The sequence below is a fragment of the Cinclus cinclus genome, chromosome 35 (assembly GCF_963662255.1).
Source record: "Cinclus cinclus chromosome 35, bCinCin1.1, whole genome shotgun sequence".
NCBI lineage: Eukaryota > Metazoa > Chordata > Aves > Passeriformes > Cinclidae > Cinclus > Cinclus cinclus.
The window spans coordinates 402,193-472,751 of NC_085080.1; the positions used below are offsets into that span (position 1 = coordinate 402,193).

A 70,559-nucleotide genomic window follows, 5' to 3' on the forward strand; every position below is an offset into this window, starting at 1 on the left:
CCCCTCCCTCCCTCCCTCCCTGCCTCCCTCCCTCCCTCCCTCCCTGCCTCCCTCCCTCCCTGCCTCCCTCCCTTGCGCTGCTGTTTCCCCTGCAGCCGCTTCGCATTCACCTGCAGCAGCTCCTGGGCAGAGAAGCGCCGCTCCTCGTCCGGCTCCAGGCTGCACTCGAGGAAGTCCCGCAGCAGAGCCGACAGGCGCCTGGGCTCCTGCAGCTGCGGGGTCCCGTTCTGCCGGATCAGAGCGCGAGCCTGCAGGAAAAGCAAACCCAGGGCTCTGCCGGCTTCCTTCACACCCACGAGTGCTCACATCGACCCTGGCTCCTCAGCCCCAGCTCCGGGGACAGTTTCCTCCCTGGCAGAGGCACTGCTCACGGCTCATTTTTCTATGCCAGCCAAAACCCCCAAACCCTGGTGCAGCCGCAGCCGTTGCAACATCCAAATGATCTTGCCCTGAGAGCCAGTTTCGTTGGCTGACGTTATTAGTAGGAACCTGCATCAGAAATAGCACATTTTTGCTTCTCCAAATACCAGCTTTACGGGCCATTTCCAAGAGCCAGCGTGGCCCGCATGTGTTATATCAAAGGATTCTTACATCAAACACATGTCTGCAGTGCCACTGACCCTGAAGTAAATGCATTCCTGATGCCCCATCCCGGAAACTGCCAGGCAAGGAACAGGAGGTTTGGGTTGCTGAAAGCTCCGGCTTGATGACAGAGAAAGCAGCTCGGACCAGGAAGGAAATATCTTGGACTAGGGGTGTGGTAAGCAATGCTCTTCATGTTTTAGACAAGTTTCCCAGTGAGAAAAATCAGGGGGGAGTTGATCTGGCTCTTTTAGAAAGTCCTTCAGAAAACTTGTAGGGTTTGGGGGTGGATTTTGGGGTTGGTTTGGGGTTTTTCTGCAAGATAACATTAGAGCTGATACACTGGCTTTGCGTTTTCAGGTCATCCTCACAGACGGAAGAGCTGCAACAACTTAAAACCCAAAGCAAATTGTTGCTGGAGACTGCCGAATGTTCATCTGTGCTCAGGCTCGAGTCCTCTGGGAGTTCCCTTCCCAATGTGCAGAAACCTCCAGCTGCTCCTCCCAGTGCAGGGCCACCCTGTGCTCACAGGCCTCTGCAAACACTGGAGAATTTGCCTCTTACCATAGCCCCTGTTTGCTTGAAGTAAGGAGGTTCTCCTTCCACCATCTCGATGGTCACAATACCAAAAGACCAGATGTCCACCTTGGGGCCATAAGGAGAACTGGTCACAACTTCTGGGGCCATCCAGTGAGCAGTGCCCACCATGGAGCTGCACTGGTCCTGCTCAGGGCCGAGCTGAGCGCAGAGGCCAAAATCAGCTGAGGACAGAAACAAACACTGTCAAAGACAGCTGGAATGAGGAAACCAAGCACAAAGATTCCCCACTCTCAGTCTGAGAATGCAGTACTGAAGTCAGCTGGAAATGTCCTCAGGGCTGTGGCCAAGGAATGATGGAACTGGACCCTTAAAGAAACCCTCAGCTTTCATGCAGTGGCTTTTACTGATTCCCTTGAAGTTTAGATTCCAACTCCTGTCCCTCTGGAAGGGCCACACCTAGAGCAAAGCCACTCCTGACACTCTGCTCCTCTCCTGAGCTCTCTGTGCGGGGCAGTTGCTCTCAGCTGGCAGCAGCAGCCGGGCAGTGCCACCAGCAGCACTTGTGGGGCTCTGGTTGTCACTGGGAAACAGCCACAGACTCACACCCTGGGAGCACCGTGCCTGGCCAGGAGCACCCACCCAGTTTGACAGAGCCGTCCATTCCCAGAAGGATGTTGGAGCTCTTCAGATCTCTGTGGATCACCCAGTTGGAATGGAGGAAATCCAGGCCCTGCAGACACTGAGAGAGAACAAGAAACACAAGGGTAAAAATCAATGGCCAGAATACATCACACAAGAAAGGGCAGTTTGGAATTGTCCCGGCAGCAACTTTGCTGCGACAGGCCAGGAGACAGTGCAGACAAGCTCCAGGCAAATGGTTCAAGGCAAAGCTGAGAACAGCAAATCAACTAAAAAAAAAGACAGACAGAGTATCACAACAGCAGGAAAGGGGCACAAGAACAGAGTAGAAGTGTAGTGAGACTGCAGGTCGTTCACTTCAGAGGCTCTTTCTTCTCCAGTTCATAAAAGCAACACGGAAACAAAGCCCTGAGCATGGAGCCACTCCTGTTCTCACACCCTGTTTGGAAGGACCATGGTGTCCAAGCCACGGGAAGCACAAGCAGGATCCCTCACCTCCCGACTGACAGCTGCCATCTCTCCTTCAGCCATGCGTGTCTGTGTGACAATGTCCTGCAAAGTTCCTCCATCCATGTATTCCATCACCAGCCAGAGATCTTCATCAACAAGGAAGCTGGGAGAGGAAAACAGCGGCATGGAGGTGAATGTGCACTGCTCAACTCCCCCATGGAAAAGCCTCAAGTGGAGTTGTGTTTCCAGGTCACTTGTCAATGAGAGTAGAATCAGACAGAGAGACATTCCTGCCAGCCTGCACAGGCCTTGGAATCTACACAGTCTGAAGGAGAAGGAGACACCTGTGAGAAAGGAGATGCCTTAGATGGCAAGCAAGTGAAAAATGCAGTTTAGCAACAGCCCAGATCAATGTGGAACCACAAGACTTGCCCCCAGCTGGTTCAGCGTCTGAACTCATCAGTTCCACCATTCCCTCCAGAACAAGGCAACACAACTTCCAGAGTTATCCAGGCAAGGAGGCTGTCCAGCACTTGGGACAAAAGTTATCAACTGTTTGGAAAACCTTGCACAAAGTGCCTTCACAAACTGGCAAGGCCATTGAAAAATGGGCAAATGAGGCACTTCTGGAAACCTGGGCTTCCTGGCATCTGCAGCAATGGAAACGAGTTGGAAAGAAGAAGCCAAGGGAAATAATTTCTGCCATGGTTTATCAGCACTTGTCATAAGACACAGCAAAGGGGGTCACCTTGAAGAAAAAAACAAACAAAAGCATGGAGGGAGTGAACTGCCAGGCTATTGTTTTGGGAAGATATGGCTGGGTCAGGCTTTTTCAGAACAGGCTACAGACCACAGATGAAAGATGAACGCAGGGTCCTTGCATGGCTTAAGAGCTGAAGCACTCACCTGTCCAAAGAGTTGACAATGTTGGGGTTCTTCTTGCCTTGCAGGACCAGGATCTCATTCACAGCTCGTTCCCTGTTCTGCTCTCCGAGACTCATTTTCTTTATGGCCACCTGAAGCGACATTGCAGACCTTTAACTGGAGGGGTCTGCGGCAGGAGACCACAGCAAACATGGAGCAAATATTTCTGGAGCAGCGGAGCCAGGCTGTGCCAAACTGCCTTGGGATGGAACACCAGAGCTCAGCAAGTGCCGTTCCCACAGCCCATTTCTCTGCTCACTGTGGGCTGCTTACAGGACACGTGGCCAGAGACATTTGGCCTTGTAAGCTCTGCAGAAATGGTCCCTCAGCTGTCAGCCTCAAAGCTCTAACAACATTTTCTGCACCTACAGTCTTCTCAAATGGCCTTAGTTTACCACCACTCTGAAGATGATGATGACGATCATCAACATCATTATTATTATTAAACACATTTTGCAAGCAGGAGGTCATTCTGGTCCTGTGAAACAGAGCAAAACAGCCCAGAACCCTTTAGCAATTCTATGGGATTTGGTCATGATTTCAAATGCCACTGCTGTGTTTGGGGTTGCACAAGAAAGCAAACACACACATCCATTGCTCACATGAATCCTGTCACAGGCTGTCACTGACACCAGACCCAAACACAACTGCAGGGTTTAGGAGAGAGCTTTGCTCTGGGCATTCATCTTCTCATTTCCTCTCCCTCTCCCTCTCTCTCTGTGAGCAGCTGCAGTAGGACTAGAACCCCAAACTGAGCCCAAGCAGGATCTCTCCCTAATTAGGCCATGAGGTATCCTTTGAAGATGAAAAGCAGGATGGAAAAACTGCTAAATAGCGTTCCTGTCCAAGGCTGGGATGCAGAGAAATTGGGCCTCAGTCTCCACCAGTTGACGCATTCATGATTTTAGACTTGAAGACCAAGCCAGCGTGTCCTGCTCTGACAGACACCACTGCCCTCCTTGCATTCCTTTGGGCACTTCAGAAGGACCAAGTCTGTCCCAGCTGTGTTCTGAAGGCTGACACTGCTCTGCCTTCAGAGGAGCAGCCTGAGCAGGAAAGCTCTGCTGGGCCCCCAAAGCTCCAGCCATAGCTCCGAGCAGAGGGGAGAGCCCTTGAGAGCTGCCAGACGTGCTGGACATGTTGGCACTGACCTCTCCTCCAGTGGCCCTGTCGAGTCCTTTATAAACAGTTCCGAAAGCCCTGGAGACAAAACAGCAGAGAAGAAAGAAGCAGTGCTTTAGGCCCTGGGAGTGAAAGCCAGCCCACACAGGAGATCTCTGCTGCCTGCAGCATTCACAAAACACCTGGGTGCATCGACCCTTCAAACACCAGAGCAGCAGCTGCCATGCAAGCTGTGCAAGAGAAAACTGAGGCCAACATGAAGGAAAAGGGATGGAGCAAATCCCAAATGTCTACACTGAATTCTTTTAGTTCAAAACCTGAGGTGGGGGGTGGGTGTCTAAAAACCTGGAAAATAATGCATTACATTCTTTTGCATTTCCTGCCTAAGACTTGCAGGATCCACAGGGGCCCTGCCATCAGGCAGGTGATGCATTTTCCTCTCGAGTGCAGCAGCTCTGTGTCTGTTACTGAATGTATGGGGTTTACTACCTGTGCTGGGAAAAGCACTTCCTAGTTTTTCTTGAGAACTGCTTTCTAAGAGTCTGACTGGTGACCAGGTCACCACGTGAGTTGCTCTTTAAGGCAATCAAATTCCAGGCACTGAAGATCTTCCAGGTCCTGCTCCTTGCTGCAGGCGGGACACTGCCAGCCTCAGAGGCCTTTGACAGTGCCTTCTGACCACAGTTACCAATTTGGATTAGGACTGAGAGACAGCAGGATCATACCCCAGTGTCTGAAGGTCTCTCCTGACTTCTCACTTGATCCTGCACCAGCCAAATACCTGGCCCTGCTTGTGCATAAGTAACTGCCATGCACTTACCCTTGGCCAATCTGCCCCAGTTCCAGGTATTTCTCAGCAGGCTCCCCCACGCTCACCATGCTCCCTGAAAGAAACCACATGGAAGATGCTCCCTCCCAGATGGAGACCCTGCCCTGCAGCAGAGCCAGAATGCAGCCCCACTCCCTGGGGCCATGAGCCCCTTGGTCTCAGCTGGGGAAGGACAGTAAATGACTCCGTGACATTCAGCTGCAGAGCAGCACGAGGTGCAGCTCATGCAGAGACACACGCACAGCACCCTGCTCTGGCACACAGGAACAGAACAGACGTACTCAGCTGCATCAGGCACCACTCCCCTCTCCCCTCTGGCTGCGAGGCTGTGCTGATGTCAGAATGTTCATCCCAGGATCCCACAGCAGAGGGAGGTTCAGTGTCCTCTCCCCAAGCAGAGGCAGGTTCTCCGTCCTCTTCCCAAAGAGCTGCAGGTTCTCCATCCTCTTCCCAAAATGCTGCAGGTTGGCCATCATCCCACGCTGTGGGAGCTTTTCTATCCTCATCCCATTCCAGGGGACATCCACCATCCTCGTCGCACGCTGGGAGATGTCCGCTGTCCTTGTCCCACACTGCGGGAGCCTCACCGTTGTATTCCCAAACCACGGGGTGTTCGCCCTCATCCCCCAGAACAGCAGGAAGCTCACTGCTGTCTTCTTCCTCTCTGGAAGCAGAGGGAGCCAGAGGAGGTGCTGATGCAGCTTTTCCGCCCTGTGGACAGGCAGTAGTGTGAGGGACAGGAAGTTCTATCTCAGTTATCACCTTATTTATCCTCAGCTACTCATCCAGCTGCGCTATGCAGAAACAAAGTTCAGAGTTGTCCAAACTAACAATGGGCTAAAGTTGACATTGCCACTTATTGTTGGGAATTTGATATTTCACCGTGGCTAAGGCCAGTCTTCTACTTGCAAAACCAGGCCTGCAGGTCTTCTAAAACTCTTCAGCAGAAAAGGAGAAAACTGCCAGGGATCCCTTTGCTGTTGCTGCTGCAAAGACCCTGACAGGAGCTTTCCTTCAGCCTCCCAGCATGGCACTCAGCTGCCACACACAGAGCTCACAACTTGCTGCACAATTCTGAACACCAAAGGTTTCTTCCCACTCACCGAAGGAGGAGCTGCTTGGGATCCACGCATGAGGTGCCCTGCAGTGGGAGAGGGAACATGAACCAGATGCTGGTAAGGAAAAAAACTGCCTGTGGTGGGAAGTGCCACAGAGCAAGGCAACCCCAAGAGAGCATTTTGCTTTCACAGCATCCCTCCAGGAGCCACAGTCCCTTCACAGAGCAAGCAAAAGAGCAGCACAAAATACTGGGCTGTGTCGGTTCTTGGCTGGACCAGCAAATGGAGGGAGTTCTAGGCTCCACTGCCACAGATGCCCTGCTTGAGGGAACAGAACCCGTGCGGGCCTCATTGCAAACGCCTCGCTGGCTGTAGACACCCCCTTCTTCAGCTGCAGCTGCTGCCAGGAGCTCTGCCAATCTAATGGTGTCTTCATGGCAATTTGGTTACAAAGGCAACTGGGGTCCAGAGGAAGAACAGAAAGCACACAGCAAGCCCAACGCCACAGATGCTGCAGCCAGGGAAAAGGTCAACTTACTTGCCAAGTGGGTTAAAAAATACCCTGAATAAGCCACAGAGTACAGAGTGCAAACTGCAGCAACCACTGGCTGGATCATTCTGGCTGTGCTGCACACGTCTGCAGACTGTAGCCCTGCAAGCACAGAAGGACACACGTCAGGGGCTGGGCTGAGAATGCCTCGGGCAGGAGGATCCTCCGGCAATCAGCAGGCACCCAGCGCTGCTCCGGGCACTGAGGCCTCTGTCCCACAGCAATGGGAACACCACTGGGATGTGGCAACGTTCCTGTGACATCACAGCAGCAGCTCACGCAAAAACCACTTGGAAGGTTCTCCTATGTCACAAAGGAGCACAAAGAATCCTCCCGGGGCACAGCCTACTGCCCAAAGGATCCAAGAGGAACTCTGCAAATGCAGCAAACAAGGACACCCATAATCCAGTGTGAACGCTGAGGAGGAGCAAGGACGGGACAAAACCAAAGGAAACATGACCTTTAGTCACTGATGCTTCTGACTAAAACCAGCAAGGCTTGTTCCATCTGGGATCTTTGTTCTAGTTCTAAAAACAAGCAAGGTTCTCCACTCTAAATATACAGAATGCAGAAACTGGGGAGGAGGTGGGATTAGGAAGGAGGAGGAGCAGGAGAAGGGAGATAGGAAAAGGAGGAGCAGTAAGGGGAGGAGCAGGAGGAGACAGAGAAGGAAAAACAGGAGGTTCCAGTGCTCCCTGTGGCCGCAGCCCCCGGGACCATCAGCCCCACCGCATCCTGCAGGTCAGCAGGGAGGGAAAGCTCATCCCAATCCTATCGGGGGGTCCCTGGGACGGTTTTTTTTTTTAATTGGGGTGTGTTTGGAGCTTGCATATTGTGGAATTGAACCCCAAATATCATCTGGTATCCCTGGGAGGTTTTTTCCTGTGTGTGTGTGTTTGGATCTTGCAGGACGCCAAAGATGAGCCTCTTGGGGGGATATTTGGGGGTCCACGTGGCCATTGTCCAGTATTGGCAGGGGGTCCAGTATTGGTCCTGGGAACCCCTGCGACCTCTAGAGTAGGGAGAACAGAGAGGGGTGATCCCGGAGCTGGGGGGTCCCTGGCAGCCTGGAATGGGGGGGAGGGACCGCTGGGATCCCAGGGATCTCAAAGTGAGGCATCAGTGAAGAAGGGACCCCATGGACCCCCCAAAAGCCCTTGGATCATCCCTAAGCAGGACCCTGGAGAAGGGGGAACCCCTGGAGCCATTGGACTCCCATCATCCAAAGGAAGGGAAACCTCTGGGACCCCAAAGTGGAGAAATCAGAGATAGGGAACACCTTGGAGGGTTTTTTTGGGTTGAATCTTGATATTTTGGAGAATTTCATGGATGCAAGACACCTCCTACATTCTAGAGATGGATTTGGGCAGGAGGGGCCCCCAGCTCGAGGAGCCCCCAACTTGTTTTTCCCCTCAAACCAGGATTTGTCATTCCCAAGCCACGGCTGGATGGAGGAAGAAGAAAAGCCCCAAAAGTGCTTGGAATGTGAGAAGAGCTTCTGCTACAGCTCCCACCTGAGGGAACACCAGAACATCCACACTGGGGAATGGCTCTGTGGGTATGGGAAATGTGGGAAGAGTTTCAGTTGAAGCTCCAACCTCACCAAGGACCACAAGATCCACACTGGGGAATGGCCTGGAATGTGGGAAGACCTTGAGGTCTTCCTCACTGGGCTCTGGCCGCCGTCTCACCGAGCTCCGGCGCCGCCGCTCCCGGGCCCGCACACACGCTCCGGCAATGGCGCCTTAGCTCCGCCAGGGGCGCTCTGGGGGCGGCACCGGGGCCGGCCTTCTCCCCGCTCTGCCCAATCAGCGCGGCAGAACGAGGAGTGACGGCAGAATCGGCCAATCGCAGCGAGGTGCGGGCTCTGCGCACGGCCCAGCCCCGGCCCGAGCTCTCAGGGCCCCCCGGGCTGTGTGAGGGGAAAAGCCGGAGATGAGGAACAGCCCTGGAACGGGCCCGGGCCTGGGCCCGAGTCGGGATTTGTCTGAAAACACCAACAAAGTTCTCCGGAGCTCCCGGCACGCCTTTCCCAGCCCTGCGTGTTGGGAGGCTCCAGCTCAGCGGGAAGCCCTGGAGCCTCACATCTGCTACCGCAATTCAGAAGCGTCGGTGCATGGCTTTGATTTTTCCCCCAGAAATGAGAAAACTGCCCCAAGTCCCTTCAGCTGAGTGGACGAGGGGACAGATTTCAAGCAGAAAACTCACCAAATCGTTTTTCCGCATTGGTTGGAAAGAACCACCCAAGGCGACGCGAACCGGGCTCTCCTCCAGCTGCTGTCCCAGCTGAAGCCCTCGCTGGCTGCTCCGGGCTGGATGCGCACACTGGGAGCACCGGGAAGGCTGATGGAGCGGCTCCAGGGCTCCCCCAGCCGGGACGGAACGTGGCAGGGGGAACCACCGGGCAGCCGGTGCCGAGGGAACACGAGCGACACCGGGGGCGCCTTCGCAAGCACTTAACGCGAAAGGTAAAATACCGTGGAACACAAAAGCAACAGGGCAACACGAGGATGTGTCCCGTTGTTGTGGGGTGACGCTGGTGCGATGCCAGCGTTATAAAGGAGAAACAAAAAGTCCCAAGATATTCAGCAAAATTTAAGTTGCTTTATTTGATGCAGACGGAGCAAGCAGTGCTGGGGAACGTGAGGGGTCACCGCCCACTCCACGCTCCACCGAACCTTGGTTTGCAGCCTCTTCTTACAGTATGGCCTCTCGTTGTAATCAGTAATTTTTGGGTTTTTCCTGTCATAACTTTGCCAGGTAAGCAGTGGTGGTTGAATAAATCTCTGTAAATTCTTTGGTCTCACAGATAACCATCTGGTCTTGGTAAATAAAAACAGGCAAAAATCAGAAAGTCTGGTCTTTTGTAGATGGGCAGCATTGATAAAACAATTGGAAATTGAGAAAGAGGGGCAGGGTCTGGGAGGGACTATGGGGACAGTGGGATGCACGGAGGAGACACTGGGATGCACGGAGGAGACACTGGGAGGGACTGGGATGGACTGGGAGAGCCACAGGAGACACTGGGGGAGCGGCAGGAAGCCCTGGGGATGGACACAAGGAGTGCTGAGGGCTCTGGGGTGATTCCCAGGGAGGTTTTGAGGGGCTCCAGGGTCATTCCCAGGGAAGGGCCTGTCAGGACATGCTCTGCTGCACGCTCACCTCTCTGCTCCATGGGGAACAGGCCGGACAATTCGTAGTGCTGGCACCGAGTGCTCCCCAGAGCCCACATGTACTCCAGCCATTCCAGGTTGCTGATCAAGCACTTCACATTCATCTCCCCATAGGGGGTGTCCACCCTTCTCCCTCTTTTCTTCCTTCTTTCTCATCGTCCCCCTCCATTATCGTCAGCTGCTCCCCAGTTCGCTCTTGGTGTCCCATTCCCTCTTTATGCCTATTTTGAGGAATGATAATATAGTCTTTAAATAATAATAATAATCAAATGTAAACCTAATTATGCTACTGAAATTATGTATGGAGTTTCTTTCACCTGATATGAATTCCTTTGGGAATCCCTCAGGGGCTGGTCCATGGATTTGTAGGATTTGTTCTGGTGTCTGCTAATCTGTTCCCCATTTTTGGCAATGCCTTGCAGCCAGGGATGCATCAATTGATCACTTTTCTCTAATTAAATCATCACATACTTGGATTCCCAACTGATTTTTCTAGGCTCGCAAAAACAGCCCAGTGCTCTGGTACACCCTCTATAACCTGGGCAGTGACAGCACGTGTTGGAGTGGGGAGAGGGATGGTTCCCTCTGACATTTGATAGTAAAGTTTTCACAACCTTCTCCGTTTGCTGTTTCCCTTTGCAGCTTAACCAGTTTCTGTTGCAGTCAGATGTCCGCACTATGGACTCTGCCTTGAGCTGTGCAAATTCCACCTGTGCAAGCAGGCAGAGCTTGGGGTGGGGGACAGAGGGAGTCAGCCCAATTCCTCCCCCAGGCAAGAACACCTGGGTACATTTTCCACACTTTGCCCCAGCAGTGTTAATTTGCATTTCTAAAGCTCCTCTCCTGGCTGCCTGGAGCCATTGCTTCTCTTCCAGAGCAGCCATTGGATAACTCACAGGTGGACCTACAGAATTTGCTTTATTTTTTTATCCTTTTTTTTTTCTTTTAAACAGTATTCTATCAACTGTTTATGCTTTAAAGCTTCATCCTTAAAGCTCTTCTCGTTTTGCAAAATGCAGCCTAAAGGCGAGCACCATAAAACCCAGATGGAAATTTTGCCATCACTAATAGCCATTGACGAAGATACCCAACAATTTCCATTGCAATCAAGTTTTTTCTACTTCTCCTAGCTGTAGAAATTGATTGTCACTTCCCTGGCCCAAGTGACAGTAGAAAAGTTGGATTATTAACGAAAAATTATTCTAATGGTGTAATTTTTGTCACTGAAACTGCGGGAAAAACAAAAACTCTCCAAGACTATCTTTAGTGTTAGAGAGTCAAGGCGTTACTTGATTCTGGTCAGGATGGGCGACAGAAATAATTTCATCCACGCATAGCCCAGGTGTGCAGAGAAAATCATGCCATGACACATGCATTTTACTAGATTATTCCTAAACTGTATACAGTCTGAACCCATTGCAATGCGTTGCTTTAATGTTCATTGCTTCCAAGTTGTGTAGTTCTCACTATTTGGTTTCCTACTGGACCCGGATTTCTCCCCCTCTGATGTTAATTAGGTCCAGACTCCTGGATTTCCTTGTCGGCCTTTTCCAGACCAGGTGTCTCCAGCTGTGCAGGGGGCAGGGTCTGGGGTGGGTGTTCCTTGGTGGTTGCTGTTGGTCCTTGGTGTTCTGTTAATGGTCGTTATGTTTGTGGAAATCTTTTGGGTTATTCCAGTCTGTTGAGATGTTAATCTCATCCCTGTTCAGTGGGGTAGCATTCCATAAAAAAGCCTTTAATATTCCTTTCCCGAAGGGGCAGGCAAACCAAGTCTGAGTAGGGAAATAGGATGTTTAAAAATGTCAAGTGTGTATATTTTCCAAGCATCGACTCGCAGGCAGCCCAGTGTGTGAGTGGAATTGAGAGGCAGAGTGGAATTCTGCCGCTGTCTTCCCCAGCAGCTGTGGGAGTGCAGGCACAGAAAGCAGCGAAGCTCCAGCAGTGGCAGCAAGGATTGTCCCCAGTGGCTGGAGATGCCGAAGGAGGGTGCCCAGGCAGAGGATTTCAGCAGAGGATCTGTGGGCAGGCCCAGGGGCTTGCCCCGCTGTGGAGCCCTGGCTGCTGCTGCTGCTGCTGCGTTGCCTTCAGGGCAGGGTCAGTGGCAGCCTCCCATGCTGGTGCTGCAGCCGGGAAGTCCAAATGTCCGGGGCTTCAGAGACCCTGAGCCGAGGGTGAGGGGTCCCCCGGGGTTGAGCTGTGCTGGCGGCTGTTTCTGTGCTCAGGGACACCTGGAATGGGCCGGGCCACTTGGCCACCAGTGGTGCTTCTTTGCAGTCCTTAGGCAGGAGCCGATGTCCCGCTTGGATGCCGTGAGCAGCAAAGTGCCAAGGCAGGCTCTGTGCCAGCCCAGCTTCCTGTGGGAGAGATTTGCAAGAGACAGGATTGTGGTCACAGACTGTTTGAAATATGTATCCCTTATCTGCACGGCTAGTGGGTGGGGAATTAGCAGGGTAAGGAATTCCCAACATCAGTTACAAGGGAGAGAATTGAGTGTCTGCTCTGGCTCTTATTCTTGCCCAAGCCAATGGTAAAAGCCTATACCCATGGCATCTTGGTTTCTATCAGCAGCTTGTAAAGGAGTTTCTTTATTTCTCCCTTCATTCTTTCTACCTGATCAGAGCTCTGGGGGTGCCAGGGCTTGTGGAGGTCCCTGTGGTATTCCTAAAGCAGCCATAGCCACTGAAGGGTCTTTGCTGTAAAATGAGTTCCCCATGTGAGTCTGTTGCTTCCCCAATCCCTTATCTTGGAAGTATTTGTTGTGGAAATGCCTTAAGGAGAGATGCAGTGATTGCTGAAGAATTCCGAATTGCTTTTGCCGGCCCGTTGGCTGACATGCTGTCACCAGGAGATATTTGAGCCTTCCTGCAGGGGGCATTTCAGTCCCAGGCTCTTGCAGGCACACACAGCTCTGCCGGTTGAGCTGACCATGTGGGCGGTAACCTGGGCTTGGTCTAATTCCCTTTCCTTAATCAGAGCGTGTTTTGGAGCTCTTGTCCCTTCTCCAGCCCTTGAAGAGCCATCCATAAACACATTTTGTCCCTCAGGCCAGGGAGTTTGTCCTGAATCTCTCCTAGCCTGGCTCTGGAGCTCTGTCCCTGGAATGCAGTCATGGGTGGGGAGCGCCAAGGCCGGGCCCTCCCGCGCTGTCCTGGCAGGAGCGGCTGCAGTGGGGACCGAGTGCGGGCGGGAGCGGCCGAGAGCCCAGCGCTGCCCCAGCCCGACCTGGCCCAGCTCCATCCCTGCCCCTCCAGTGGGATGCTGTGGGTTTGTGGGGAAGAAGGAGCCGGCCGTGGGTGCCTGGGGCAAGAGGAGAAGGGAAGAAACACGGTGTCACTGTCCACCAGGGCATCCACACTAGGGAGAAGCCCTATGAGTGTCCTGAGTGTGGGAAAATGTTTCAGTCCACCTCTTGTCTCCTCAGACATGAGAGGATTCACACAGATGAGAGGCCCTTCTGCTGCCCTGACTGTGGGAAGGGCTTCAAGCGAAACAGCCACCTCACTGTCCACCAGCGCATCCACACTGGGGAAAAGCCCTACGAGTGTCCTGAGTGTGGGATGTGCTTCTCCAGGAGCTCTCACTTGACCCAATACAAATGGAGGCAGCACCAAGGGAAGCCCTGGGAGTGGCCTGAGTGCGGGAAGAGCTTCGTGCTCTGCTGCAGCTCCATCCCCCATGGGAGGATCGGTGTTGGATGATCCCCAGTGAGCCCCGTTGTGCAGAGCCCTGGTAATTCCTGTTGGGTCAGGGGAAGGTGTTGGAGACTTTGCTTTCCCTTCTCCTTGTGCTGCTGTGATTTGGTTGGTAATAAATTCCCTCCCTGTGCCCAAGCTGGGTCTGTCGTTCTGTGCAGGTGCTCGGGGCGCGATATCTCCTGTTCATTCTCTCAACTCCCGGGACTCTTCTCAGCCAATCAGAGAATGCGATGGAGAAGATGCAGCAATCAGGGAGAGCAGGTCTGATGACTCAGCGGCTGCCGGGCAGACCCGCAGCACCCAGTGTTCCCCACCTGGACCCCGCCCTCCCCGCCCAATCACGATCCCCCCGCGGGGTCCCCCCAGGTCCCTCCTCAATGCCCCCCACTAAACAGAGCTGGGTCCAACTGGGAAACTCTGTTTGGAACACTGGGAGCAGCTGGGCTGGGGCAGAGTTACAGCAAGACTGGGTAGGGACACACCACACTCCCAAAATCAGAGTGGGGACAGAGCGGGGGGGTCCTGGCTGGGCCCAAGGCCATGGGGAGGAGCTGCAGCCGCTGCTGGGTCAGGAGCTCTGAGGGCAGAGAAAAGGGGGTGACACCTGGCTGGGAGCCTCAGGGGAGCACACACGCTCTGGGGGAAGCTGCGTATGATCCCTGGGACCTCCCCTCACCTTCTTGTGCAGGTAGAAGTGAGCTCCAGTTCCAGGAAGACTAATCCTAACACCGAGCTCCCCATCCCCCTCAGGACCTTGCTGCAGGGGGGTTTCTGGCAGCATTTCTGGGAGTCCACAGGGGTCAGGACCCTCCAAAACCTCTCACAGACATTGCAAGCCACTCCAAGCACCCTCCCATTCACCCCCAGCCCACCCAGTACTCCCATAAATCTCCTCCCAATCTCTTCCCCTCCTCCTCAGGACCCACCAAAGCCCCTCCTGTCCCTCTCTGGATCCTGTCCCTCCCTACCATTTGCCCCCCACTGCCCCAGGACCCTCAAGCCCTCTCCCAGTCCCTTCCCAGCCTCTCCTGGGCTCACCAAGAGCCCTTCCAGTCTCTTCCCAACACAACCAACCTCATTTCAAGCACATCTTTTCCATCCCCAGACTTCTTTCATCCCCTCCTGACTGACTCAGACACTCTCCGAGTCACTCCCGACAGACCCCAATCCCCCTCCCAGCCCCCGCAGTGTCTCCCCCGTCCCCCTGCACTGTGGGGTGTGGGCTGTACCCCAGTGCCAGCTCGGGGTGTTCCAGGCTGATGTACTCCGCCTGGCAGCTGAAGGTGACCCTGCAATGGGGAGGGGATTACAGCAGCACCAGGAGCTGGTGGGTCTAGTCCCGCTTGGGGACCAGGTCAGTGGCCACCACATGCCCCGAGAGCTCCTTCTGGCCCTGGAACCACCTCAGCTGGATCTCAACAGGGTAGGAATCCATCACGGAGCAGAGTGGGGAGCTGGGGCCACGCTAGGAGCTTGAGTGTTACAGTGAGATGGATACAGTGAGGAGCTCTGGGAGAGAGTGAGGACACACTGGGACCAACTGGGGTGAACTGGGAGAGATGGGGAGGGCTGGTGTGGTACTGAGAGAGACTAGGAATGAAACTGGAGAGAATGGGGGAACACCGTGAGTGAACGGAGTGCATTGGGACAATAGGAGAGAGGGAATAGGTTAGGGATTGGACTGAAAAGGACTTGGAATGGACTGGGAGGGACTGGTGGGTCACCGGGATAGATGGGAGAGATTTGGATGAGCACTGGAAGGACACTTGGAGAGAGGGTGGAGGTCGGGGAGTGGGTTGGGAATGGAATGGCTGTGGACTGAGAGGAATTGGGAGGGAGTCTTGTGACACTGGGAGGGACGGTGAAGACAGTGGGATGGACTGGGATGCACTGGGAGAGCCACAGGAGTTCCTTGGGGTGAGGGTACAGGAGGCCCCGGGGATGGGCACAAGAAGGGCTGACGTGTCTCAGGTGATTCCCAGGGAGGTTTTGAGGGGCTCCAGGGTCATTCCCAGAGCAGGGCCTGAGGGGACACGCTCTGCCCCACGCTCACCTCTGCGCTCCACGAGGAACGGTCTGGGCAGCTCCTAGTTGTGCCGGCAGTGCCTGTGCACTGCAGCCCGTCTGTACTCCATCCATTCCGGGTCCCTGTTGCAGTACCTGGCAAGCCTGTCCCAAAGGAGGTGTCCCCACGTACACCCCCACATGGCTGCTGAAGTGCAGGAACTGCTCCTGCTTGGAGATGTTCCTCTCCACGAACCTCACTCGGTTGGTGTCGCTAATGGAGTAGCACTCGGACTTAACCATCCCCTGAAACAGCCCTGTGTGTGCAGGACACAGGCCCCGGGATGCCCCCCCAGCAGCCCACAGGAGCCAAGAGCTCCAGGGCAAACCCAACTCCTCACCCCCAGTGCCCCATGGCCACCATGGGACCCTTCTTGCCGGGGTCCCAGTTCCTCTTTTCCACCTTTCTCTGCATTTTTCTCCCCCTTTCCCAACACTTCCCAGTTCCCTTCCCCTAGCACCATCCCTCCCGCCCCATTTCCCTTTGTCTCCCCAGCATCCCCTCCACTTCCCTTCCTGCCCCTCCCGCTCACCAGAGCTCTGCGCCTCCAGCCCTGGGGCTCCCAGTGCCACCAGTATGGCCCCAGCTGTGGCCACACGCCCCATGGCCAGCACCGGGCAGGTTCTGACACCTCCTCCCTCCCCAAATTCCCCTGGCGGGGGGTGCTGGGGGCAGGGCACGGGTGGAGTCCAGGTGAGGAGCTCTGGGCGCTGTGGCACTGCCTGGACCATGAGGAGTCATCAGTGCTGCGCGCTCTAATTGGCTCAATTATTTTAGTGCCTTCTCTGATTGGCTGAGGAGAGGCCCAGGAGTTGAGAGGAGGACCGGGAGAGATCCTGCCTCAAGCTAGAGGTTGAAGAACATCCAATTCACAAGGCATGCAGGTCATCTCCAAGTGGTCCCCACACTCCTGTGGGAGCTCAGTGCACTGAGGATCTCAGGAGGGTTACCAAGTGTCTGGTGGCCAAATCCAGCCCTGCGCTCCCTGCGGTTGCGGGCACTCTGGGAAGGGTTCAGCTGTGGGTCAGATGGCCGGAGAATGGGTTGGTGGTCACCTCGTGTGTGAGGCAGGGATTGGCTGGGGAGATGCGTGGACACCACATGACCAGAGAGCTGGCTGGGTAAAGGGACACCTCAACAGCGACACCACAGTGACAGGCAGCCAATGAGTGCTTGTTTCAGTAAAGTCTGGGTTAAGTTTGGAGTATATAAAGGCTTGGTTGGTTATAATAAACGATCTTCTTCAGAGCAAGCAGGCACGTCTGTCTGTCTGTCTTCCTCATTGCTATGCATGACCATAAGATGGGCATGACCATGACCATGGGATGGCCATGAGGATGACTCAGCTATGACCCTGACATGACCATCATGTGACTATGGCCATGAGTTGACCACGAGGCGATCATGAGATGAGCCTGACCATTTGATGACCATTGCTGTGACCATGCTCATGAGATGATCATGACCATGAGAGGACTGTGACCACCAGATGACCATGACACAACCATGAGCATGAGATCGTGACCATGAGAGGAAGTTGCCCACGAGCATGAGATGACTGTGATCAGGAGATGACCATGAGCATGAGATGGTGATGCTCAGGAAATGACCATGACATGACTGTGGCCCTGACCTGACCACGAGATGACCATGACTATTTCATGACTCTGAGCATTTCATGACCATGACAGAGCCGTGTGGTGATCAAGGTCATATGGTGACCATGAGGTGACCATGAGTTAATGATGGCCATGGGCTCATAAAGACTATGACAAGAACAAGGGATCAGCATGGCCATGATACAATAATGACCATGAGACGACCATAACAATGGGAACACCAGGAGTTTGAGGTGACTGTGACCAAGAGATGACGGTGACCATAACAGAACCATGGCCGTGAGACTATTGTGACCAGGAGGTGATTCTGAGATGACCATGAGATGGCCACGACCCTGAGGTAACCACAACATGACCATTAGAGGATCAAGACTGTGACATGATAGTGACCATGAGATGACCATGACCATGCAATGACCGTGTGTTGAGGGTTAGTTCTCTCCCTTTTTTTTTCCCTCTGTGGAATTTTCCCCATTGTCATGCTAAGATACCTGTTGACTGGGCCCTGGTGACAAGGGGGAGGGGACGGGAGGGAAGAGAGAAAGCCCCACGAGATTCAAACAGCCAGAAGAGGAAGCGGAAGGCTGGGCCTCGGCCCATTTCCCCCGCGGAGTTTGGACGAGAAGAACGATCGCCGCCTCTCCTCCATCTCCGCCATCCCAGCGTTGGGAAACCACTATCGGACCCTGCCCGGCTGTCTTCTCGCTGTGAGCTACCACCATCCAGCATTCTGCTGATCACCGGGACCGACACCGTGAGCCAAGGGCTCTCTCCATCTCTCTCTCCCCCTGGGACAGCTCTGCCATCACGCCCAGCCCTCCTGCGGCTCTGCGGGAGCCGCCCGCCCCCAGCACCGGGAACTGCAGCTCAGGGAAAAGGTGCCTGCAGCCAGAAAAACACTGGGACTGAGTTACTGCTCTGTTTGTGGGTAATTTCATAGCTGCTGTTGTTCTTGTTTGTCATCTTAGATACACTAGTAATGAACTGTTATTCCTACCCCCATATCTTTGCCTGAGAGCTCTCTTAATTCCAAAATTATAATAATCGGAAGAATCACGTTTTTTTCAGTCCAAAGGGAAGCTTCTGCTTTCCTTAGCAAACACCTGTCTTTCAAACCAAGACAGATTTTGGCCGCCCAACGTGGGGCCCGAGGGCATTGAGAGAAAAGGGTGAAAAAGGAATAACAATTCTTGAGTTACCTCAGTTTTGTGTTAGGTGGCATCATGTTGTCCAGCTTACCGTGGTTTGGGCTCCATGTGGCCACAGCTTTATCTCTCCCATTTGCAATCCCTTACTTGAACATGGGTCCTATAACTCAGGCTGCTGTAACTATTATCCAGTTCCTTTTGTGGGCTGGTAACGTGAGAAATTCATGGATTTTTAACTTCCTCTGGAAGGTGGGCACATGGATTCAGAGCTATCACACTCTAACTGTATGTTTTTGGGGTTACTTTAATAATGGTACATACTGTGAGGATATGACACCAGGGAAAATTTTGTCCCAACCCCTTACACAGTTTTTTGGGTCTGCTCCACCAGCTTTTGAGGGGTTCAAATCTCTTCTAAGCAGTAATGATGTCATACAGTGGCTGACATTACTAATAGGCCTTGTAAACCTGTTCTATTTAACATTCCGAGATGAGGGGAGATTGACTTGGATGACAACCCTGATACGTCCCCCAAGGAATAGGGATCCTGCCCCAGAACCAGGCCCCCTCTCCCTCTGGGAGCGGCTTTTAATGAGTGTAAGAGAGAGGTTTGTCCATAGAGAGAGAATGCAGGAGCACCACCATAGAATGCGCTGGAAGACCGCTGAGGAGGGGATCCAACAGCTGAGAGAATTGGCAGTACTGGAGATATTCTTTGGGAGGGGTGGACAACATGACAATGACCCCGACAAGGTCAGCTACACAGGGCAGATGTTGTGGAATCTGGCACACCTGGGGCCACCTCAATACACCACATTCATTGCAGCCATTAATGCTGACACCAACCACGAGACAGTGGGTTCTGTTGCCAATAGGCTCAGGAATTTTGAGAGTATAATGAACGGCCCAATGCAGGCTCAGGTCTCTGCTGTGATTAGGGAACTCAAAGAGGAGATGAGAGAGATGAGGGAGGAGATGAAGAAGGTCAGTACAGCACCAGTGCGAGTCACAGATGCCAGAGTTAGAGCCCCACGCCCCCCAGCTAGGGATAGAGGGTACACCCCACGAGCTGACCTGTGGTTCTTTCTGCGTGACCATGGGGAAGACATGAGAAGGTGGGATGGGAAACCCACTTCTGCCCTGGCAGCACGGGTGCGTCAACTCAGGGAGGGAAACACTAACCAAAGGAGCTCCACTGAAGTGAAGGTAGCCTCAACTTCCCATAACCAAGATGCAGGGTATTACAAAAGGGAGGATGATTTGTCAGATCCCCTTGAGGGAACCTCCAGTATGTATGCCCAGGAAGGAAATAATAACCAGTGCTAGAGGGGCCCTGCCTCTAGCCAGGGAGAGGCACGGGAAAACCGGGTCTTTTGGACGGTGTGGATCCAATGGCCTGGCACATCAGAGCCACAAAAACATAGGGCATTGGTTGATACTTTTTCACAGTGCACCCTAATGCCATCAGAACATGTGGGGGAAGAGCCTGTTTCTATTGCTGGGGTGACGGGGGGATCACAGGAATTGACTTTGCTAGAGGCTGAAGTGAGCCTGACTGGGAAGGAGTGGCAGAAACATCCAATTGTGACTGGCCCAGAGGCACCGTGTATTCTAGGCATAGACTTCCTCAGGAATGGCTATTACAAAGACCCAAAGGGACTCAGGTGGGCTTTTGGAATAGCTGCTGTAGAGGCAGAAAACATTAAGCAATTGAACACCTTGCTTGGACTGTCAGAGAACCCATCTGTAGTGGGACTCCTGAAGGTGAAGGAGCAGCAAGTGCCAATTGCCACCTCCATAGTGCACCACCGGCAGTACAGGACAAATCGAGATGCCGTGATCCCCATCCACAAGATGATCCGTGAGCTGGAGGGCCAAGGAGTGGTCAACAAAACCCACTCACCCTTCAACAGCCTCATCTGTCCTGTGCGTAAGTCTGACGGAGAATGGAGATTGACTGTGGACTATCGTGCATTGAATGAAGTGACTCCACCGCTGAGCACTGCCGTGCCGGACATGCTGGAACTCCAGTACGAGCTGGAGTCCAAGGCAGCAAAGTGGTACGCCACCATTGACATTGCCAATGCATTTTTCTCCATTCCTCTGGCAGAAGAGTGCAGGCCTCAGTTTGCTTTCACCTGGAGGGGCGTGCAGTACACCTGGAACCGACTGCCCCAGGGGTGGAAACACAGCCCCACCATCTGCCATGGACTGATCCAGGCTGCACTGGAAAAGGGTGAAGCTCCAGAACATCTGCAATACATCGATGACATCATTGTGTGGGGAAACACGGCAATGGAAGTATTTGAGAAAGGAGAGAAGATCATCCAGATTCTGCTGGGAGCCGGTTTTGCCATCAAGAGGAGCAAAGTCAAAGGTCCTGCCCGAGAGCTCCAGTTCCTGGGAGTAAAGTGGCAAGACAGGCGGCGCCAAATCCCCACTGAGGTCATCAATAAGATCACCGCGATGTCTCCACCAGCCAACAAGAAGGAAACACAAGCTTTCCTAGGTGCCATAGGCTTTTGGAGAATGCACATTGCTGAGTACAGCCAGATCGTGAGCCCTCTCTACCTGGTCACCCGGAAGAAGAATGAATTCCACTGGGGCCCTGAGCAGCAGCAAGCCTTTGCCCAGATCAAGCAGGAGATCGCTCATGCTGTAGTCCTCGGCCCAGTCAGGACGGGACCAGAGGTGAAGAATGTGCTCTACTCTGCAGCCGGGAACAAGGGCTTATCCTGGAGCCTTTGGCAGAAGGTACCTGGTGAGACCCGAGGCCGACCCCTGGGATTCTGGAGTCGAAGTTACAGAGGGTCTGAAGCCAACTACACCCCAACAGAGAAGGAGATCTTGGCTGCTTATGAAGGAGTTCAAGCTGCCTCAGAGGTGATTGGCACAGAAGCACAGCTCCTCCTGGCACCCCGACTACCAGTGCTGGGGTGGATGTTTAAAGGGAAGGTCCCCTCTACCCACCACGCCACCGATGCCACATGGAGCAAGTGGATCACCCTCATCACACAGCGCGCCTGTATCGGAAACCCTAATCACCCTGGGATTTTGGAAACAATTACAAAGTGGCCAGAAGGTGAAAATTTTGGTCTTGCCAATGAAGAGGAGCAAGAACAAGTGACCCGGGCTGATGAAGCCCCGCCATACAACCAACTGCCAGCAGACGAAACTCGCTATGCTCTTTTCACTGACGGTTTCTGTCGCATTGTGGGGATGAACCGGAAGTGGAAAGCAGCCGTATGGAGTCCCCGTATGGAGGCAAGTTCTCAGAGCACTTCCTGACTCAAAAATCATTCTCGGCATGGCAAGAGCTCACTCCTGTGATGGTTCCCTTTACATAATCTCACGGTTGAGGGATTTGGGAAACCTTGCCCTGCTCCTTCTGCAGCCCTGACTGATCCCACGGCATTGCTGTCAGTGGGAGGCAGGAGCATTCAGCTTGTCAAACTTATTCTCGTTAGTAATGCCAGTTTCTCATTCCATGTGCTCTATGCAGCCATGGAGAAGAGCAGAGAGGGAAGGGAAGGGCCCAGGGCTGTGTCCCGGGGTTGTGCCTTGTGCAGCTCCTTTTGCTGGCCCCAGGCAGCCTGAGCTGCTCCCACTGCTGCTGCCAAGCCCTGGCCCTGGCTGGGGCCGGGATCAGAGATGCTGGCAGTTCCAGGCAGTCCTTTCTCCCATGACAGCCTCACATGGGGCTCCATCCATCCCAGTGTGGGGCACTGCAGGCACGTGCTCCCTCTGCCCCTGCTCCTGAGTGGAAGGCAGAGCTGGGGGAGTGCCTTGGAGCACTCACTGCACTCACTGCCACTGCAGCCTGAAGGAGAAATGGAACTTCTTTCCATTAAGGTCCTCCTAGCAAGAAGAACCAAGCCAAAGGAGACAAGAAATCTCTGGAGGCATCTGAACTTTTGGACAAGATGCTGAGTGATCTGGAGAGACGCCGTGGTGGGTGCATTTCCCTCAGCCTTCTCCTGAAACTCATAGCAGCCTTACTGCCCTGCTGCTGCTGTCACACCCTGCAGGGCTGTTTCCCAGCCTGGGCTGGCTGCGGCTTCTCCCCAGGCTCTGCAGGAAGGCATTTGGCATCAGCTGACAGGGGGCCGAAACTGCAGCATGGGCCATGCACACCCTGAGATCCACTGCAATTTCCTGATCTCTGGGTAGATCACGAGGGGTGGTGATTTGGATAAGAGAGAGCCCTGTCACAACCCCTTTAACATGGGACTTTACCCCATCCTTATCCATGACTTAAACAAGCATTGACTCCTGAACATGTCACCTCCTCAAATGGTGAATAGCTCCATCTGATCCATTTATGCCTTTTCCTTTTTCACGTAATAGAGCAAAACACTGTGCAGATGCTGTCATATCCTAGAGGAAGCAATGGCTCTGGGCCATGGTCTGAAGAAGGAATGGAGGAAATGCCAGGCACGGGCACAGGCACAGGAGGTAATTGCTGTGCCAGGCTCAGCCCTCGGCAGGGCTGTGTGGCAGCAGCTCTTCCCCCAGGGCCTGTCCTTGCACAGCCTGGGAGCAGCCAAAGCTGGAGGCGCCTCGGCTTCGAGGCCTCTGGAGCTCGTTCCCAGCCCCTGGGAAACGGGACTCGTGCACCAAGGTCCCTCCCTCTGCAGCTGCTCCTGGAGCTGCCCTGAGTGCCCAGAGGCCCAAGGTACAGGAGCAGCCCCGAGTGGGAGCCCTGCCACGGGCCCAGGGCCACAGCCAGCCCTGGCTCCTGACTGGGCAGGGGCTGCCCTGGGTCCTGACAGGGCCTGACTCTGTCCCCTTGGGCTGGGGGAGCTGTCACGGGGCAGGGAGGGTCGGGGCTGGCAGTGGCTGCTCAGGGATGGCTTTGGCCCGGGTCCCTGGAAGGAGTGACTGCCCAAGCAGCTGCACTGGCCCCGGGCTCTCCTCCTCCCGGCCTTCTGGGCTGTGTTGGGTGGCACAGCCTGTGCCAAGGGATGGCAAGGTGCCTGCAGGCCCCATCTCTGGGGAAAACAGAGAATGTCCTGGCCGTATCCAGCGAGCTGCCAGCTCAGCAGTGGAGCACAGCACGGGCTCACGCTCCCCATTGCTCCCACAGAAGCACTTGGCAAGTCAGATGCAGATGCTGAGAATCCACCGAGCACCCCAAGAGTTTTCTGCCCCCAGGATGTGCGCAGGACCTGCATGATAGGCACAGTAGTGACACTGTTCACTGTGCCACTTGCCATGGTCCTGTGCTATGTCGGGTTCCGGTGGTGGAAGGGAAGAAAACAGTAAGTTGTTGCTGTTGGCCTCTACGCTCCAGCTACTTCAAAGGCTTTTGGTGGTCAGGAAACACTCGCAGTGAGGCTGCTGTGGAGTTGTGGATGGTCAGTGGTTGTGCACATAACTCTGCTGAGGGTTGTGCTGCTGCCCAGTGCTTTAATTGGCCTCTTAATTGCTGGGCCTTGTCCTTTGGAGCCCGCTGGGGCTGCAGGCAGTGCTGGCTGCCACTGAGGCTGCGTGGGCAAGAGCAGCCCCAGGAGCAGCGGGCAGAGGCAGAGCAAGGTGGGGAGGAGAAAGAGCAGGGAGCAGATTGCCCTTGAAAGGCAGACGCGCTCTGGGGCCCGCTCCTGGCCAGGGACCCTGCCCAGAGCCATCCCCTGCTCGGCAGGGCCTTGAGGGGCAGCTGTCCAGCTGGGCCAAGGTGTGCCAGCAGCTCCAGCCGTGCTGGGGAGCCTTGCCAGCTCTGGGCCCTGCTGTGCACGAGGGTCCCTGTGTGCCACCGGCAGCTGGGGCCTCAGACACTCCTCTCTCCTCAGTCGCCCTGCTGCAGCTCCAGCACCCTGGCCAAGAAGGCGCCACTCTCCGTCGCCCCCAGGGAGCCCAAGGACCGTCCGGTTTGACAGCTCTCAGACATGGCCTCAGCGGCAGCAGTCACCCAGGAAGGCAGAACACCAGCCCTCCGTGCCTCCCCCACGGCCCCCCAGCCCAGCTATGAAGCGGAAGCCCCCCGAGATCCCCCCACCTCCACCCCTGCCGAGCCGGCCGCCCTGGTCCAGCTAGGAATGAAACTGGGCCAGCCACTCAGGACTTGGGCTACCAACAGCTCTTCTCCGCCAATAACACGTGTTACCTCTGGGTAACATCCAGAGGCAGTTTTCATACTGTTGTACCTTCAACAGGAAGGGCTGAAGATTCTTCCCATGCCCTGTCTCATCCTTTGCTGTTTTGATTTTCATACAGCTGGGTGCCGGCTGAATCTCTTCAAAGAATATTTTTAGCACTGCATGTTTTACCCCTCCTGTTGGGGAAAAAAAATAAAAAAATTCTTCAGTTTAGACTTCGTTTTTAGTGTGGTTGACCACTCACATTTTGAGCAATTAATATTCCTTGTTACCTCTTCCCTTTTCCTTACTATCTATAAAAAGTACATCCGAACATGAAAATCACCACTATTACTGAGATTCACCTCAAAGCCCAGAGAAGAATCTAGCACAAAATATTGTCCCATGCACTGCTCAACAAGAAATATTCAGAGGAAAATACAGTGGCAGCTGAGGCTTGTGGAACTCCCAGAATACTGAGCCTGCAGAGGAGGCAAACAGCCCTGGCCGTGGCTGAGGGGACATCCCCTCACTGACTCCTCTGAAAGTGTGTCACTTCAGGAGGGGAAGGCTTTTAAACCTTGGCCTTTCCTTCCTCCTCTGCTAAAATGTAAGGCTCCTCCTGAGAAAATTCTGAGCTACAAACAATTCTCCATTCCTCAACAAAGCTACTCAGGGGCTCAACTTATCTTAAAGGGCAAAAGCAAAGGGGGTCAGAAATTTCCCATCAAGGCCTATTTGCAGAGAAACCCCACATTGTGTGACCAAATATTTATTAGCATCAGTTCACTCAAAAGAAACCCAAGTCTGTATTAAGCAGCATTTTAAATAAACATGAAGTATTCTTCCTCACATATCAGCTGGACTGGTTTGCTCCTTTTTTGTCCTAGAGAGAACAGTAGAACGATTTGCTCTTGTAAGGATTCCTTGGCTGGTCCCCAGACCTGGCTCCTCCCCACACCTTGCCTGGGCTGTTAATGCAGCCAGTTAGCACCACCTGACTTTGCCACCCTGTTCAGACCTTGGGCACGGCTGGTGCCACGGTCCCTTCTGGTCCCACTGACCCCTCTGGTGCCATGTTGCCCACTGGTGCCACGGTCCCTTCTGGTGCCACAGACCCCTCTGGTCCCACTGACCCCTCTGGTGCCATGTTCCCCTCTGGTGCCACTGACCCCTCTGGTGCCACGGTCCCTTCTGGTCCCACTGACCCCTCTGGTGCCATGTTCCCCTCTGGTGCCATGGTCCCCTCTGGTGCCACAGACCCCTCTGGTGCCATGTTCCCCTCAGCTGTCACGGTCCCCTCTGGCTCCTGGCGTGTCCCTGCTGCTGGAGGAGCCCAGCTTGTGCTGCTGCCTTTGTTCAACAAGGCTGGTCCTACTCCCCAGCCAAAGAGAGGCCAAATCACTGCTTTGGACAGCGCGTTTGAATGAGTTTAGCACCTCCTCATCTCTAACACGGACCTCTTAATGCCCACATACCAGCAGCAGAAAGGTACCTCATCTACAGAGGTGAGGAAGCCTGAGCAAACAGAAGGTCGGCATTCAAGCACGTTGGGTTTTTAATTTACTGGAAGCAATCACTCGTTCACTCACTCAAGACTTAATTGCCTGCCAAACTGGATTGTGCTATACTATTGTCTTTGTCATAAATGTTGTTCTATCTGTCCAATTTACCAGACAAGAGTAAATTTAGCAGCAGTTTTTAAATACTAGCAATTGTATATAAATGAATACAATCAAATTTATTAAATGCAGGTATTTAAGAATATAAAAAATTTGGCAGTGAATAATTCGGTATAATTAAGGTTAGTATAAAGCATAAGCAAAACCGACCGGGGATATGGGGAGAGTCCTGCCCTTCTTCACATATCAAACAATAAGGACAAAAATCCCACTTATATACTCTATGCTAATACATATTAATACAGAACTTTCTGGCAAACTCCTCCTAGCTTCTATTCCTAAAATCTACGTCACTATATTGTGTAGCACATGCTCTGCTAATAGTTAGAGATCTCTCATCCTTTTGGAGCTCTTATTCCCGATGAAGGCTCTTTGTCTTCATCAGTGTCTGCTCTGTAACCTTGCTCTCGGCTGCTCCCGCCCGCACTCGGTCCCCACTGCAGCCGCTCCTGCCAGGACAGTGCGGGGGGGGCCCGGCCTTGGTGCTCCCCACCCATGACTGCATTCCAGGGACAGAGCTCCAGAGCCAGGCTAGGAGAGATTCAGGACAAACTCCCTGGCCTGAGGGACAAAATGTGTTTATGGATGGCTCTTCAAGGGCTGGAGAAGGGACAAGAGCTCCAAGACACGCTCTGATTAAGGAAAGGGAATTAGACCAAGCCCAGGTTACCGCCCACATGGTCAGCTCAACCGGCAGAGCTGTGTGTGCCTGCAAGAGCCTGGGACTGAAATGCCCCCTGCAGGAAGGCTCAAATATCTCCTGGTGACAGCATGTCAGCCAACGGGCCGGCAAAAGCAAATCGGAATTCTTCAGCAATCACTGCATCTCTCCTTAAGGCATTTCCACAACAAATACTTCCAAGATAAGGGATTGGGGAAGCAACAGACTCACATGGGGAACTCATTTTACAGCAAAGACCCTTCAGTGGCTATGGCTGCTTTAGGAATACCACAGGGACCTCCACAAGCCCTGGCACCCCCAGAGCTCTGATCAGGTAGAAAGAATGAAGAGGGAAATAAAGAAACTCCTTCACAAGCTGCTGATAGAAACCAAGATGCCATGGGTATAGGCTTTTACCATTGGCTTGGGCAAGAATAAGAGCCAGAGCAGACACTCAATTCTCTCCCTTGTAACTGATGTTGGGAATTCCTTACCCTGCTAATTCCCCACCCACTAGCCGTGCAGATAAGGGATACATATTTCAAACAGTCTGTGACCACAATCCTGTCTCTTGCAAATCTCTCCCACAGGAAGCTGGGCTGGCACAGAGCCTGCCCTGGCACTTTGCTGCTCACGGCATCCAAGCGGGACATCGGCTCCTGCCTAAGGACTGCAAAGAAGCACCACTGGTGGCCAAGTGGCCCGGCCCATTCCAGGTGTCCCTGAGCACAGAAACAGCCGCCAGCACAGCTCAACACGGGGGGACCCCTCACCCTCGGCTCAGGGTCTCTGAAGCCCCGGACATTTGGACTTCCCGGCTGCAGCACCAGCATGGGAGGCTGCCACTGACCCTGCCCTGAAGGCAACGCAGCAGCAGCAGCCAGGGCTCCACAGCGGGGCAAGCCCCTGGGCCTGCCCACAGATCCTCTGCTGAAATCCTCTGCCTGGGCACCCTCCTTCGGCATCTCCAGCCACTGGGGACAATCCTTGCTGCCACTGCTGGAGCTTCGCTGCTTTCTGTGCCTGCACTCCCACAGCTGCTGGGGAAGACAGCGGCAGAATTCCACTCTGCCTCTCAATTCCACTCACACACTGGGCTGCCTGCGAGTCGATGCTTGGAAAATACACAAAGATCTAATTTTTTGGAAGTCTCATTTCACTACTCAGGCTCGGTTTCCCTTGCCCTTGGGGAAGGTTACTCCACTCAACAGAGGTGAGTTTAACATCTCAACAGACTGGAATAGCCCAAAAGATATCCACAAAGATAATGACCATCAACAAAACATAAATGAACACCAAGGAACACCCACCCCAGACCCTGCACCCTGCACAGCTGGAGACACCTGGTCTGGAAAAGGCCGACAAGGAAATCCAGGAGTCTGGACCTAATTAACCTCAGAGGGGGAGAAATCCGGGTCCAGTAGGAAACCAAATAGTGAGAACTACACAACTTGGAAGCAATGAACATTAAAGCAACGCATTGCAATGGGTTCAGACTGTATACAGTTTAGGAATAATCTAGTAAAATGCATGTGTCATGGCATGATTTTCTCTGCACACCTGGGCTATGCGTGGATGAAATTATTTCTGTCACCCATCCTGACCAGAATCAAGTAACGCCTTGACTCTCTCACACTAAAGATAGTCTTGGAGAGTTTTTGTTTTTCCCGCAGTTTCAGTGACAAAATTACACCATTAGAATAATTTTTCATTAATAATCCAACTTTTCTACTGTCACTTGGGCCAGGGAAGTGACAATCAATTTTTACAGCTAGGAGAAGTAGAAAAAACTTGACTGCATTGGAAATTTTTGTGTATCTTCGGCAATGGCGCTTAGTGATGGTAAAATTTCCATCTGGGTTTTATGGTGCTCGCCTTTAGGTTGCATTTTGCAAAACTAGAAGAGCTTTAAGGATGAAGCTTTAAAGCATAAATAGTTAATAGAATATTGTTTAAAAGACAAAATAAAGGATAAAAAAAGCAATTTCTGTAGGTCCACCTGTGAGTTATCCAATGGCTGCTCTGGAAGAGAAGCAATGGCTCCAGGCAGCCAGGAGAGGAGCTTTAGAAATGCAAATTAACACTGCTGGGGCAAAGTGTGGAAAATGTACCCAGGTGTTCTTGCCTGGGGGAGGAATTGGGCTGACTCCCTCTGTCCCCCACCCCAAGCTCTGCCTGCTTGCACAGGTGGAATTTGCACAGCTCAAGGCAGAGTCCATAGTGCGGACATCTGACTGCAACAGAAACTGGTTAAGCTGCAAAGGGAAACAGCAAACGGAGAAGGTTGTGAAAACTTTACTATCAAATGTCAGAGGGAACCATCCCTCTCCCCACTCCAACACGTGCTGTCACTGCCCAGGTTATAGAGGGTGTACCAGAGCACTGGGCTGTTTTTGCGAGCCTAGAAAAATCAGTTGGGAATCCAAGTATGTGATGATTTAATTAGAGAAAAGTGATCAATTGATGCATCCCTGGCTGCAAGGCATTGCCAAAAATGGGGAACAGATTAGCAGACACCAGAACAAATCCTACAAATCCATGGACCAGCCCCTGAGGGATTCCCAAAGGAATTCATATCAGGTGAAAGAAACTCCATACATAATTTCAGTAGCATAATTAGGTTTACATTTGATTATTATAATTATTGAAAGACTATATTATCATTCCTCAAAATAGCAATAACCCAGACAGCTCCAGCTCCTGACCTTCCTACCAATCAATCCACTGAAACGAAGAATAAGACATTGCACCATGTCTTGGGACCAGATTAGCTATTAACAGAAGGAGGAGGAGTTTCAGAAAATTAAATGACTCAAACCACTGTTTGTAAATAGATGAAAACTGAAAATCGGCAAAACTGATAACAAAGGAAATAAGAAGGTAGCTCAAGTATCAGTCCAAACAGGGAAAGGATGGGAATGGGACAGGTTTTCGTGGTTCCATGGCAGACCATGGCTTAAACGAATGCTGCTCCTCCTCTGATGTGCTACAGCAACTCTCATCTTTTTACCATGTCCCTTTTGACACCTTGCTCAGTGCAGTTCATTCTGCAGGTGAGCAAGGCCATGCAGGTGGCAGCCAGGCCTCCCGATCCAGAAACAGCTACAAAAGGACAGGCTAGGAGGTCACAGAGAACAATCCCAAAAGCAAAGAAGACCCAGGAAAAGAGAGCGAGTCAATGGAAATTAAAAGTTAGTAAAGAGACCTCTTGAGGAAAATGAGGAGGGATTGAAAGCAGTAAGATTAATATCGTAGTAGAGGTGCATATTAACGAGGACATGCAGCAGCCGGATCGGGAAATCTGGACCTGCCAAGTACTTCTGCCAGCGGGCAAAGGGAGAGGGAGATGCGGCCGAGAAAATGAAAATAAAAAGGAGGCTGCGTTTCAGAGACCGCATGGCAAATGCCGCAGGGCCTCTCCCTCTGCTCATCAATAAAGTCACTTCTCCAGGACTCCTCTGTCTCCTTTGTGCACACAAACCTCTGGCGACGGCAATTTTCCCGCACAGCCCCGGGGACAGGGCAGCCACCTGTGTCCTGCCCACAGGAACCGGGACGAGCCGGCGCTGCTCCGGCACCGGCTCCGGCCGAGCTCCCAGCGGGAAGGAGACCGCGGGCAGCCGCTCCCGCAGCGCCCTCAGCCCAGGGGCAACACGGGCCGGGCACGGGACAACGAACCCGACAGAGCCCCCCGCCGCCCCCTCCGCCCGCAGCGAGCCCCGAGCCCCCGCAGAACCGAGCGCGGCTCCCACCTGCGCTGGGGCCGCCTTCGAGCTCCGCCGCCGCCTCACCGAGCTCCGCCGCCGCCTCACCGAGCTCCGGCCTCTGCCGCCGCTCCCACCCCACCCCACACTCCAACGACGGCGCCTGTGCCGCGCGATCCTTATCCCCGCTCTGCCCAATCAACGTGCAAGTTGCAAGAGTGACGGCAGAGCTAGCCAATCGCAGCGAGGGGCGGGCTCTGCACACGGCCCAGCCTCGGCCCGCGCTCTCAGGACCCCGCGGGCTGTGTGAGGGGAAAGCTGCTGACAAAAAACCTCTTGCAGTCCTCGACAGCCGCTACGGGAGAGCTCCCCAGAGACTGAGGAACTTCAGCTCCCTTTCTCTCTGGGGGATGTGCTCAGGCTCAGACTGGTGGGTGTTTCCAGCTGGATATCGCCTTGCAGGAGCAAGTGGAGCATCTGTCCTCTCTCAGGGTCCACACCTGCCCAAGGCCATGGGGAGGGGCTGTGGCCGCTGCCGGCTCAGGAGCTCTGAGGGCAGAGAAAAGGGAGTGATGACACCGAGCAAAGGGTCCCCGGGGGGAGCACACACACTCTGGGGCAGGGGGCACATGACCTCCAGGACCCCCTCCCCTCCCGCTCTGGTTTTGACTGCCATACGCTTTCTTTCTTCCCCAGAGCTGGCGCGTGTTGCTCTTGCATGGGAATGCTGTGGATCAAACACAGGGGGTGGTTTGCTTTGTGCTGAGCAGGGCTTGCCCTCTTCAAGGACTTGGCAGTGTCCCTTGGTACAATGCAATGTTTTCCACTGGGAAGGCGATGCCTGGGAGAGGCTGCCTGGAACAGGGGTGGACAGTGTTAAGGGAACCAAGTAGGTGTTCATTAAAAGGCCTTCAAAGGATACGCCTTGGACAGTACAAGAGCCAGGCTGTGGCTCTACCCAAGAGGGACGCAAGATGGATGACCAGTTATAGGTTTTCACACTTTTATAAAACGTTTAGGTGCCTTTCCATTCCTGGGGTTAATTGTCCAATTAGAGCTTCAGGTGATCAAGTTCCTTCTTCCTGAAGATTGCTTTCTTCACTTTGCCGTTGTTCACACTCTTGGGCCTGAAGCTGCAAGGGTATCCTTGGCTCTCAGGCTGGAAAAGGATTGTTTTGTCTAAGTAAACGGTGAAGAGAACTTTATATGAAGTTCAGAGTTACACACGAAGGCCGTGCAGAATCTGAAAAATATGAAAGCTAAAACTTAAGGCATCAAAGAGAGGGATGAGTGTTGGAGACAGTAACAGAGAGTACATGAAGCTAAGGCAAAGGATGCATGAAACACCTGTACCGTGTCTCTGTCCCTGTTTGTGAAGTGACCATCCACATGCTGGAAGGGGATGATGTTCTTTCTACAAGGTTTTTTCCCAATACAGTGTTTTAAAACACTCTTTTTATTGTGCCCCCCTCTTTTTATTTCAGGCTGCCTGCATCTCCTGTTGAGCTTTCACCGCACCACATTTCTCCCTCCAGTGGCAAGAAGCATCCATGTATCGATGATGAGAGAGAGACGGGGACAATGAATGGTGATCAGAATCCAGTTTTTACTGAGCACTACGTGTGCTTTTGTGCCATCTGCAGGAAGGCTGGTAATATTTTACTACAATCATCTAGTTAACCATCACACCGAAAAACATTACATTTCAACTTAGTAAAATCTTATTTCCCATAAGCCAGACGTGACTCAATCTTCTTGCAGTCAGAGCTCTGTTTGCTCTTGCCATGGCATCCTCCTTATCAAGCTGCATATGCTCATGAAGTCTGCAGTACTATCAGTCTCCTTTGCATTACCCAAATCCACATCTCCCTCGTCTCTTTCAACTAAAAATGCACTCCTAAGAGATTTGTTTATTAAAGTTCTAACACACTGTAAAATACAAGGAGTAACTACTACAATGTATAATATGATGCGTCATACATACAAACCTCCTTGAACTAAATTCCTAAGCCAGCCAGTGAGCCCCCAGTCCTGTAAGTACTGGTTCAGGCAGTCCTACCCTGAAGTTTATTTACACCTTCGTTCAGGGCTTGAATTCCTGCATAGATGGACTGGGAGTGGTCAGGAAGGTTAAGGCAACACATCCCATGGAAATAGTCACCGCCGTGTTCCTGTGCTAAAAGCAAAAAGTCTATTGCTGCTCTGTTTTGCAGAGTAGCATGTCTAACAGAATCAACATCAGTTAAAAGTCCTGTTAGTGCTAAGGATGTAGCATTAGTTTGTTTAGCTAGCCAACAGCCCAGTTGGTTAAGTAAACCTAAGGCTTTTGCTGCTGCTGCAGCCGGGGTGAAAAAATGATGCTGCCCATCGCTGTCCCTTAGACCAAAAATCAAGCTGGTCATCACAATCTTTGTCAAAAGCATGTAAGGTTCTCTTAATTCCAGAGGGATATTTATGTTAAATAGTCATGGATATGTTTGGAGTTAAAAAGGATAATCGTCCAAGACTACACGGTCCTCCTTTAATAGGCGATGGGATTGCAGGCCAGGCCCTGTCCCCGCAGACTAAAAACACTCCAGGACGTAAAAGTAAAGGAGCATTGGTGGAGTGAGAAATTATACTAGATGTATAATTACACCAGGCACTCGCATTTTTTTGCACAGGGTGGTGAGGGGAAACATCCCATGCCTTAGACTGGCTTTTCCCAGCGTAATTAAACGTTGCACAAAAATCTATTCTCACTGAGCCCAGCAGTTCTAACTCCTGAGTCTAGAGGGATGCCAGGGAAAGATAAGGAGTCCACTGGTCCCAGGTGTCAGCATGATTGCTGTTTTGCAACTGTCAGGAAAATTAATCCACAAACACCAGAGGTTTATGTCCAGAAAGGAGACTGAGGAGTCCTTTTTGCTCTGCTTGAATAAACAGAGAGGCCACGGGACATTCCCCTGGTATTTCTCCAATTTTTGGAGGATGCAGTCTCCTTTTTATCCTCTTTTCCAGGCTGCATTTCCCTCTCTTTTTCCCCATTGCCTGAGGTACTTGAGAGGCTCAGACTTCCCAGAACGCCTGATACCTGAGATTCCCCTCTAATGTATAACCCTCCCTTTTAATTTTTAATTCATCTAGAATTTGTCGTTTTGCCCCATTGCTTCTTTCGTCCTTCAATATCCAATGTCATTTATCAGCAAACCTGCAGTTTGTTTGTAAAGGCAAATATCTTTTCCCGTCCATCAATCAGTGGAATCCATCCCATTGTTTCTTTTATCTCTCAGTGCTAGTCTTATCTATCAGCAGATCCACAGCTCGTTTGTAAAGACAAATCTGACATTCCTCTAACAACACTGTGTTTGCCTGAGGCAGGCGAGGCCAATTGTCTAGGGGCAAAGCAAGAAGGCAGGTTGAAAAGAGATGATCTGGGGAGGTGGTGGCCAAAGACAAAGTATCTTGTCCTGTGGCGTTTGCTACGGTTACCCTGACATTTGTTTTTGGTTGATTAAAAGGCCAGGTTTGACCACTAGAAACAATTCCCAGTAAATACCATCATATTTGGGAAGTCATTGTTTTTCCTTATTCTCAGTGGCAGTAAGCCACCGCTCTGCAGTAACTTCCATTTGTTCAAAGAAACTAAACTTATACCCACACACTAGCTGTTGAATTTGTGCCTGATGTAGCCAACCCACCCCTGGAAACCCTGATACCCTTAGGTAATCGAACCATTTTTCCCAAGGGCATAAGTCAGTTAGAAGTTCAACAGCTGCTGATGTGGTGACGTGGTCCTGTTCCCCGGTGTCCTCCTCCGATGCTGGTATTACAGGTGGGTCCTCAGGTGCTGTCAAGGGTGAATCCTCTGGTGCTGCATTCAGGGGTTTGAAAAAACGGCTTCACATTCCTTGTGGGGGTCCACTTGGAACTGTTCTCTGTAAGGACTTATGAAAAACCTCGACCCCAGGTGATCAAAGGATAAGGCCCCAATATTCTACCAGATTCTGGATCCTTTGTTCAAACAGGGGGCCTTTCCTCATGTTGCAATTGTGAATTACAATTAAATTGTCGAACAATTGTTGGATTGGGGTCCATAAAAGAACAATTCAAAAAGTTAAAAACATAAAGAGCTTTCTGCAGTCTCTCGGCAGGGGTGCCATCTCCAGCTCCTCGTTTCTGTAGTATTAAATAGCTCTGTAGTATTAAAAGACGCTTGAGAGACTCATGAGCTCCTTCAATGATAGACTGGCCTTCTGGGGAATGACAAATACCTGTTTTGTGAGTGATTCCCCATAAAGCTAAAAAGGCAGCAGCTCAATGCGAAGTATAAGAAGGGCCATTATGGGTCTTCACCTCAGAAGGTACAGCAAGAGTTGCAAAAGCAGCAGTACAGTGTCTGCAGACATCCTTAGCTGTTTCCCCTGAATGGGCTGATGCAAAAAGAGTACCGGAAAAAGGTATCAGTAGAGGAATGAATGTATTTTAAATGGCCAAACTCAGCAAAATGGGCAATGTCTGTTTGCCACATTTGAAGGCTTTGTAGCCCTCGGGGATTAACACCTCCTGCAACAGAGGGAAAAGAACACCTTTGACAGTCAGGACAAACAGCGATAATTGCCGAAGCTTGGGCTTTTGTAATGCCAAAGTTCCAAATCAAAGCAGCAGCATTCTGGTGAAAAAATGGATGACTCAGTTTAGCTTGTTCCGTCTTATTAGGTAGGACAGGATTTAGTCCAGGCATTGCTAGAAGATCAGGCTGCCTGTTCCCCTCAGCCCAAAATCCGGGCAGGTCTGTATGTGATGGAATATGCATAACAAAGTAAGGAGATGTTCTGTTTACTAAGGAAAAAACAAGAAGCTGTAACCAAGAAAAGAGTTGTGAATTTTCAACCTCTTTCCAAACTGGTGCTTCAGCGCTCATCACAATTTCTGCAACATAAGCTGAATCTTTTACCAAATTAAAGGGATCAGAAAATTTTTGAAAAGCTCTGACAACAGCAGCTAGTTCAACAATTTGGGGAAACCCCTCAACTGTGGACACATCTGATTTGCACATCTGATCCCAGATGAGGGATCTCTTCATACCACCACTGATTTATGAGAGTGACCAGAACCATCTGTAAATACTGTTAAGGCTTTCAGTGGAACGTCACTTCTCTTTGGTTTTTCTATCAATTGAAATAAAGGGGTTAAAAGCTTATGTTCTGGAAGGGTGTATTGAAATTTGCCCGCTGAATTCAGCAAAGGCCATCTGAATAGCCTCAGATTCCTGGAATATCCCATGCAAATAAAAGGTGGCAATAGGCATGGAAATAGTGGAGAAATCCACTCCTGCCGGGGAAGTTAGTCTCCGTCGGGCTTCAACAATCAGCTGTGCCATCATTTCATGTTGGGTACTGATGGTTTTGGTTGCTTGGTGTGGCAAAGAATTCCATTCAGTGTTAAGCAAAGGGTTTGGCGCATTGGAGTCCCATTGAAATATCAAAGCATGAGGCTGTTTAGCTGGGGGCAAAATTATGAAGAGGAAAGGCAGTTCGAGTGTGCATTGTGCAGCTTGCCGTTTTGCTAAGGCATTACAAATGCCCTGCAGGGCTTGATGAGCTTGTAAATTGAGTCGTCTAGCTGACAAAAGGTCTGAGTCCCCTTTTAGCAGTTCAAACAAAGGACTCAGCTCTGCATCTGAGATTCCTGATAAGGAGTGCACCCAGGTAATTGTTCCTAAAAGTCTCTGTGCATCATGTAAGGTTTTCATGTTAGTCTGAATTTGTAAATTTTGGGGAGAAATTGTGTGAACTCCAACGCGCCATCCCAAATATTTCCAAGGAGGATATTTCTGTACCCTTTCAGAAGCAATGCAAAGCCCTGCCCGACTCACAGCTTTAGTGACAAGGGCTAAGGCTTCCTCCATGACCTCCTGTTGTTCAGCTGCTCTAAGAATATCATCCATGTAATGATACAAAAGAACATCAGGCATTTGTTGCCTAACAGGACTAAGGACCTTAGCCACATACCACTGGCAAATAGGAGGAGAATTTTGCATTCCCTGCGGTCATACTGCCCAGTGATATTGCTGCAAGGGTGCCTGCATGTTTATGCTAGGAACTGAAAAACCTAATTTCGGGGCATCGTCAGGCTGCAAAGGAATACTGAAAAAACAATCCTTTAAATCAATGACTGTCAAATGCCAATTGTCCTGGTTTGAAAGCTGGGTATTTACTAAGAAAGGCAGCAGCCTCCCTCTGAAATGAAGGGTGTGATCCCTCCTCCCTCCAAATTCTTTTAATTTTGGAATTAAGGGAGCTCTCAGGCAAAGATACGGGGATAGGAATAACAGTTCTTTACTAATATATCTAACAGGACAACAAAAAAGGAAAACAAACAAACAAGAGCTATGAAATTAGCCACAAACAGACCAGTAACTCAGTCCCAGTCCTTCCCAGCTGCAGGCACCCTCTCCCTGCACTGTAGTTAGCGGTGCTGAACAGGGGCAGGTCCCGCAGAGCTGCAGGAGGGCTGGGGGTGATGGCAGCGCTGTCCCAGGGGGAGAGAGAGATGGAGAGAGCCCTCTGCTCACGGTGTCGGTCTCGGTGGTCAGCAGAGTGCTGGATGGTGGCAGGTTAAAGCAAGAAGGCAGCAGTGCAGGGTCCGACAGCAGTGACGATGGTTCCCGACGCTGGGATGGCAGGAATGGAACTGAGGCGGCGATCGTCCTTCTCGTCCGAACTCCGTGGGTGAAATGGGGCCGAGCCAGTGCCTTCTGTCTCCTCTTCTGGCTGTTTGAATCTCACCGGGTGTCCCTCTCCCCTCCCCCCTTCCCCCTGTCACTAGGGCCTAATCAACAGGTATCTCAGCATGACAATGGGGAAAATTCCACAGAGGGAAAAGGGAAGAAACCAATCCCAGCCACCAATTCCGAGGGATCATGGTAGGAAAGGGGAGCCCAGGCTGCAAAGCTCCCATTTCCTCTATTACAGAATTCATTTTTTGGAGGTCCTGGAGCACACACCACTTGCCTGTTTGTTTTTAAATAAAAAACACAGGGGAATTCCAAGGGCTGCTAGAAGGCACTACCTGCCCTTTTTGGAGTTGTTGCTGAACCAGTTCTGTTAATGTGCACAGTTTCTGCAATGATAGGGGCCACTGGCTCACCCCTACTGGCTCAGAAGTTTTCCAAGTCAGTTTGAGAGTGCTGCGCATTCCGGCGACCCCAAGGCAAAACTTGACATTATAAAAATTCCCCATTGAGCTAATACATCCCTCCCCCAGGAAACCAGGGGGACAGGCAACACAGAAGGTTTAATTGTAGCAACACGGCCCTCAGGTCCTGTAATTTGTACCAAGTGTTGGCTTTGTAAGCTTTGACTATACCCCCCACGCCTGAGAGCATCTGAGGCACACTGGTTAATGGCCAATCACTGGGCCATTGGCTTCTAGAGATAACAGTTACATCTGCACCAGCGTCAATGAGACCTGTTAAGACTATGTCCTTGCCTTTCAGAGTTACTTTGCATTGGCATGTGGCATGCTGAGATGTAATGTACTGTGTCCAAAGAATTTGTGGAACCCCTGTTGAAGCAAACCCACCTCCCCTCGTTTGAGCTATGGGGGAGCAGAAAGGGATGCTGCCACGAAAGGTACGAGTTGGGCTGTTTTGGTGCCAGCTGGGACCACACAGGGCAGCTGCAAAGCTCCAAGCCATGATCGTTATCTCCCCAACCAAGTCAGAGTCTGTGACTCCTGGCAGCGCAAACAATCCTGCTATGGAGGTAGATGATCTAACTGTGATCAATGTGTGGTAGCCGGGTGCCAAGGGTCCATAGATGCCTGTAGGGGGGAGAAAACACAGTGCTGTTAGACAGTGTTACTGTGTCATTTGTTGATATGTCCAGTCCTGTGCTGCCCGGAGTGGCTGCACGTAGTTCTGTGATGGTTGAAAGATGAAGGTTGCTCCTGGTTGCTGGATCGGCTGTGGGATTTCTGTCTGTCCTGGTTTGAAAGAGAGGTGTTTGCTAAAGAAAAGCTTGCTTAATAAATTCCACTGGTTGATGTACAATTGGCTCTGAGTCAGTGTGTGTGACAAACATTTATAACAAATTTGGTGCCGTGACTCGGATAAGGGCAACCCGGTGGGAGACCTCCACCAGGGAGGCGCCCCGCTTTTAGCAGCCTTGGTGCTGCGTCCACCCTCCTGGACCCTTACCGACGAACCCTAAATTGGCAACAAGCAAAGGACAACCGATAACCCCATAATCTTTGTGCACGAAGCCCCGGGCGAAGACGCAGGAAGCGTAAGTATATGTGTGAATCCGTTCGGTTGGGGTTGGGTATCCCAGGACACAGCAAATGAGACGCCCGGTGTGGGTGAAGTGAGTGCAGACCTCTGAGTAGTGCGGTTCCCAAATCCCGCGAGGGACTGGGCCACAAAAAGAGGGAAACGTGTGTGTGTGAGTGTTTGTGGGTGTTCTGGAAGATGGGACAGGGGAAAAGCAAGCCCTCTGATCCCATGGGTAAGGGGACCCCAGTAAAGCTTCCCCAGATACCCCCTGACAGTCCGTTAGGGATGATGATTAAATATTGGAATGATTATCCTTCTAGGACATGGAAGGATAAGATCAAAATGATCCATTATTGTATGGAGATGTGGGGAGGGAAACAGATCCGTGGAGATAATCTGTTTTGGCCAGTATTCGGAAGTTCCGAAGACTGGATTTGCCAGGCATTAAATATTTATGTAAACTCTAAAGAACCTTTTTGCCTGGAAGAAAGCAAATATGCTGCCCTTTGGATAGTGGGAGAAACTAGGACTAGATTGTTTACCCTAAACACCTGGGGAGGGAAAAAGAAATCTAAACGATCCGAGGAGGTCCCGACTGCTTCCCCCCTGCCATACATATCTCCTCCTCTCCCAGTTCCCCCACCTCCCCAGGCACAAGTCCTAGAGTCAGATCATGAGGAAGAATCCAGGGAAGGAGAACTGGGGAGCCGCGAGTTAGGATCCGAAAATAACCAATGGATTACTCGCAGCTAGTCTAGAAGGGATAGAGAAGGTGCAACCCTGTATCCATTAAGAGAAGTGGGCCTGGGGATGATCACTAATCCAAATGCTGGACAACAGGGGCAGCCTGCCCAAATACTGGGCATAGGCTATGTAGAAGTGTCCCTTAATTCTGGAGATGTTAGAGAATTCAAGAAGGAGATGGGACATTTTCTAGAAGACCCCTTGGAGTGGCGGAAAGGGTTGATCAATTTCTGAGTCCCAATATATATACGTGGGATGAAATGCAGTCTATCATAGGAATTTTGTTCTCTTCTGAAGAAAGGAGAATGATCAGAACAGCGGGAATGAGGGTGTGGGACAGGGACCACCAGGCAGGTCCCCAAGCTGATGTGAAGTGGCCATTGCACCGCCCTAATTGGGATAAGCAAAATCCACAGCACCGAGCCCACATGGCAGACTTAAGAACTATCCTAATCCAAGGAATCCGGGAATCTGTCCCTCAGGGACAAAATGTAAATAAAGCCTTCTGTGAAAGCCCAAAGAAGGATGAGGACCCTACTGAATGGATAGAGAGGCTCCGGAGGTAATTTCTACTATATTCAGGGATGAACCCCGATACTCCAGAAGGTCAAGTGTTATTAAAAACCCAATTTGTAGAAAAATCTTGGCCTGACATCAGGAAAAAGTTAAAAAAAAAAAATTGAAGATTGGCATGATCGTGGTTTAGACGAATTGTTGCGGGAAGCGCAGAAGGTGTATGTCCGGAGAGAAGAAGGAGGACACAAAAAGCAGGCTAGAGTAATGATGGCAGTAGTACGTGAGGAGCAACGGGTAACAACTAGTCGATTCTCCTCGAAGGGGGGCCCTCCTAGAACCAGAAATGTGCCTAGAGAAAAGGAGGGTACCCAGGGGACTTGTTATTATTGTGGAAAGAGAGGGCATTTTTGGAGAGATTGTCGGAAAAGGATTGCGAATGAGAAAGAATTTAAGGAAGATTGGGGGGTCAGGGGCTCTATTTGCTGGGGACCCAAGAAAGATCAGAGCCCTTGGTAAAAATGAAAGTAAGTCCCCAACAACAGGAAATTGAGTTTTTAATTGACATTGGAGCGGCAAGGTCCACAGTACAAAATCTCCCTTTAGGATGTAGAAAAAAAATTAAAAAAATATCCAAGTTGTGGGGGCGAAGGGAGAACCTTTTAGTGTGCCTGTGATTAAAGATGTAGTTTTTGAAAGCAGTTCAAAATCAGGTTTAGGAAACTTCCTGTTGGTACCTGAAGCAGATTACGATCTTTTGGGAAGAGAAAGGTTGAATTAATTCCCAGGGAAAAGGATTAATTCATGAAAATTTAGTAAGGAAAATTTTACAAGCTCTAAAGCGGCCCACTGAAATAGCTGTGGTCCATGTAAAAGGGCACCAGACCGGAGTAAACAAGCAAGTAAGGGGAAATAACCTAGTGAATCACGAGGCAAAGACCACAGCCCTCAGAGTATTAAAAGAAAAGGCTACAGGAGCTAAGAAAAATTGCCCCTTTGTGAAAAAAAAAAAAAATAAACGAATTACCTTACATGCTTTGCTGGGAAAAATTCCAAAATAAATGGAATAAAAATGTGTCTGTTTAAATCCCACTAAGATGCATTGTTATTATCACGGGCCCATTGAAATATTCATATTCACCAAGAGGGAACAACAAAAATTAAATTAAATTCGGGTAGTGAAGAAGGGAAATAAATGAGAATTGCCAGACGGTCGCGAGGTTCTTCCAAAACCGGTAGCCTGAAGAATTTTAAAAGCCATTCACTCCAAAACTCACTGGGGTACACAAGCCTTGATAGATCAATTTGCTATTAAATATGTCTGTATTGGGATGTGTAACTTAGCCAAACAGGTCACACAACGATGTTTAACCTGTCAAAAGGTGAATAAGAAGCAGTGGAGACAACGGGAAGCTGGGGGAAGGGATTTAGTGTACAGACCTTTTTCACACATTCAAATTGACTTTACTGATTTGCCTAAGGTAGGGAGATACAAACATTTGTTAGTAATAAATGATCATTTAACCCATTTTGTAAAAGCTTTTCCTACCTCTAGAGCAACTACACAAGCAGTGGTGAAAATTTTGCTAGAAGATATCATCCCTCGATATGGGTTAATAGAGGTGATAGATTCAGACAGGGGGCCACATTTTACATCTAAAATTGCTAAGGAGATTGTTTCAGCCCTGGGGACAAAATGGAAGTATCACACTCCTTGGCACCCACAGAGTTTGGGGCAAGTAGAAAGAATAAATAGAGAAATAAAGAAACAACTAACCAAGTTGATGTATGACACACAATTATCTTGGGTAAAATGTTTACCTTTAGCTTTGCTAAATAAACGCACTCAACCCCGGACTGATGTAGGGATTTCCCCCTTTGAAATGCTTTACGGAATGCCGTATAATATGGATGCCCCAGCGGATCATCCCGAGATAAGTAATCAACAAATTAATCATTACATAATACAGCTGACACAAGCTCGTGATAAACTCAGAAAAGCTGGATTATTGGTACAAAGACCTCCTCTTGACTTAGCGATTCACAATATAAAAGTGGGTGATAAGGTTTTGGTTAAAACATGGAAAGAAAATACGTTAACTCCAACTTGGGAAGGTCCCTATGTTGTATTACTCACCACAGAAACTGCCATCAGAACCGCGGAAAAAGGCTGGACTCATGCAAGCAGGATAAAAGGACCTATACACCCCTCCTCCGAGGAACCGTGGAAAGTAACCAGCGCTCCAGGAGACCTTAGAGTCACCCTAAAACGCACTTAAATGAACACTGTGAAGGTAGTTTGGGTAAAATGGGACAGCGAAATTAAGTGTAACTACTTGATAACTGGATATTTCAAGATATATTGCTCGAATAAGGATTGTGGTTGTTATCCATTTGTATGTTTTGTTTGTAAAATTTGCCAAGAACGGTGGTGGGTCCATTGTTGGAAAGGAAGTCCACCTAGCGGTGTTTGTAAGAATTGCTATCAACTAGAAAGGGAGCTTACTGAAAGGATTTTACGTGAAGGGGAAAGGTATTCACAAGGGGGGGCAAGGCCAGAAAATTATTGCTTCCATCCTAATGAACCAGTTCCTTTCATAGCTAAAATCATTAAGGGAAATTGTAGAAAAGCAGTACCTGGGGTCTGGTGTTCTTCACCACAAGTGAAGGATAAGAACTGGGAATCCTACAAAAAGAGGCAACAAAAAACGACATGGCCCTCCTGAAGAATATCCTTGCTGCCGAGAAGATGGTTCCCCTCACGGCCCGAAGCAAGCGAGTCGGCGAGCGAGGCAGAGGGATAAGAAAAGGTGGAGGAGAGAACCCACAGACTGGAATAATTCAGAAATGTTCCAAGAACTGTCTCAAGGATTTTAAATCCCAGAAATCACTCATAGACCCAGAGGGGGGGTGCAAAAATAAAAAATTCACATTAGGACACAAAGGAATTCAAAATAAAAATCCACCACGACCACACCCTTCTTGGTGGGTTATGGGAATTTTAGCTGAAATATATATACAAATCAGCCAAGTAGATGCTTATGAGAACAAGCATCAACCTTTCAAATGGTCTTTGATACCAATAGAAGACTCAATAGTTATAAACTCAACGATTACGACTGCAGCCCCAAGCTTCCAAACACATTTGAGCTCAATTATTCGAGCAGGGACTGATAACACATACAAAAGACAAGTATAATCTAAGGCCTTTTATATGTGCCCAAGCTCAAATCCAGGACAGGGTTATTGCAATTGGCCTGGACATTACTATTGTGCATACTGGGGATGCAAAACTATTGCCTCTGATTGGGAACCGGGAGCAGGCCAAGACAGATACCTTAGAGTCGGGTGGGGACCGCCTGGATGTCAAATACCCAAACATGGATATGATGGCACAGTGCAAGGGGAAAATCGAAATACCTGTTGGATGATTTACCTTAACATAACCAATCCACAGGATCCAGGGTGGAATATTGGGAAAATCTGGGGAATTTGGTTTTGGGAACCTGGCACATACCGAGGAGGATTAATACTAATAAAGAAAGAAATAGCCCGAAAATTATATACCATCCAGAGGAATATGTATATCAGGCCCAAAATACCCCAGAACATCATTTACAAAAAAGAGAACCCTTTACAGCCCTTACTGTGGCCACACTTATGTTGGTGGGCACTGCGGGAGCTGGTACGGGAATAGCTTCCCTAGTGAGACAAACAACAGAGTTTAATACATTAAGGATAGCAGTAGATGAAGATTTAGCTAGAATAGAAGAATCAATCACAGCCTTAGAAAAAACTGTTCGATCTTTATCTGAGGTAGTATTACAAAACCGAAGGGGGCTAGATTTAATCTTCCGTCAGCAAGGAGGATTGTGCGTCAGCAAGGAGGATTGTGCGCGGCACTTAAAGAAGAATGTTGCATTTATGCAGATCATACCGGGCTTGTTAGAGATACAATGGCTAAACTGAGAGAAAGGCTAGAGCAAAGAAAGCGAGAAAGAGAAGCTCAACAGTCCTGGTATGAAACTTGGTTCAACAGTTCTCCCTGGCTTACTACTCTGCTATCTACAGTTGCAGGTCCTTTGTTATTTCTGGTGTTCGGATTAACTTTCGGACCCTGCATCTTTAATAAGGTCATAGAAATTGTAAAAGGGCGATTAGAAGCTGCTCACCTGATGTTAAGTAAAGCTAAATACGAGCACATCTTAAATGATGAGGAGGTGGTAAAAGAGCTTGCACTGTGCTATCAGGAATTAAAAAGATTTAAGGAACAAATTATGAAAGAAGAAAAGGAGGGATTGTAATAAAAACAACATAAAAATTGTTCATTAAAATAAAAGGACTACCAAGAGTTCAATAAAATAACAAAGAATAGAACCGGATCTGAGAGGGCACAAGTCATGCACCCGTAGTCCACAAGAATGTCTTGATTAGTTTGAGCTGAGTTAATTAACCATACTTAAGTATCCATTGTTCAACGTGTAAAAAGGATCTACTGATAAGGCAGAAGTTCTGCCGGGAAGAGGAGTCTTCTTCATTCCAACGACCACCAGAGGGCAAAGTATGACCCCTATCAACAGGCAGTGCCAGTGCAGACACGATTGCAAAAGGGACACGTACACCAGAAACAAGGGGTATAAAACCCAAAGGACTGAGAGAGGAAAGTGCGCGCCGTTGGTGGAGTGCTAACTCCCGGCCGCCCAGCGCTGCTTTTGCTTGTTACCGCTTGCTTAATAAATTCCACTGCTTGATATACAATTGGCTCTGAGTCAGTGTGTGTATCAAACACTTATAACACCCCCGTGCTGAGCTGTGCTGGCGGCTGTTTCTGTGCTCAGGGACACCTGGAATGGGCCGGGCCACTTGGCCACCAGTGGTGCTTCTTTGCAGTCCTTAGGCAGGAGCCGATGTCCCGCTTGGATGCCGTGAGCAGCAAGGTGCCAAGGCAGGCTCTGTGCCAGCCCAGCTTCCTGTGGGAGAGATTTGCAAGAGACAGGATTGTGGTCACAGACTGTTTGAAATATGTATCCCTTATCTGCACCCCTAGTGGGTGGGGAATTAGCAGGGTAAGGAATTCCCAACACCAGTTACAAGGGAGAGAATTGAGTGTCTGCTCTGGCTCTTATTCTTGCCCAAGCCAATGGTAAAAGCCTTACCCATGGCATCTTGGTTTCTATCAGCAGCTTGTAAAGGAGTTTCTTTATTTCTCCCTTCATTCTTTCTACCTGATCAGAGCTCTGGGGGTGCCAGGGCTTGTGGAGGTCCCTGTGGTATTCCTAAAGCAGCCATAGCCACTGAAGGGTCTTTGCTGTAAAATGAGTTCCCCATGTGAGTCTGTTGCTTCCCCAATCCCTTATCTTGGAAGTATTTGTTGTGGAAATGCCTTAAGGAGAGATGCAGTGATTGCTGAAGAATTCCGATTTGCTTTTGCCGGCCCGTTGGCTGACATGCTGTCACCAGGAGATATTTGAGCCTTCCTGCAGGGGGCATTTCAGTCCCAGGCTCTTGCAGGCACACACAGCTCTGCCGGTTGAGCTGACCATGTGGGCGGTAACCTGGGCTTGGTCTAATTCCCTTTCCTTAATCAGAGCGTGTCTTGGAGCTCTTGTCCCTTCTCCTGCCCTTGAAGAGCCATCCATAAACACATTTTGTCCCTCAGGCCGGGGAGTGTGTCCTGAATCTCTCCTAGCCTGGCTCTGGAGCTCTGTCCTTGGAATGCAGTCATGGGTGGGGAGCGCCAAGGCCGGGCCCCCCCGCGCTGTCCTGGCAGGAGCGGCTGCAGTGGGGACCGAGTGCGGGCGGGAGCGGCCGAGAGCCCAGCGCTGCCCCAGCCCGACCTGGCCCAGCTCCATCCCTGCCCCTCCAGTGGGATACTGTGGGTTTGTGGGGAAGAAGGAGTCGGCCGTGGGTGCCTGGGGCAAGAGGAGAAGGGAAGAAGAAACACGGTGTCACTGTCCACCAGGGCATCCACACTGGGGAGAAGCCCTACGAGTGTCCCGAGTGTGGGAAGAGCTTCTCCAGGAGCTCTCACTTGATCCAACATAAACGGAGGCACCACCAAGGGAAGCCCTGGGAGTGGCCTGAGTGCGGGAAGAGCTTGGTGCTCTGCTGCAGCTCCATCCCCCATGGGAGGATCGGTGTTGGATGATCCCCAGTGAGCCCCGCTGGGCAGAGCCCTGGGATGCCTGGTCCTGGCCATCCATGTTGGGAAGACACCTGGCTGGGGGGGGCTGTGCATCATCCTGTGTCCCTGTGGGCACCTGGATGAATGCAGGGGCAGGAACATCCATCGGGACTGAAACCGACCTCGGGAATTCCTTGGGGAGAGCGGATTTGTTGACTTTCAACTGCAGAAGATCTTCTGTGTTCAATCCTATCTTCTGGTGGCATCCAGGAATATTGAATGTTCTTGGAAGTCTTTTCCAGTGTGGTGGTTTGTAAAGTTTTCCTGCAGTTTTCTACCTGCCGGGGCCTGGGCAGTCTCCCTTGTATCTGACAAGAACCAATCAGTCGTATTTTTAATATTGACACGTTGTTACAAGACCAATAAGCAAGCTTATGCCTCTCTGTGAGACGCAGGTGTGAAGAGAGAAATCCCCGGGTAAGTTCTCTTTCCCTTGGAGCCTCTCACAAAGTCACAGCGGCCCGGGCCGGGCAGGTTTAGGTGGGCTCTGAGGCAGGGCTCAGGAAGCTGCTGGGCCCTGTCTTCAGTCAGGAGCCCCGAGAGCCAGGGAAAGGAAAGGCCCGTTGCTGACATCCTAGCGCCTCCCCCTCCAGCGGCGTGGCCGCGGCTTGGCAAAAGCCTGCCCTGCCGCTGGCCCAGAGCGGCTCCGAACGGCCGGGACCGCCCCGCTGCCCAGGGAGCCTGGGGAAAAACAGCTGAGCCCCGTTCTGGCAAGGCCCCACAGCCCTGCTAGCAGGGCAGGATGGAGGAAGAGCCCCCGGCCCGCGGCTGGAATTGAGTGCAGCTGGCGCCAGAGAACAGCCATGAAAGCAGAAACTCATCACCACTTCCCTGACTAAACCCTACAGTCCTCACCCAGCCCCCAGCGTGGCACCTTGAAAGGCTCTTGATCATAAATAACTGCAACTGCCCCACCTGGAGAAAATCACAGAACACTCTGCTGCCTGGGTAAGGCATTAACTCCTTCAATGCCCTGAATAAAACTGTACCAAAACAAAAAAACAAAATAGAAAAAAAAAAAAAGAAAAAAAATCCCCCCAGAAATAGTAATACACAAACAATATCAAAACTGTGAAGTCAAACAAAAAGAAAAGTCAAATCCTAAATAAAGCTAGGAGAAAAGTCAGGAACTAAAATTTCTCTTTTTAAACTATGGAGAAAAGACTCTTGTTTCCTCTATAAGACATAAAAATGTTATGGAGTGAATATGACCTTTCCAACTGTATAAACTAAAGCATTAGTATTTAAGTGAACAAATGTTAAAATTGCTGTAGTCCTCTAAGTTTAAATAATAAAAAACCCCCTACTGTTCTGCCCCTCCCCAAAAAACAAAAGAGAAGAAAACCCCTCTGTTATCTAAAATAAAGTAAGCTTTTTTTTTAGATTTATAATCCTTAAAGTGTGCCTCCTAAGTCAGTATAGTCCTCAATAATAGGAGAAAAACTGTTGGTCTGAATAAAGGGTTTTTACATAGTAATGAAATTTCCATTCTCCTGAGCAGCTAATCACTGTAACATCAAAACCACAAGAAAACTGTTTCATGTGAAGAAACCTCCATAGACTGAAAAACAAAGTCTCCTCTTTCAAATAAATTAGTAAAAAACTCTTTTAAAGATGGTGAACTGAGTTGTTTCTTGTACATTTTCAGTATTAAAAAAAAGGCATGTGGAAGAGAGCAAGTAGTGTAAAGTTTTATTCTAAGTTTTTTTCTTATAGTTTCTAGTAATCAACTTTTCTCTAAACCATTTAAAGTTAAACCTGTTTTTTGCCTTGCTCCTAATCCTATCTCACAACCAAAAAAATGTAAGTTAATAAACCAGTACAACTCCATCCAACTTCAGTGACTCCAGGACTTTGATTTCCTATGGCCCAAGGGCACCTTCCACAGCCAAATGGTGATGAACTGGGGCAAAGACCGAGATTTTGGAGACAGTGAGGTAGAAAGCCCTCCCAAAAAGGTTCTTCCCTCCCTCCTAAGCGTGTGGATCCTCAGCTCACACAGAGGCGTGTTGCAGTGTGCTTCTTGTCAATAGTATGTTCTGTTCTTGCCCAAGTTAATGGTTTAGTCCAAAATTACAGCCTCCCACCCACTTGGTTAATCTGTCCTGAACTACCTGTCAGTCCTGCTTTGTGCCAACCCCCTGCTTGGAATTCCCCTTTGGAAATCCCCTAGAACTCCAGGTCTCTTTAGTTCATGTGACCCAGTTTTCCCCCCCTGCCTCCCTCATTGGACAATGCCTTTGTGAACCCTACCCTTTACCCCTCCCCAGAACTTCTCCAATTTGCTAAGAATTTGTACCTTCCCCTCAAACCTCCCCTATGTTTAAGTTGTTGCACCTTCTCCATTTTTGCCTTTTGCCCCACAAATTGCCCAGAGTAATAAATCCTTTTTGTCCCGTGCAAAAGACCTCCCCGCTCCTCCTTGCCTCCTTGGAATGCAGGCTGGCAGCTAAAAAGGCCATGGAGCAATAGCTCTAGCTCCATCTAAGGCCTCCTGTTCCTGGGGTGGAACTCACTCTAGGCATGGGGCCGCAGTGGCAAAGTGAGTTCAGCTCTGGCTGTTGCCTCACTTGGTGTCCACCGTCAGGCCCCGGTGAGCGGAGCCCAGGGATGAACTGTGGATTTTAACCCAAAGCAGGTCTGGCTCTCAGCTGCCTCCGAGCGCAGCCGACTGGAAAGGTTTCTCCAGCAGCTGATTTGGGGGATGAAGTGCTAACCTCTAGCAGCTGGGGAACACTTCCCTGAAGGAGGATTTTTGCTGCAGCCCCTGTCCAGTGGACCAAAAGGAGGGTGAGTATCCTATCCCCCAAGTTAGACTGAGGGTGCTCCAGGTAGAGGGAAGGGTGCATTGGCCCCCGGGGCTGGAGGGGGAGCCCATGAACCTACAGGCTGCAGTAGTTAGCTGCAGAGACGGCTCCCTGTCCCTGGAACTAAAGCTGGCCCTGGACTCGTATCTTCAGTTTGTTGTCTCTTTTTGCTGCAGCGGAGAGTGGAATTTTGTTGTGCCAATGCAGCTTAAGATCAGGGAATATGGGTGCTAGACTGTCAGCACAGCAGAGGGGGACTTATTTCCTAATTGTGGGTAACTTGGAGGGAGGGAGGGAAAGGAAAGTTTTCCAAGCGGTTGTTAGCACAGTTTGTTCAATGGCTTTTCCTCTGCATTCCAAGGGTATCCCCCGAGGCAAAACCAACCATTCCTTTTTGGGATACTGTTGGAAGCAGATTGACAGAGTTAACAAATAAAGGGGATGCCTGGATTGCTAAAATCTTACCATTATTTCTGCTAGCTCGGTGGGTGTTAGATGAGGAATGGAAAGTGGAGGAAAAGCTCAAACGAACCCCCCCAGCCCCCCATCCCCTGATCCAAACCCCTTGTCCCCTGCACTGGAAAGTCTGTGCCAGGCAAACTGCAATGCAGCGCAGGAGAGCCCCCGACTCCCTGGCCCCCCACAGACTTGTCAGTACCCTGGCCTTGAGAGTGATGCTCAGGCTCTCAAGGACCTTTCCCCAAATCCCTACTTGGCCGTTGTTAATCCTCCACTTCAGGCTGATATTCCCAAAGGTGATTCCCAAGTTAGCACTGACTCCTCCCTTGCCATTCAGAATGAGAGGCAGTTATGAGGAGGAACGTGAGGACAGCGTATGAATGGGAAGCAGACTGGGGCAAAAGATGCATGGGCAGAGCTGAGCCAGACAATGGGTGCCCATCTTCTCTAAAAGTTTGGTTGTGTCTGGTTGAGATTAAAGGTATAAAGGGGGGATGATTTCTATAAGAAAGCAATCTCTTTAGATGCATAGGGGGATATGTGTCTCTTTGATCCCCATTAATACAGGAAGATATCAAGAGCATGTTCAGGGACACAGCCTGACCAAGAGTGTCACCAGGCAAAACAAAAGTCTTCCTAAGGAATGGCCCTTTGATCAAGAAAAACATTTACAATCAGGGCAGCCCATTTATACTGATGAGGGTACACATTGGGGGGATAGCAAAGGCCATGAGCTCACAGCAGGCTCTGGGGTGACATCAGGCTGAGGTCACAGCAGCATCTGAGGTCACAGATGTGCCAGAGCCCTGTGGTTGCACAGCACCACAGCCACCGACCAGTCAGTCCCAGACCACAACTGTTGCAGCAGCAGCAGCGGCGGCGGCAGTGGTGCTGACACTGGGACAGCAGTGTCAGGACAGTGGTGGCAGCAAGAGCTGTGGGACTGGCAGAGGGCAAGGCACCATGGGCCTTCCTCTGCAACTCTTCCTCCTGCTCCTCCTGGCAGTGACCCTGCCTGCCAGGGCTGCCCAGGCAGCTCCGTGGCAAGTGAAGGGAGCAGGTGAGCCCATGGCCTGGCTCCCCTTTCTGGGGACAGTGCTTCATTCTCCCCAGGAAGCTCTGGGGATGGTTTTCCATACCTCTCAAGGGAGGCTTTCCTCTGTGGGAGGGAGAGAACAACCAGTGTTGGCCATGTCCATTCACATCTGGCCCCACAGACTTACCCAAGCCCCTTGCACCGCCCAGATCCCTAAGGCAGAAGGGGATCCCTGCACACCATGGAAATGGTTCTGATCTGTGTTCCCTTGTAGATGGGGATCAGGACATGGGTTTTCTGGATGTCGTAGTGAAGGATGGTTTCAAGTTCTTGGAGGATGTTGGAGGCAAGTTCTCAATTTCCTCTTCCTGACAAAATAAGCAGTGTCAATGTGGCAAGAGCTGACTCGTGTCCCATTTCCCTTAAGATCATCTCCGGGTTGATGGTTTCTGGAATCCTTGCCCTACTCAATTCTGGAGCCCCGAGTAATCCCACAGGATTGCTGTCAGTGGGAGGAAGGAGCATTTAGCTGTCAGTCCTCTTCCCATGCACAATGCCAGTGTGTCCTTCCATGTGCTGTGTGCAGCCATGGAGAAGAGCAGAGAGGGAAGGGAAGGGCCCAGGGCTTTGCCCAGGGATGTGCCTCCTGGGGCTCCTTTGCCAGCCCCAGGCAGCCTGAGCATCTCCTGCAGTGCTGGGAGCTGTTCTGTCCTGCCTTTCTTTGCAGATGAAGCTGTTGGGGAAGGTGCTCTGGCATCCCAACCTACATCCAGGACTGAGCCTCTGGGAGATGGTGAGGGTAGGTCAAGGCCTTTCCCCCTGGGGGAGCTGCCAGCTCAGAGCCCAAAGCTGGGCCAGGGGGGCATCGCTGCATGTGCCAGGACAGAGCCGTGCACGTGTGTGCCCTCGCCCTGTGCAATCCCCTCACAGCTCCTGTGGCTCAGTCCTGCCCATGCAGAGCAGCAGAAATGACAGAGGCTTCTGTGGCTGTTGAGTTACAGGTGTGTCTGCAGGGAGGAGTTCTCCAAATTCTGGCCTGGATGCTGCACCCATGCCCAGCTCCCATCGCAGGGGTGAGTAGTGTGTCCCTGCTGACCCCACAGGCTGAGCACTGCTTTTGTGGGATCCATTCCTGGGAAATTGAACTACTTTGTTTTAAGGACCTCCAACAGGAAATATCCGAGACACAGCGCTCAAGATGTCCCTGGATCCATCCGAAGGCATGTGGCAAATGCTGAAGGAAATGCTGCAGGGAGGACAAGGTGGGTGCATTTCCCTCAGCCTTCTCCTGAGACTCAGCAGCCTTGGGCTTTCTCTGCACATCTGGACATGGTGTGCTCCACACAGAGGGAAGGGATCCATGGGAGCCTCTCTGCCCTGCTACTACTGCTGTCACACCCTGCAGGGCTGTTTCCCAGCATAGGCTGGCTGCAGCTTCTCCCCAGCCTCTGCAGGAAGGCATTTGGCATCAGCTGACAGGGAGCCCAAACTGCACCATGGCCCATGCAGACTCTGAGATCCCTGCAATTTCCTTCTCTCCCAGCACATCAGGAGGGGTGGCAGTTTAGAAGAGGGACTGTGTTGGCCCTACAGAGACACCCCAAAGTTCATCTGATTTCCCGAAGCCTATTCATGACTTTCACCAGCATTATCTCCTGAAGATGCTACCTCCCCAGTAGGCCACAGTTCCATCTTGTCCAGCTGTCCCTTTTCCTTTCTCCAGAAATGAAAGGAAAGACTGTGCAGACGGAAGCATTTCCCGGAGGAAGCAGTGGTTCTGTGCCAGCCTCGGCTGCAGGAAGGGAGGCGATGCCAGGCACAGTCACAGGAGGTAATTGCTGTGCCTCTGGGCCTGAGCCCTGCTCAGCCTTGAGCTGCCATCTCTGCTGCTTGGCAGTGCGGGCACAGCCCGCACAAGACCTGCACAGCCCAGAGGAATTATTCGAGCAGGCTCAGGGCACTCGGGTACTGAGCAGTCCCACTAGGGTTCCTCTGGGGGAGACACTGCTCAAAACCTGGGAGGGGCTGGCACTCGGAAGACCAGTTCTGTGCTGGGCTATGTCACAGGAAGGGAGGGAGAGTGTCCCAACAAGCCCTGGGCTTGACCAGCTGCCCCTGCAGAGATGTTGCAGAGTGCATGGAAAGAGTGGGCAGAATGACCAGAGCCAGCCCAGAGCTCCCCAGGCCAGTCTGCAGCTTTGGCCATGTCCATTCACATCTGGCTCCCAAATCCTTACCCGAGCCCCTTGCAGAGCCCAGTTTCCTAAGGCAGAAGGGGATCCCAGCACACCATGGAAATGGTTCTCATCAGTGCTCTCTTCCAGGTGAGCTTCCTGGGAATGCTTCTCCATTAGCTTGGCTGCATAAAGTTTTGAAGCCCTTGGAGCCTCCTGCAGGTATGTTCTCACTGTGCCACCAAGGAATATTCATTGACAACCTGGCAGGCAGCAGGTGACAGAAGCTTCTGTGGCTGTTGAGTTACAGGTGTGTCTGCAGGGAGGATTTCTCCAGCTCCTGGTCGGGTTGCTGCACCCAAGCCCATCTCCCATGGCAGGGGTGAGTCGTGTGTCCCTGCTGGCACCACAGGCTGAGCACTGCTTTTGTGCGATCCATTCATCTGAAATGGAACGACATTCTGTTAAGGTCCTCCAAGAGGGATGAACAAACTAAGAGGACTGAAGGAATCGCTTGATTCAAATAACATCTTGGAACCAATTGTGAAGGAACTGCAGAAAGGGCGTGGTGGGTGCATTTCCCTCAGCTTTCTCCTGAGACTCAGCAGCTGGGGGCTTTTTCTGCACATCTGGACATGCCGTGCACAGCACAGTGGGAAGGGATCCATGGCAGCCTCTCAGCCCTGCTGCTGCTGCTGTCACACCCTGCAGGGCTGTTTCCCAGCCTGGGCTGGCTGCAGCTTCTCCCCAGCCTCTGCAGGAAGGCATTTGGCATCAGCTGACAGGGAGCCCAAACTGCACCATGGGCCACCCTGAGATCCTTGCAATGTCCTTGTCTTGGGGTAGATCTGGACAGGTGCAGGTTTGGGCAAGAGAGAGCCCTGTGATATCCCCAAGCACCTGGGCCTTTTACTGATCCTTCTGCATGTCTTTGACAAGTATTGCCTCCTGAAGATGCCACCTCTCAAATGGGGAACAGTTCCATCTGATCCAGCTGTCTCCCTTCCTTTCTCCATAAGAGATGGACATAGAGATTCTGTGGAAGGCAGCTTTTCCCAGTGGAAGCAGTCGCTCATCAGCAGCCCCTGCTTCAAGACGAAAGGCGATTGCAGGCACGGGCACAGGCACAGGAGGTAATTGCTGTGCCAGGCTCAGCCCTCGGCAGGGCTGTGTGGCAGCAGCTCTTCCCCCAGGGCCTGTCCTTGCACAGCCTGGGAGCAGCCAAAGCTGGAGGCGCCTCGGCTTCGAGGCCTCTGGAGCTCGTTCCCAGCCCCTGGGAAACGGGACTCGTGCACCAAGGTCCCTCCCTCTGCAGCTGCTCCTGGAGCTGCCCTGAGTGCCCAGAGGCCCAGGGCACAGGAGCAGCCCCGAGTGGGAGCCCTGCCACGAGCCCAGGGCCACAGCCAGCCCTGATGCACAATGGAATATTTTCTCTTCTTGGTTGGCTTCTAGATGGGCTTGCTGGGAAGGCTTTTCCATTAGCCTGGCAGGATGAAGTTTTGAAGCCCTCTGGACCTCCTGCAGGTATGTTCTCACTGTCCCACCAACGAATAATCATTGACAACCTGGCAGGAAGCAGGTGACAGAAGCTTCAGTGGTTGATGAGTTATGGTGTGTCTGCAGGGAGGATTTCTCCAAATTCTGGTCTGAATGCTGCACCGAAACCCAGCTCCCGTCTCAGGGGTGAGTAGTGTGTCCCTGCTGACCCCACAGGCTGAGCACTGCTTTTGTGGGATCCATTCATGGGAAAATTGCAATACTTTCTCCTAAGGTCCTCCGAGAGGAAGGAACAAACTTACAGGAAACACTAAGTCCCTGGAGGCGTCCAAACTTCTGGACAAGATGCTGAGTGACCTGGAGAGACGCCGTGGTGGGTGCATTTCCCTCAGCCTTCTCCTGAGACTCAGCAGCTGGGGCCTTTCTCTCCACATCTGGACACGCAGTGCCCAGCACAGTGGGAAGGGATCCATGGCAGCCTCTCAGCCCCGCTGCTGCTGCTGTCACACCCTGCAGGGCTGTTTCCCAGCGTGGGCTGGCTGCAGCTTCTCCCCAGCCTCTGCAGGAAGGCATTTGCCATCATTTGACAGGAAGCCCAGTCTGTAACATGTGCCATGCACAACTTAGAACCCCTCATATTTCCTGGTCTCCCAGCTTATCAGGAGGGACAGCAGATTGGAGAAGGAGGCCCTGACCAGCCCTAATAACCTGGCCTTTCTCCTAATCCTTGTCATTGCCTTTGACAAGTATTGCCTTTTTAAGGTGCCACCTCCCCAATGGGGAATTTTTCCATCTGATCCAGTTGTCTCTTCCTCCAGTGATGAAAGGAAAGCCTGCACTGAAGGCTGAGTTTTCCCGAGGGAGCAGTGGCTCATTTGCAGCCTCTGCTGCAGGAAGGGAGGCCATGCCAGGCACAGTCACAGGAGGTAATTGCTGTGCCTCTGGGCCTGATCCCTGCTCAGCCTTGTGCTGCCCTCTCTGCTATCTCCCTGCCAGGGATGTTGCAGAGGGTGTGCAAAGAGTGTGCACTGACCAGAGCATGCCCAGAGCTCCCCACTCCCCTCTGCAGCTTTGGCTGTATCCATTCACATCTGGCTCCCTCAGCCTTACTGAATGCCCTTGCAGTGCCCAGTTCCCTAAGGCAGAAGGGGATATCAGCACACCATGGAAATGGTTCTCATCTGTGCTCCCTTCTAGATGAGCATGCTAGGAAGCCTTCTCCAGCAGCTGGGATGGAAGGTGGTTTGGAGCCCTTGGGATCTACTGCAGGTAATTTCTCAGCATCCCTTCAGAGAATAATCATTGACAACCTATCAAGACCCAATTTACGGAATCTTCTGTGGCTGTTGAGTTACAGGTGTGTCTGCAAGGAGGATTTCCCCAGGTTCTTTGCTGATTGCTGCACCAAAACCCAGCTCCCATCTCAGGGGTGAGTAGTGTGTCCCCGCTGACCCCACAGGCTGAGCACTGCTTTTGTGGGATCCATTCATGGAAAAATTGCAATACTTTCTCCTAAGGTCCTCCGAGAGGAAGGAACAAACTTACAGGAAACACTAAGTCCCTGGAGGCGTCCAAACTTCTGGACAAGATGCTGAGTGACCTGGAGAGACGCCGTGGTGGGTGCATTTCCCTCAGCCTTCTCCTGAGACTCAGCAGCTGGGGGCTTTTTCTGCACATCTGGACATGCCGTGCACAGCACAGTGGGAAGGGATCCATGGCAGCCTCTCAGCCCCGCTGCTGCTGCTGTCACACCCTGCAGGGCTGTTTCCCAGCCTGGGCTGGCTGCAGCTTCTCCCCAGCCTCTGCAGGAAGGCATTTGCCATCAGCTGACAGGAAGGGAAATCTGCAGCATTGGACATGCACATCCTAAGACCCCTCCCATTTCCCGATTTCAGGGTATATCATAAAGGGGAGATGTTTAGAGAAGGAAGGGCCCTGGCCAATATGAAAAATTTATATGATTTCCTGATCCTTCTCCATGACTTTGACAAGTGTTGCTTCCTGAAGATTCCACCTCCCCAGTGGGGAACGGTTCAATCTGATCCACTTGTCCCTTCCTCCAGAGATGAAAGCAAAGACTGTTCTGAAGGCTGAGTTTTCCGGGGCTAGCCGTGGTTCTGTGCCAGCCTCGGCTGCAGGAAGGGAGGCGATGCCAGGCACAGTCACAGGAGGTAATTGCTGTGCCTCTGGGCCTGAGCCCTGCTCAGCCTTGAGCTGCCATCTCTGCTGCTTGGCAGTGCGGGCACAGCCCGCACAAGACCAGCACAGCCCAGAGGAATTATCCCGAGCAGGCTCAGGTCACTTGGGTTCTGAGCAGTCCTGCTGGGGTCCCTCCATGAGAGTCAGCACCCAAAACCTGGGAGGGGCTTCAAGTGGTGCCCATGGTGGGGAAAGGGCAGATGTAGAAAGCAGGGCTCCAGTGTGTCCTGAGAGGCCCTGCCTGTGTTCACTTGTGCTGGAGGAGCTGGCCCAGCAGAAGGATGGAGTGCAGTTGAGAGGGATGGTTGTGGCCCTGCCTGCTGCAGTTTTCCCCAGGGATTTAGGGTGCTTCCTCTTGGGCACTGACAGAATCCTCAGGGGACTTGGGTGCTGCAACTGCCCATCCAGGGTTGTTGCACAGGACATAGAAAGGCTGTGGAGAGTGACCAGAGCCAGCCCAGAGCTCCCCAGGCCCCTCAGCAGCTTTGGCCATATCCAGTCACATCTGGCTCCCACATACTTCCTGAAGGCCTTTGCAGTGCCCAGTTCCCTAAGGCAGAAGGGGATCCCAGCACACCATGGAAATGGTTCTCATCTGTGCTCCCTTCTAGATGAGCGTGCTAGGAAGGCTTCTCCAGGAGATTTGCTCCATGAAGATCTGCAGCCTCTGGAGACTCATGCACGTAAGTTCTCATTGTCCCAGCAAGAAATAATCATTGACAACATGGCAGAAGCCAGGTGACAGAAGCGTCTGTGGCTGTTGAGGTACAGGTGTGACTGTAAGGAGGATTTTCCCAGGTCCTTTGCTGATTGCTGCACCGAAGCCCAGCTCCCATCTCAGGGGTGAGTAGTGTGTCCCTGCTGACCCCACAGGCTGAGCACTGCTTTTGTGGGATCCATTCATGGAAAAATTGAAACACTTTCTCCTAAGGTCCTCCGAGAGGGAGGAACAAACTTACAGGAATCACTAAGTCCCTGGAGGCGTCCAAACTTCTGGACAAGATGCTGAGTGACCTGGAGAGACGCCGTGGTGGGTGCATTTCCCTCAGCCTTCTCCTGAGACTCAGCAGCTGGGGCCTTTCTCTCCACATCTGGACACGCAATGCCCAGCACAGTGGGAAGGGATCCATGGCAGCCTCTCAGCCCCGCTGCTGCTGCTGTCACACCCTGCAGGGCTGTTTCCCAGCCTGGGCTGGCTGCAGCTTCTCCCCAGCCTCTGCAGGAAGGCATTTGCCATCATTTGACAGGAAGCCCAGTCTGTAACATGTGCCATGCACAACTTAGAATCCCTCATATTTCCTGGTCTCCCAGCTTATCAGGAGGGACAGCAGATTGGAGAAGGAGGCCCTGACCAGCCCTAATAACCTGGCCTTTCTCCTAATCCTTGTCATTGCCTTTGACAAGTATTGCCTTTTTAAGGTGCCACCTCCCCAATGGGGAATTTTTCCATCTGATCCAGTTGTCTCTTCCTCCAGTGATGAAAGGAAAGCCTGCGCTGAAGGCTGAGTTTTCCCAAGGGAGCAGTGGCTCATTTGCAGCCTCTGCTGCAGGAAGGGAGGCCATGCCAGGCACAGTCACAGGAGGTAATTGCTGTGCCTCTGGGCCTGATCCCTGCTCAGCCTTGTGCTGCCCTCTCTGCTACCTCCCTGCCAGGGATGTTGCAGAGGGTGTGCAAAGAGTGTGTACTGACCAGAGCGTGCCCAGAGCTCCCCACTCCCCTCTGCAGCTTTGGCTGTATCCATTCACATCTGGCTCCCTCAGCCTTACTGAATGCCCTTGCAGTGCCCAGTTCCCTAAGGCAGAAGGGGATATCAGCACACCATGGAAATGGTTCTCATCTGTGCTCCCTTCTAGATGAGCATGCTAGGAAGCCTTCTCCAGCAGCTGGGATGGAAGGTGGTTTGGAGCCCTTGGGATCTACTGCAGGTAATTTCTCAGCATCCCTTCAGAGAATAATCATTGACAACCTGTCAAGACCCAATTTACGGAATCTTCTGTGGTTGTTGAGTTACAGGTGTGTCTGCAAGGAGGATTTCCCCAGGTTCTTTGCTGATTGCTGCACCGAAACCCAGCTCCTATCTCAGGGGTGAGTAGTGTGTCCCCACTGACCCCACAGGCTGAGCACTGCTTTTGTGGGATCCATTCATGGAAAAATTGCAATACTTTCTCCTAAGGTCCTCCGAGAGGAAGGAACAAACTTACAGGAAACACTAAGTCCCTGGAGGCGTCCAAACTTCTGGACAAGATGCTGAGTGACCTAGAGAGACGCCGTGGTGGGTGCATTTCCCTCAGCCTTCTCCTGAGACTCAGCAGCTGGGGCCTTTCTCTCCACATCTGGACACGCAATGCCCAGCACAGTGGGAAGGGATCCATGGCAGCCTCTCAGCCCCGCTGCTGCTGCTGTCACACCCTGCAGGGCTGTTTCCCAGCCTGGGCTGGCTGCAGCTTCTCCGCAGACTCTGCAGGAAGGCATTTGCCATCAGCTGACAGGGAGCCCAATCTGCACCATGGGCCATTCACACCCTGAGATCCCTGCAATTTCCTGGTCTTAGGGTGTATCAGGACGGGTGGCTGTTTGCAGAAAGGAGGGCCTTGTGGCAACCCCAACACCTGGCCATTTTCCTGATCCTTCTCCATGTCTTTAACAAGTATTGCTTCCTGAAGATGCCCCCTCCCCAACGGGGAATGGTTGCATCTGATCCAGCTGTGTCTCTTCCTTTCTCCAGAGATGGACCAAAAGACCTTGCTGAAGGCACCATTTCCTGCAGGAAGCAGTGGCTTCAAGCCAGCCCTCAGTACACAAAGGGAGGAGATGCCAGGCAGCCCCACAGAAGGTGCTTGCTGTGCCAGGCTCAGCCAGGCTGAGCAGTCCTGCTGGTGTCCCTCCATGGGAGACAGTGCCCGAAACCTGGGAGGGGCTGCTAGGGGTGCCCGTGGTGGGGAAAGGGCAGAGAGGAGAGCAGGGCTCCAGTGTGTCCTGACAGGGCCTGACTCTGTCCCCTTGGGCTGGGGGAGCTGTCACGGGGCAGGGAGGGTCGGGGCTGGCAGTGGCTGCTCAGGGATGGCTTTGGCCCGGGTCCCTGGAAGGAGTGACTGCCCAAGCAGCTGCACTGGCCCCGGGCTCTCCTCCTCCCGGCCTTCTGGGCTGTGTTGGGTGGCACAGCCTGTGCCAAGGGATGGCAAGGTGCCTGCAGGCCCCATCTCTGGGGGAAACAGAGAATGTCCTGGCCGTATCCAGCGGGCTGCCAGCTCAGCAGTGGAGCACAGCACGGGCTCACGCTCCCCATCGCTCCCACAGATGCAGCCGACACCTCAAGACGTGTTCCCAGCTCCCAGAAGGGCACTGGAAGCGCTGTCTGCCAGGGAACACGCTGTTTGCTTGAGTTAATTGCCATTGTGGCTGGCGGGGAACTTGTCTTCATGTTGTGCTGTGTTGGAATCTGGTGTTGCTGCAAGAGAAAACGGTGAGTGTTCTGTTTCCCTGCCCTACACACATCTTCATTTGATGGCTGCTTGTAGACAGGAAACACTCGCAGGGAGGCTGCTGTGGAGTTGTGGATGGTCAGTGGTTGTGCACATAACTGTGCTGAGGGTTGTGCTGCTGCCCAGTGCTTTAATTGGCCTCTTAATTGCTGGGCCTTGTCCTTTGGAGCCCGCTGGGGCTGCAGGCAGTGCTGGCTGCCACTGAGGCTGCGTGGGCAAGAGCAGCCCCAGGAGCAGCGGGCAGAGGCAGAGCAAGGTGGGGAGGAGAAAGAGCAGGGAGCAGATTGCCCTTGAAAGGCAGACGCGCTCTGGGGCCCGCTCCTGGCCAGGGACCCTGCCCAGAGCCATCCCCTGCTCGGCAGGGCCTTGAGGGGCAGCTGTCCAGCTGGGCCAAGGTGTGCCAGCAGCTCCAGCCGTGCTGGGGAGCCTTGCCAGCTCTGGGCCCTGCTGTGCACGAGGGTCCCTGTGTGCCACCGGCAGCTGGGGCCTCAGACACTCCTCTCTCCTCAGGAGCACCTCTGCACATCAGATGATGGACGGCGGCTACAGCTCACACTCACACAGCTATAGCGGCTCCCCCAGCAGGAAGAAGGGCCTGGGCTGCCCTCACAACGGCTCTGAGAAGTGGACCCCAAAATGGCCATCTACAAGGAAACCTCCTATTACCCTCTAGATCCCACTGCCATCTCCTCTCCCCATGGGTATTTCCAAGCTGCCCTCACTCCCTTTTAGGATCTCCCTCTGCCATGTCCCAACCCATTCCCATGTTGTTCTAGAGACCTCAGCAGCAGCCCAGCACCCTCCCTCCCCAGCTGAGACCAACACAGTCCTTCCTCTGCCCCTAAGCCCCCTGGCCCTGCCCTCTAAACAGCCCTGAAGGTGATCCCTGCCCCCTCCCTCCACTCCCTGCCTGGGTAGGTGATGGCCCATTGTTTTATCCCAATAAAGTGATGGAGTTGTCACCCCAGTGTCCGGGTGCTAGCACCAGCTAAGCCCACACAGCTCCAGCACTGGCTGAGCTCCATGTCCAGGAGCAGCCATGGATGCCCTCGGTGTGGGCAGGCAGGAGCCAGGCAGGGGCTGCTGTGAGCAGCAGCGGGGCCCCGAGGGGCTGGGGGAGCCCATGCTGAGCGTCCCTGGGCTGAGGGCACATCTCCTTCAATGGCATCATCTGGGCCTGGGCCTCATCCATTGGCATGCTTAGGAACTGAGGGAAGCCATTGAGAGCATGTGTAGGGACACAGCCTGACCAGCAATGTCAGCAGGCAGAACAAAGGTCTTCCCTGAGCAGCACATACTTGACAGGACCAAAGTGATGGGGTATCACCAATCCAGGGAAATGCACAGGGGCTGCTCCTGAGGGTGGGGAAGGGAAGGGAAGGGAAGGGAAGGGAAGGGAAGGGAAGGGAAGGGAAGGGAAGGGAAGGGAAGGGAAGGGAAGGGAAGGGAAGGGAAGGGAAGGGAAGGGAAGGGAAGGGAAGGGAAGGGAAGGGAAGGGAAGGGAAGGGAAGGGAAGGGAAGGGAAGGGAAGGGAAGGGAAGGGAAGGGAAGGGCCATAGATCCTGAGGCACAACCCAGCTGCAACCACACTTGATTTCCAGGTCAGAACACTTGGTGTCGCTGGGCTGGGGTTCCCTGTAAGGCTCGTGGGGTCTTTGGCGTCCCTCATAAGGTTCACGGGGGGGCTGGGGTCCCTTGTGAGACACAGGGGTGCTTTAGGTTCCCTCTGAGTTATGGAGGGCACTGGAGTCCCCAGTAAGTCGTACAAGGGATCTAGAAACCCATGTGAGGCATGCAGAGGGTTTGGGCTCTCTCCCAAGGTGTGCAGGGTGCTGGGGTCTCTCCTGAGGCACATGAGGGGGTTTTGGGGTCTGATTTCAGATGTGGACAGGGCTGTGGGCTCCCAGAAGCGTGCCGGAGCTTTGTGTCCCTCCTGCTGCACGCGGTGGGCCTGGAGTCTCTTCTGAGGCACGCAGGGGACGGGGTGTGTTCCTCAGTCCCTCCCGCAGTCCCTCCTGGGCCCGTCCGGCTTGGGGCCGCCTTGGCACAGGGGCAGCAGCCATGCCGTGCCTTGCTGTGCCATGCCGAGCTGTGCCGATCCTTGCCGTGCCGGGCCGTGCCGTCCTGTGTTCCCCGGGGCCACGGCCCCGGCCCTGCCTCCGTGGAGCCGGGAGCACAGACAGCCCCAGGGCCGGGGGGTGGCAGCGGTGCCAGAGGAGCCGTGGGCAGCCCCGGGCCGGCCCCTGGCTGCCCGCCCCGCTGTCCCGGGACTGCGGCCATCCCGGGCGGCAGGGCTTGGTCTGTGCCGCGCTCTCCCCACAGTACGGGGCTCCGCGTGAGCACCCGCCTCCTGCCACTGCCCTGGGATGATGGAGAGGCATGTGGGGGGCGGAACTGAACGTGCCAGGGAGAGGAACAATTCATGTGAGACTTGTTTAGGCCTTTTGAAAGATTACCTGTGAAACAACTGAAAATCCCATGCTAATTCATGTGTTTTAACGCATGGGGATTCCTTGAGGACGCTTTGTAACTCCCGGGCCGGGCAGTGTCCCAGGAGCTCTGATGTGTGCAGAACGGCTGGCACCAGGGTTACAAGCCCACATCCCTACACGTGCCCGCTCTGCCTCCAGGGCTGTCACACAACAGGAATGTTCCAGCAAGAGCAGGCATCTTGACATCCTCAGGACAATGTGTTCTTGTGGTCCTAGTGGTCGACTGGAGAGAAAAGACAAGTTTGGCAGAATAAACTTGACTGTAGGGGAGGGATGGCTCAGCAGAGGGCCTGGGGACCTGTGGTGCCAGCCAGTGACCGGGTACTTGGACACAGCAGGAAAACCCCACACTGGCATTAAGGTGCTCCCAGGGTTAGACTAGGCTCTCTTGGAGAAGGAGTTCCAAATTAAAATAAAGCATAAGTAAAGGAAGGTAGCAGTAGGACATGCGGAAAATGAAGGCTCCCTTAGGTGTGCTGGCAAAGGTAAAGTACCCGTAAACCGTCTTGTGCACAAGAACCGCGTGGGAATGCGGGCCGTGTACGTACCACGGGGTTAGGTAAGGTGGGTGGCTGCATGCTTGTGTGTGTGAGTGAGGAATGTTTGAGATGGCTCGGTAGCCGAAACGAGTGCGGACCTCCCCGTATCGCGGTTCCGGTTCTCCATGAGGAGACCGGCCGGGAAAGGAGGGAAGCGAAAGGGAAGAGCGAGTGAAGACCCCGGGAGGGAAGGTCCCAGCCCAAGAACTCACGGGAAAAGTCTTTGAGGAGAAAGGAGCTACTCCCTTAGGAGGGGAGTAACTGAGTTAGGTTCAACTATTTTTTGAAAGGACAGTAGATGGAAATTTTAGTATATGATTACAAGGAATTGAGAGAAGCAGGCAGAAAGAAAAGTCAGGGAGGATAAAGCAAGAGGGAGATTAGGGAATTAGGAGGGAGATAAGTAGCTGGCAAGAGATGAGATAGTGTAATAGAGTAACATTGAGAGAGCGAGTTGAACCACGAAATGAGTGAGGGAGACTAAAGGAGACTAAGAAAAAGAGAATTTCTTAGTCTGTTGCTGCCAGGGATGGCTCAGAGGAAAAGTAAAACCTCTGACCCAGGGGTTGCGAATGATGAGAAAAATTTGCGAGAACCTGGGAACCAAGAGGGAGATTCCCAGAAGGGGAGCAGCATTCCTCAGGACAGGCCACTGGGGATCATGTTAGGATCCTGGGATAGAAGGGAATCCCAAAGAGAAAAAGTAAACAGAAAATGACTACTTATTGTATGTTTGAGTGGTCAAAGGAAAAGATCTGAGCAGACAACTTATACTGGCCAGAGTTTGAATCATTTGAGGATTGGATTTGTCAGGCTTTAAATCTGCATGTGAATTCAAAAGAACCTCTTAAGCAGGAGGAAAGTGAATATGCTGCCCTGTGGCTTCCCTGGGGGAAGGCTGAATTCTTTCTTCAAAGGCAAGAAAATGAGGGTTATCCATTATATCCTTTACAGACTAAAGGGCAGGCAGAAAAAAAGGACAGACCAGAGCCATGGGATCCCTTAGATCACCTCCCACCCCTTACAGACAACCCAACCAGCCTGTTCAGCCCCTAGTCCCCAGTGCAGCCCTTATTCAGGAGGAGCCAGTAGCACACAGAACCAGAAGCAGATGGGGACAGGGGGAAGAAAGTGACGGAGAGGATGAGGAAGTGGAAAGGGAAGATAGATTATACTATTTTAGAGAACTTCCAGTGGCAAATTTGGCCCCAGAAGAGTGTCCTCTTGGTTATGTGAGTGCTCCCCTGAATATGGGGGATGTTAGAGAAGTTAAAAAAGAGATGGGCAGGATGCTAGAAGATCCTAGTGGAGTAGAAAAATGACCTGATCAGCTTTTGGGGCTGGATATATACACCTGGGTGGAGTTGCAATCTATTTTAGGAATTTTGTTTACACAGGAAGAGCGAGAAATGATTGGACATTCAGGAATAGGGGCTGGGAAAGAGATCATCAAGGGCCAGACCAGGGAGATCACAAATGGCCTATTACAGATCCAAATTGGAATAATCAGGAGGTGGAACACAGGCAGAATATGAGGCATTTCAGGTGGATGACTGTCCAAGGAATTCGGGAGGCAGTGCCTAGGGGACAAAATGCAGGGAAAACCTGAGTGAGCACCAAGGGAAGGATGAGTCCCCGGCAGAATGGCTAGAGAGATTAGGAAAGGATTTGCAGTTATACTCAGGCATAGACTCTTGTTAGAGGTTGGTTCTTTCCCTTTTCCCTCTGGAATTTTCCCCATTGTCATGCTAAGATACCTGTTGACTGGGCCCTGGTGGCAAGGGGGAGGGGAGAGAGGAGGGAAACAGAAATTCAAACAGCCAGAAAAGGAAAGAGAAGGCTCTGGCTCAGCCCATTTCACCACGGAGATCAGATGAGAAGGATGATCACCGCCTCAGTTCCATTCCTGCCATCGCAGCGCCGGGAGTCATCCTCACTGCTGTCGGACCCTGCACTGCAGCCTTCTTGCTGTAACCTGCCACCATCCAGCACTCTGCTGAGCCTCAGGACCAACACAGTAAGCCAAGGGCTCTCTCCATCTCTCTCTCCCCCTGGGACAGCGCTGCCATCACCCCCAGCCCTCCTGCAGCTCTGCGGGACCTGCCCGCCCCCAGCACCGGGAACTGCAGCTCAGGGAAGAGGTGCCTGCAGCCAGAAAGGACTGGGGCTGAGTTACTGTTCTGTTTGTGGCTAATTTCATAGCTGTTGTTGTTCTTGTTTGTCTTGTTAAATAGGCTAGTAAAGAACTGTTATTCCTATCCCCCTATCTTTGTCTAAGAGCTCCCTTAATTCCAGAATCATAATAATTTGTAGGAAGGAAGGACCACATTTTTCAGTCCAAAGGGAGGCTTCTGCTTTCCTTAGCAAACACCTGTCTTTGAAACTAGAACAACCCTGATGCAGCAGCAGGACAGGTCCTTTTGAAAACACAATTTGTAGCTTAATCTTGGGGAAATATCAGGAGGAAGCTGGAAAAGTTTGGAAGATTAGCAGGAGAGGGGCCTTCAGGAGTTGTTATGGGAAGTGCAGAAGAAGCTAGGGGCAACCCTGAAAGAAGGAGAATGGATTTTGCCCAACAGCAGGAAAGTGGTACCAAAACCTTTAGCCTGACAGACCCTAAGCAATTTACATTGAAGGACTCACTGGGGAACAAGGGCACTTTGTGACCACTTTTTCAAATTTTATGTGTGCAAAGGAATATTTGAAATTGGGAAGGAGATTATTCAAGGATGTCTCACATGTCAGAAAGTGAACAAAAAGGTGTTGAGGAGTCCTCCCTCTGGAGGCCGTCAAACAGCCTATAGGCTGTTTGAAAAGATCCAAGTGGATTTCACTGAAGTACCCAGAATAGGCAGGTGGAAATATCTACTGGTCATAGTAGATCAATTGACTCCGTGAGTAGAAGTGTTTCCTGCGGCTCAGGCAACAGCTCAAGCAGCAGCCAAAATTTTCTTGGAACGTATTATTCCAAGATTTGGATTAATACAGGTTATTGATTCAGATCCAGGCACTCATTTTACCTCGAGAATAATTAACAATTTTAGACAAGCACTAAGATTTACCTGGGAATATCACACCCCATGGCATCCCAAAAGCTCGGGACGAGTTGAAGGGATGAATCAAACTATTAAGCAACAACTGACAAAATTAATGATAGAAACCAAATTACCTTTGACCAGATGTCTTTCCTTAGCCCTGTTAAATATAAGAACCAAGCCCCACTCTGAAACTGGGATCCCACCATATGAGATGTTATATGGACTGCCTTACCCTCAAGTCATGACAATGGATCCCTTGCTAGTTGGGGACAAAACCATTCAGGGGTATATTACAACCATTGCAAACAATTTGAGGGAATTGAGAGAAAAAGGCATTTTAGCTCAAACATCTCCTCTTGATTTTCCAATACATTCTATCCGACCAGGACCGTATGAGTTTGTAAAATGCTGGAGAGGAGAAAGTTTAGAACCCCGATGGGAGGGACCTTTTCTGGTTCTTTTAACTACAGAAGCCGCAGTCGGAAGGGCAAAAAAAGGCTGGACTCATGCTTCACGAGTAAAAGGACCAACACAAAATAAAGACTGGGAAATTATTTCAGTAGCAGGAGACCTACAAGTAAGATTAAAAAGGACATAAAAATGGATTCAATCTCTCCATTTAGGTTCAAAACCACATAGGAATTACAATGAATCCCTGATAAGACTAAAAATGTTATTTTCTAGTATTTACTGTTTGAAATCCCACTTTAAAATTGTTTTGAGAGATGCATTATTGAAATTTAGGCATCCTGGATTAGCTGCTGACTGCAAACCCATTGAGCCTAGAGGCAGAACAGCACTGATGGGAAAGAATTAGACGCCTCCTTGATCAATGGGACAGCCCAGGCAAATTGAAAATTTTCTCAGGAGACTCCAGCAATCAACAGTAACTGACTTACAGGAGGAGCTGCAGCTTGAGAAAAAGAGACTGCTAATGCCTGTTATTGAGAGGGTCCAAAAACTATTATCACACTGGGAATGTATTAAGCAAGGCTAAAAGTGTCGCCCATGGATTTATGTTCTTTGCACCTGTTGTTTTAATTCGTTGTGAAGGGCAGAAGAAAAAGAGAGACAATTTGTTTGGTTTGTTTAGGTCGAGTACGTGAAGAGCTAACTTTAGAACAAAATTTTAGTGATTTTTTTGGAACGTCATTGAGACGTAAAAATGGGACCTTTTATGCAGCCATCCAACTAATCCAGAACCAAGATCAACAAATCCTCGCCATATTAGCTTTTGTACAGGCTAAAGAACAAACAATCCATAATATTATAGACCAGTGTATCATAATTAACAATTGTTGTGGGAAAAATATCTATGTGCCACGCCATAGACTCGTTTGTGACACAGACTGGCATCGCGAGTGTGTCTATTGGTGGTGACGAAGATTTAATAATTAACCCTGACTTCATAGCAGAAAAAGAAGCAGTAAAAAGGACTGGTAACTGAAATTGTGTGCAAGCAAATCTTGTTGTAGTAGCATATCTCTGGAGCTTTAATGGATTAAGAAAACCAGCTGATTAATCTAGGGAGAGATAGGGCACTGCTGCAGAACTAAAAATAATTTGTGCCATCTTTGGAACAGAAAAAGTTAAAATGGCTCATCCAAACTTTATGAGGCCAAGGGTACCAAAAGGAAACAAATCCCAGGAGAAAAGCTTTGCTACTGAGAAGATTGACATCTCGGCCCTTGGTTGCAACCCAAGGGGCCTTGAGAAAGGTAGAAAGTTAAAATTCCTGAGGATTGTTTTCACTGTGCTTATTATGATACCCCTGGCAACTGGCTGCACGGAACAGAGTCCAAGAAATAAGAAGTGAACAAGCCAAGTGAACAATGCAGGAACTAACTATAATAAGACAAGCAGCACAAGAGCCAGCAATAAAGAAACAAACTATTCCAAATCCCTGTGACAGATGCAATCACTCCATGTGGGTCAGGGATAAGATGGAATCTATTTTTGTGGAGCATCCACATGCTAGTGCTGCCTGTTACGATCAAAACAGTTTCTTAGAAATTTGTGTGAAGAATCACAAAATGTATTGTGTAAGGAGAAATTTAGGATTCAATGGGCAAGCTCTTTATCCTAACAGCAATCAACTTTGTCCTAGGTATGAGAATTTCCTTTGATTTGAAAAAGATGAGAATGGAAAGGTGCCCATTAAGAAAATAAATGGAAAAGAAAAAGAAATAAAAAGGGATAAGAAAAAGATCAGAGGGAAAGAGTTAGAGGAACTAAATGAGCTGTATAAATAATTAAAAGAGCACTGTAGCAATTGGGACTTGCCAACCTCAAATAAGAACCGTTTTGTAGATTTGATGCAAGAAATTGCCCCACAATTGGGAGTGTCCAAATGCTGGATTTGTGGAGGACTTAGAATGGCTGAAAGAGGGCCATGGAGAGGTGAGAGTTTAGCTCCAGAAGAATTTTTAAAATGGAATAATACTCAAATTTCTAAGACACTAAAGCGGCCTGAGGGATGGGTTTTGAGTCACCAAGTAATTGGAACAGTTTGCATAACTCGGGAAGGGAGGAAACACAGTGAAGTGGTAGGATGTACTCCTTGCGTATCTACTTCAGTAGTAAACTCAGATAATAACACCAAGACCTGGTGACCCCAAATTCCTACTGGATACTGGGGAGTAACAAAAGAAATGGACTGTGAATGGGATAATCAAACTGATTTGTGCTGGCATAAAAGTCCTGGAGCTAACCCCTACCAATCCATAAAAGACCTAAAATCTTATTGGGTACAACCAGATAAAATGGAAAACATATGGAAAGCCCCTGGTAGAATAGATTGGATTTGTGGGCAAGGGGCATACAGTGAACTACGCCAAAAGTGGGAAGGAACTTATACCTTGGGAGTTATACAACTCTCCTTCTTTGTCCTACCAAGCTCTAGGGGCAATCTACTAGGAACACCTCTTCATGAAACCCTAGAAAGAAATAAAAGAGCCTTAAACCTTGACTTTCCAAATGCGGGAGGAACCCAAAAACCGGGAGGAGAAGAATGGCCTGCAGAAAGAATTATAGCATATTATGACCCAGCTACTTGGGCTGAGGATGGGTCTTGGGGATATAGAACTCCAATTTATCTATGAAATCTGTTGATAAGGCTCCAGGCAGTAGTTGAAGTTGTTTCAAACCATACGTCTGATGCTTTAAAGTTGCTGGCTAAGCAGCATTCACAAATGCGAGCGTTTGTATATCAAACCAGAATTACCCTAGATTACTTGGTGGCAGAAGAAGGAGGAGTTTGTAGGAGGTTTAACGAATCTGAGTGCTGTGTGGAAATAGACGATCATGGGGAAGCCATCACAAAAGTTGCTGATGAAATAAAAGAGTGGCACATGTACCTGTTCCAAAATGGAATTCTCTTGTAAAAGCTGATGGGTGGGATAATCTTTCTGGGGGTGTTTGGTGGAAAAAAATGGGATTCATGTTACTGTGTTCTGTCTTAGGATTGTTGTTTTTGCCCTGTACAATAGCCTGTATTATTAGACTGATGCGCTCAGTAATTCAGGGAATGCAACTTACAGCAATGCCCATGGACCCAGAATTGGCAGCAAAAGGGAAACTGAATTCCTTGATGCTACTAAAAGCACAATCCGCTCACATTCAAGGGAAAGGAACCGAAAAAACATTGACTGAATGCAAAGAAAACATCCTAGCACAAGGAAAGCTAAGAAAATTTGAGAAAGAGTGCAAAAAGCTGGATGCAGCATGGGAAATGTTAGAAAAATTAGAGACTGACACGAGGGAACTCTGAAAACTGGAATTATTGGGAACATAGAGAATACGGAGATCTGTTTTTTTAAAATCGGAAAGCACAAATCAATATGATCAAAAAGAGAAATGGGGGAAATTGTAATAAATGTGATTCACGCTAACTGAATTGTAACCATATTGGTAAAATTGTACTCATAGTAACAGAAAACAATTGTTACAAAGCAAAGAAAGGAAATAGTGAGGAAAAAGGAGATGGACTCCCTCAGATGTTAGGTGGCAGTAGAAGAAGGATGTAGGTTTGATAAGCCACATCTAGAAATAAAAAGGTTGACCTCGGACTGGGCCAAATTGGGATGAGTCCAGGCATGGAACTTGAAATAACATAACACCTGTAAGCTTAGTGTGCCTGCTCTACCTGCAAGGTTACAGAGCAGACACTGATGAAGACAAAGAGCCTTCATCGGGAATAAGAGCTCCAAAAGGATGAGAGATCTCTAACTATTAGCAGAGCATGTGCTACACAATATAGTGACGTAGATTTTAGGAATAGAAGCTAGGAGGAGTTTGCCAGAAAGTTCTGTATTAATATGTATTAGCATAGAGTATATAAGTGGGATTTTTGTCCTTATTGTTTGATATGTCAAGAAGGGCAGGACTCTCCCCATATCCCTGGTCGGTTTTGCTTATGCTTTATACTAACCTTAATTATACCGAATTATTCACTGCCAAATTTTTTATATTCTTAAATACCTGCATTTAATAAATTTGATTGTATTCATTTATATACAATTGCTAGTATTTAAAAACTGCTGCTAAATTTACTCTTGTCTGGTAAATTGGACAGATAGAACAACATTTATGACAAAGACAATAGCATAGCACAATCCAGTTTG

The 70,559-nt window shown here is 51.0% G+C and overlaps 1 protein-coding gene, 1 long non-coding RNA gene and 1 pseudogene across 2 annotated transcripts; 2 read left to right on the forward strand and 1 right to left on the reverse strand.

Moving 5' to 3' along the window:
• Window positions 1-15,529: 15,529 nt before the first annotated feature.
• Window positions 15,530-16,232, reverse strand: LOC134055783 (H-2 class II histocompatibility antigen, I-E beta chain-like; annotated as a pseudogene).
• A 4,016-nt stretch (window positions 16,233-20,248) lies between these two features.
• LOC134055784 (atherin-like) lies at window positions 20,249-24,427 on the forward strand. The gene is made up of 4 exons (XM_062512245.1): window positions 20,249-20,324; window positions 22,247-22,345; window positions 23,421-23,655; window positions 24,184-24,427. Exons 1-4 carry the CDS (start codon window positions 20,249-20,251, stop codon window positions 24,425-24,427), a joined length of 654 nt encoding a protein of 217 aa, XP_062368229.1.
• A 33,756-nt stretch (window positions 24,428-58,183) lies between these two features.
• LOC134055844 (uncharacterized) lies at window positions 58,184-58,656 on the forward strand. The gene is made up of 3 exons (XR_009934115.1): window positions 58,184-58,311; window positions 58,400-58,471; window positions 58,560-58,656. It is a non-coding gene; the product is annotated as an uncharacterized LOC134055844 (long non-coding RNA).
• The last annotated feature ends 11,903 nt before the right edge of the window (window positions 58,657-70,559 follow it).

Coding starts and splice junctions, on each gene's coding strand:
- LOC134055784 (XM_062512245.1), top strand. CDS start 20,249: ATGATCCGTGAGCTGGAGGGCCAAGGAGTGGTCAACAAAACCCACTCA. Junction 20,325..22,246: donor CAGCCTCATCTGTCCTGTGC/GTAAGTCTGACG, acceptor CTTTCCATTAAG/GTCCTCCTAGCAAGAAGAAC. Junction 23,656..24,183: donor TGGTGGAAGGGAAGAAAACA/GTAAGTTGTTGC, acceptor CTCTCTCCTCAG/TCGCCCTGCTGCAGCTCCAG.